Source organism: Coptis chinensis, chromosome 6 (genome assembly GCF_015680905.1).
Source record: "Coptis chinensis isolate HL-2020 chromosome 6, ASM1568090v1, whole genome shotgun sequence".
NCBI lineage: Eukaryota > Viridiplantae > Streptophyta > Magnoliopsida > Ranunculales > Ranunculaceae > Coptis > Coptis chinensis.
This window is the reverse complement of record NC_141461.1, coordinates 58174121-58246209: the sequence shown is the minus strand read 5'-3', so window position 1 is coordinate 58246209 and position 72089 is coordinate 58174121. Positions and strand designations below refer to the sequence as shown.

At 36.8% G+C, this 72089-nt stretch overlaps 1 protein-coding gene and 1 non-coding gene across 3 annotated transcripts; both read right to left on the bottom strand.

Annotated features, from left to right (window-relative positions):
- Positions 1 to 33280: 33280 nt before the first annotated feature.
- TRNAD-GUC (transfer RNA aspartic acid (anticodon GUC)) lies at positions 33281 to 33352 on the bottom strand. Its single transcript has one exon. It is a non-coding gene; the product is annotated as a tRNA-Asp (tRNA).
- A 10714-nt stretch (positions 33353 to 44066) lies between these two features.
- Positions 44067 to 49389, bottom strand: LOC147493740 (uncharacterized). 2 transcript variants are annotated; one of them, XM_086568697.1, is made up of 5 exons: positions 49146 to 49389; positions 48692 to 48848; positions 45756 to 45806; positions 45321 to 45413; positions 44067 to 44398 (listed from the first exon to the last, which is right to left on the bottom strand). In XM_086568697.1, exons 1-5 carry the CDS (start codon positions 49250 to 49252, stop codon positions 44321 to 44323), a joined length of 486 nt encoding a protein of 161 aa, XP_086424823.1. In that variant the 5' UTR covers positions 49253 to 49389; the 3' UTR covers positions 44067 to 44320. The 2 variants fall into 2 exon arrangements, with proteins under 2 accessions (XP_086424823.1, XP_086424824.1); XM_086568698.1 differs by having other exon boundaries at positions 48692 to 48856; positions 49146 to 49277.
- Between the last annotated feature and the right edge of the window lie 22700 nt (positions 49390 to 72089).

Here is a 72089-nt window from a genome sequence, read left to right as displayed (position 1 = left end):
AAATACAACAGACAACCAAATGAGTCGTTTATAGTCAGATACGCGAGACTTTAACAAATAACTAGATATATATATTAATACTCTGCAGTTTCCATATATCAACAACCTAAAGAGTTGTGGGTCTTTCCAGAAATAAATAACATGGAATGCACCCCCAAACATAATCAGGCACCAAGATTTAATACGGCACAACCAAGTGGAATGAAAACGAAGTCTGATAGACCTAGAACGTAACCGAGCATGCACCTTCTTATTCTTCTTTGAAGGAGAGGTTGTCCAAGTGAATGAGTGTGAAAAAATGGATGGTTGTGGAAGATATGGTGGATAAGGATAAGTATTAGAAGGAAAGAATGAGAATGTGGGTTTAGCACAAAACTCATTCATGGTGTAGGTAGGAACTGTCTCAATTCTGAAAATGTAGGTGTCATGTGCTTTTTCTTCGGGAATTATTTCTGTATTAAGAGGATTTATAAAATCATTAAGTACAAAAGAAACAAAAGGGTCAAGCGCAAACTCTAGGTTCTTTTGAAAGGGTGGAAGGTGGGGAATATTAGTGAGGGAAGATGAATGAGTGTCAGCTAGAGCTCTTAGGTCTAGATCATTAGAAGCCTTGAGATATGCCAGACATTTCTCAATAGGTGGGTCAAAAGAATCACTGGGATAGAGGGTGAAAAATTCATTTTCGGTCATAACGTCAAGGGATAAAGGGATGTTGGCAGGGTGGGACTCGCGAGGTGGCAGGGAAGAGTTGGAAAAGAGTTGAAGGAAATCTTCCTCAATTTCCTCTACATCCAAGGAGTATTTCTTGAAGTTGGAACTTCCAAAGGAAAGGAATTTGTGCATCTGGTCATTTGGAAACGTGGTTTTGAAATAATCATGAGCTAAACTCTCGATCATGCTAACCTCTCCATCAATATTTGTATAAGGCAACTATTTGATCGTCTTAAAAATGTTAACTGCAATGAAAAAATTGCCAAAAGACAAGGACATCGAACCATCGCGATAGTTTATAAGCGCGTTGGCAGTCGCCAAGAAAGGGCGGCCTAAAATGATTGGAACAGAATCATTAGCGATTTCTGTATTGAGGATAACAAAATCCGCAAGATAGTAGAAATCCTGAACCTTAACCAGCACGTTTTCCACTACACCCTTAGGATACTTGATAGACCTATCAGCTAGTTGCAACGTCATTGTTGTAGGTTGCATTTCATGTATACCTATTTGTTTATATAAATAATAAGGGAGTAAATTAACACTCACCCCGAGGTCTAATAAGGCAGTGGTCATGTGAGTATCCCCTAAGGTGCATTGTACAGTAGAACGACCAGGGTCCTTGTGCTTAACTATTCCATTGTGTTATGTTAAAGTTAGAAATTGTTCCGTTAAAAAGGTGTCTTTAGGAATCTTTGTCTTACGCCTAGTAGTGCACAACTCTTTAAGAAACTTAGCATGGTGAGGTAATTATTTAATCGCTTCAAGAAAAGGTAAGTTTATCGTTAGATTTTTAAAAACTTCCCTAATCTCGTCAAAATTTGTATCCTTGTTTAACATAGCTAATTTATGAGGAAACGATGGTTTCTTTCTATTTTTAGCGTATAAATCAACTGGATGTCTAACCTTTGCTTTCTGTTTCTTAGGTTGTAGTTTAACTGGTACCTCTACAGGGTAGGATCTTCAGTCTCTGTTTCGGTATCTAATATAATATCTAGTGTAGGGACTACTGGCGGGGTAACTATAGACATAGTTACTTTGTTATCCACCACTCTACTTGAACGGAGAGTGGTGGTGGAATTTATCTTCCCTACGTTTGTATTTTCGTTACTAGTATTACCGTTTACCTCAAAGGCTGTGTTTGGTGTTTTCGGATTAGGTATCGCTTGTCCTGGAAACACACCTTTGGGTTGCACTTTCTCTTGAGCTAACTGCTGTAAGAAAACTTGGATGGCTTGTAAAATCTGTTGTTGAGATTGCATAAAGGTATCAAAACAATCCGATTGTGGAGTAGTATTTGCTATTAGTTGTGTGACAGGAACTATGTCAAGTTGATTATTAATGGGTGGATTTTGGTAGTTATTATTTATCGGAACGATACCTCTATTAGCATTATAATTATTATTGTTATAATTATTATAATTACCCTGACCTTGTGCTTGACCTTGTCGTGGTTGCGCTTGGTTGTTATAATTATAATTACCCTAACCTTGTCCTTATCGTGGTTGAGCTTGGTTATAATTGTTTGTTTGCCTAACATTTGGGTTAAACAACCTTGGAGGTTGTTGATTATTCCGCCAACTGAAGTTGGGGTTTTGTCGCCAAGCTGCGTTAGGTTTGCTATTAATAGAACAAACGTTATTTTGTTGTGATTGTTGTTGCTCAAAAGCGAAAGGACAATAGGAGTCGGGATCCTCTGGACTCAAACAGAAATTACATGGATTGGAGTTGACATTCATGATGGGGATAGGCGTTTGTTGAACAAAAATAGCCTCTACCTTTTTATTTAGAGATTCGATTAAATTTTTAAGTTCCGGATCGGGTTTCATCTCAAACATACCGGCGGCCTTTACTGTTGTAGAAGAACTAGCGTTGTGGGAGATATTTCCACTACCCCCCATTATTATTACGCTTAGTCTGATCTTCTAAAAATTTATAAACCTCTGAGGCTCCTTTACTTAAGAAACTACCCCTATTCATTATGCCAAGGACTTCTTTATGGTGGTGTAGAAATCCCTTGAAAAAGGCATGAACTAACGTGTCTTTCACGAGGTTATGATGTGGATACTCTATAAGTAGATCGGTGAAACGATTCCAAGCCTCTGAAAATGATTCATGAGGATTCTGTCGAAAGAAATGAATCTTGGAAAGCATTTCATCGGTCTTCAGTGATGGGTAAAAATATTCCATGAATAGTTGAACAAGTTTAGCCAACGAGTCCACAGAATTAGGTGCTTGGGTAGTTAACCAAGAAGCCGCCTTATCAGCTAAAGTGAAAGGAAATACCCTCAGTTTAATTTGTTCAGCACCTACCGTAGGATGGTGGAATGTAGTAAGGACTTGGTCAATCCTACCGTACGAGTGGTATACTAGAAAGACTTGTTTGTTGCCGTTGTCGGTTAATTACGTTAGGTGTTTTTCTTCGGCCCGACCTTAATCTCATGCAAGCCTAAGACCAATCTTAATGAAACACAACAACACTCCAAACAATCCTGATGTGCTAGTATGAACCTCTAACAGAAGATGCGAGGTGTGGAAGAAAAGAGTACCTGAAAGCCTCTTTGCTTCGCTTATGAATAATGTCTTGTTTACGCGTGCTCAGTGTATATAACAAGTTAGAACACTGAAAACTTTGAAGAAATGGAAGTTCGAAACAAACCTGTGGAAATCGGGCAGTTTCAGGAGAGGGTGCGGGTGCGCTCATAATAGGCCTAGGCAGGGCGCAGGTCGCGCTCAGGCAAAAGTTAGGATTCTAGGCGTGTGGGCGCAGGTGGCGCTCCAAGTTGGCCTTGGTATGGCGCAAGTTGCGCTCAAGCAAAGTTGGAATTCCAGGCGTGTGAGCACAGGGTGCGCTCGTATTTTGCCTTGGCAGGGCGCCATTTGATAAACGTAAAAAGATAGTTTTACTCACAAATAAAGTGATGAAACTCTAAATGCAAGTAAAACTATAAACTAAACTGTTACTTATCAAAGATATTTGTTTTCTACTCTCGAATCTATTGACGTAGAGTTGGAATAGAAGATTCGTTCCACTCCTAGTCCTTTAACATTCAAGTTTTCTACAATTGACGAGTCTATCCAAAGTCTAATGAGAGTAATGATGGAATTTATACTACGATGTGAATTCAAATAATAAGATACGAATAAGCGAAATGACAGGATGCTAAGGGTTTGAATCTAGATAAAGAATTAAAGGAAGTTGAATCCACCTTAACTCGACTTAATCAACTAACAAAGACTCGTCGTGATCCAAATTGCAATGCTTCGAATATCAAAATGGTAGTTCTAATCCCTAATTATACATGGCATCTCTACCAATTAATAACTAGCATGTGAGGTCGTCCACCCATTCTCATGGCGAATCAACGACCTTCTAGAGTGGAATAAACTCTCACGGCGATTTCTAAGTTAACAAAGATCAAGTTTCATCAAGGCTTCTTCAACCCCTCTAATGGAGGTTTAGCCTTGATTCATCAAGCTATCATTTCCCATTGAATTAACACTATACATAATATAAAGATTTGAACTTTACTAATTTTGATTAAACAACACTTCAAATCTAATTAATAACTAAGAATTGAATAACAACAAGAATTGAAATTAGATCTACAAATTTAAATGACAAAATCGAAATGAACAAGAGTAAACTATTTTATTTATCTAATCAATGAAGAACAATGATTCAAAGAATTAATCTAAAACAAGAAATGAAACTAATTAATTTAACTAATTGAATTCAAAAACTAGATCTACAAGCTATTTTAAGGGATACTTTATATTCTAAGCTATCTAACTATCATTTTCTTAAGAGCTAAGTCTTGTTTTATGTAAAGGAGGAGACCAGATCCTCAATTTCGTGCATGGGCTGAGGTCTCATGTTTTAGGCCAGAAAATCCAGCCCAAAGCCCAATTTCTTCAGTCCACAGAGCCCGTTTCAGCTGGCTTTGACTTCAATAGACTTTTCGTCTACTTCTGCTACTCTGATTGGATCAAAGCTTAGACCATTGGAAAGCTCTTTCCGAGATGGTCATTTTGACGTAAGGTAGGCCCAAATCCGAGGCCTGAGTCCAAAGATATGGTCTTCGGAAATTCTGCTGACTTGTGCATTGTTTCTGCCAGTGTTAACTTTTCAGCTTTTGACCGGGCTTCATAAAGGCTTGTCTCCTTGAATCTTGGCCTTTATCACAGAACTTCTTAGCAACCAACCCTTTGCTCCTTTATATCGCCAAAGTGGCACATTTCTGCACATAATTGAGTTCCATGCCTGAAATACATAAAAGCACGTAATTAGTATTAACTCTTATTTATTACTCGCATAATTGGTCTAAAAGTAGTATTATTAAGGGGTTAAAACTACAATTTTGGGCTCTTATCACATGCATGCTTATATGTAGATGTTTTAATTATTGTATGTATATTAACTTAAATTTTGAAATAATTAATTATTGTTTCCCCCGCTAGTGAGATGTATAGATATCTTAGATTAATTAAGGAAATGGGCCTTTGTTACTGAGTCGTTGTAGTATAAATGATGTTTGTGAGTATCTTCTCTGGAAAACTCTCACGAGGCTATAACTCGTTTACTAGGGAATTCCTAGTGGTTCAAGGCCTTGTTGCATACGGTTAATGCAACCGCACTCTGCGAAATGAGACTTAGCTTAGGACAACATATTTTTGGTCACTTATCATTTTAATGTCTCTTCTTTGCTTGAGGACAAGCAAAGTGCTATTTGGGGGTGGTGTGATAAGCACAAAAAACTGTAATATTAAACCCCGAGAGACATAGCATTTTGGTCAATTATGTGTTTAATAATCATGTAATAATTATATTTTCGTACTTTTGCAGGTTTCCACAGTTAACATGAATAATATAATAAAACATGCATTGAAGTATGGGAATACTGGAATTCTTGAAGTCTCCCTATTAAGCCCCAGTGAAGCCCAACAAAGCCTGACTAGAGCCGAAGTTTCCAAAGGAACAAAACCAGTGTAGAACGGGTCCACATGTAAAGAAGTAACAAACTTTTGAAGCTTACATCTTTCAAACCTGGACACCGACTTCGGCTAGTGAACTGCCAGAGCAACTAGGGCGACGAACTCTACGCAAAGAAAGAAAGTTGTAAAAATGCCAAAATCGGCGCCGCCACTGGACACACCATGTGGACCCACTCTGCGGGCCCAAAAGGCATGACGAGTCAGCATAGGCAGGTGGCAAGTGATGGTCACAAATTTGTGCCACCTTGCAAAAGGAAAAGACACGTATCAATTCAATGTTTAAATTGAATTGGGCAAAAGGACAAAACAAAACATAAAGTTTGATTTGATATGGGACAAGAAGACAAAAACCAAATTAAAATAGTTCGAGACAAAACTTTGTATTTCAAAGTTTTGGAGGATTCAATTTGAGAAAAGGACGTGATAAGAGCCCAAAACTGTAGTTTTAACCCCTTAATAATCATACTGTTAGACCAATTATGTGAATAATAAGTAAGAGTTAATACTGATTACGTGTTTTTATGCATTTCAGGCTTCAAAGTCCATTATGTGCGAAAAATGTGCCACTTTAGCGAGATAAAGGAGCAAAAAAGTCGTGAGAACTTCCGAATGCCATATCTTTGGACTCAGACCTCGGAATTGGGCCTACCTTATGTCAAAACGACCGGCTCGGAAAGAGCTTTGCAATGGTCCAAGCCTTGACCCAATCAGAGGAGCAGAAGTGGACGAAAAGTCTGTTGAAGCCGAATCTAGTGAAGAGGCCTTTTTGAATTTGAAAAGAATTGGGTTTTGGGCCTGATTCTCTGGCCCAAAAACATGGCTCCAAGCCCATGCACGATTTTTGGATCTGGATGTATAAAAACAAAAGCTTGACTCATTGTTAATGGCAGTTAGGTTAGGAAGCTCATTGTTAATGGTAGATTATTTAGTAGATAATTAGGGTAGATAGCTTATATAGAAAGTAGCCATTAGAATAGCTTCTAGATCTAGATTTAATTGTTTTAATTAAGTTTAGTTCCATTTAAATTATTGTATTAGATTAAACCTTTGAATCTTGCTCTTCAATTTGATTAGATAAATAAAGTAGTATTCTTTATCAATTTCGATTTTGTCATTTCCAATTCTAGATCTAATTTCAATTTCTGTCCTTATTTCATTTTAGTCATTAAATTAGATTTCATTATTGTTTAAATTAAGTAAATTTCGAATCTTGATAGTATGTTTAGTTATAATAATATGGGAAATGATGTTTTGATGACTCAAGGCTAAAACCTCCATTAGGGGTTGATGAAGCCTTGATGAAGACTTAGTTGTTTAGTATAGAATTGGTTGTAGAATCTATTCCACTCTAGAAGGTCGTGTTTAAGCCATGAGAATGGGTGGACGCGACCTCACATGCTAGTTAGTATCCGGTAGGAATGCCATGAACACTAGGGATTAGAACTTCGAAATTCTCAGTGAAGAAGAATGAGAGAATTGAGATACAACATTCTACGCCAGGTTATTAAGTTGGAGTCGAGGTGGATTCAATTCCCTTCTAATTTCTTTATCTAGATTCAAACAATCATATTTCCATAGCATTAAGTAGTTTAAATTCAAATAATCAATTTCATATTGCATCGTGAGTATAATTCCCTTCCCAAAAGCTCTCATTGACTTAAGACGATTTCTTAGACTTAGAAAACAATCCATGCTAGGGAACTAGGAGTGGAACGAACTTCCTACTCCACTTAGTGCAATTCGCATTGAGAGTAGAAGCTTTGATAATTGAGACTATTAAGTCCAGTTTTAGTTTACTTACGTTTTGAATTCATCGTTCATTTCGTAGGTAAACTATTCATTTTACGGTTATCAGGACGAAACCAAATTAAAAGGCTTCACGAGAGGGACCAGCCTATATATATGTGAGGGGGTCTTCAATATTTCTACTTCAGCTTTTACGCTTTAGCTTTGGCTCATTAGTTAGTTAGTTTTAGTTTTTAGCAGATAGTTTAGCTTTCCATTATGCAGTTTCATTTCGTCAATTTCTCCTTCTAGTAGCTTATCAACTTTAGTACTGTAAGTTCTTTCTTCTTAATAAAAGTCATTTCTTTTCAAGTTTAATTCATGTTCTGCATTTACTTATTTATTATATACAACAAGTTTAATTATTCCTCCAATGACCATAAGCTAATCCCCCCGGGGAGGGTTATGCTGCTCGTGTGAGAATTCGGATTAATACTTTAATGTTCTAGAATAACTAATTAGGAATTAGGTGTAGATTATACATCCGATCAAAAAATGATTGAGACTGTACAAGTTTGGAGTGCTGATGCTCTAGAGCAGTCTCGCAAGAGACCCAAAATGTCTAGCGCGCGACTTTATGGTGTCAGACAACTCTCCAATTTGTCCAGCTGATGTAGAATCAAACTAGGAGCTGAAATGATATTTCAGAGATGAAATATTAGTTAAACTCCTTATGCTACTAAGATGCGCTCAGAGATGCGTGTATTTTGTTAGGGATCAATACTCGACGTCGTCTCGGGTTTGTCTATGAACTCGAGACGGATTAGAGCTGTACTGATGTGGTAGCATAAACTGTTGAAAATGATTCTTGCATGAGTACGATTAACCCTCTCCCTGTTTCTCTATCTTTGTTTATTTACGTCGAAATCATTGTTATTAATTTACGTTACTTGCATTACCGTTAATTTACTTAAACCAACTAAATAACCTAAAATCCTACTCACCAAAAGTTGTAAATCCAGTTGTAAACCTTTCTGAGCCCTAAGGTTTGGATGATTCCTTACTCGACCTATCCTACCAAAACCATGTGGGTAAGGTAATTTGACTAAACGGATGACCATACAGACTTTGGACTTTGGACTTTGGTTTTCGGACTTCGGACTATGGACCTCGGACTTAAGTAAAAACCAAACCGTGAATTTAACGTTTTATCATGGATCAATGAGTCTTTCCTTTGGAAATCTGTCTGTGGAGGTTAACATGTTTAGATTCAAGCATGGACAACTAGGTTTAGCTATAGAAGGAGAAGTGAAATCCATTAAGAGTTATGTATCTCAAATTAGTACAGCTAACGCTTTCGTCCCCACACTAGTAAATACCCCTCTTAGGGATGAAGACAAGGATCATAATTTTGACTCCCTGAACATAGATGAAATCTAGGAAGATTTCCTTCGACTCTTTTGCAACCTTTCTTTGCCACCTCGCGATTCCCCTCCTATTAACATCCATTCATTCCTTGACACCATGACGGAAGCAGAATTTTTCTGACCCATCTATTGAGGAATGTCTTGCATATCTCAAGGCCTCTAATGATATAGAACTAGGAACACTAGCTGAGCACCATTCACCCACCTCACATCCTCATTCACCTTCCATCCCCAATGTTCCCCGCCCTCCACATTTTCAAAAGAACCTTGAGTTTGCACTTGACCTTCTTGTTTCCCCTATGCTTCATGATTTTCTAAACCCATCTGGTAAAAAAATAATACCCAAGGACAAGCCACCCGATCCCTTCATTTTTCGATGTGAGACAGTACAACCATACCCTTTCAAAACTTATCAATATTCCAAGTATTTTTCATAACCATTCTTTTTCTCACGATCATTTACCAAGACACCCTTTCGTTGGAGGAAAAAAAAAGACTACATGCTCGATTAGGTTCTAGGTCCATCAGATCTCACTTTCATTCCACTAAGTTGCACCGTAGAAAGTCTTGGTGCTTGATTCTGTTTGGGGGTAGTTGGAAAGACCCACAACTATTTAGGTTGTTGATATATGGTAAACTGCATGTTAATATATTAGATAAAGTCTCGAGTATCTGACTATAAAAAACTCATCTTATTCTTTGGTCTACTCCATTTCATTTCATATTTTATGGGAATGCACCTTTAAAGTAACTCACGTATTCCTCTCTTACACTTTTTGTTGTTGTTTGAGTAATGTTTCTCTATGGAGTGAGTTTCATTTTTATTTCTTTCTTGTAATTTTGTTTTTCCAAAAATTAAACATATAAAAATTAAAAAAATTAAAAACATAAAAATATATAAGTAAGTCTAGGGAATCTGACTTTAAAAGACTCAAGGTTTGTACAATACCACATTTCTGGAGTATAGGCCACAAAAAATTTCAAACTTAAAAAGGGTTTTCAAATTTTATTTGGGGGTGTTGTATTTTGGTCTTTCATTTCAAAACTCTTTGCCACCCTTTGCCTGTCATGTTTACTCCAGTAGAGTCCAGGTTAGTTAGTTACGTAATTTAATTATGCTATTGAATTATTTCATGAACTCCCCTTCTCCAAAATTGTTGGGAGTGGTATATTTAATTTTAGCACATTGTATGTTCACGTATTAAAATTGCATGTATAAATATCGAAATATATAACCCATGGGCCTTGTTGATTTAATTGGGATGCATAATGTTATTAGATACCTTAATTTCATTAAATTTCACTATTTCTTAAAATTTCGGAAGCTAATCCTATAGGAACCACTATATGCGCATGCTTGATTTGTGAACTTATGGTATTATTTTATTTCTGTTAGAGTCTATGATAAGAGCCTAAAACTGTAGTTTAAACCCCTTAATATCATTTACATTTAGACCAATTATGTGTATAATAAATAAGAGTTAGTACTGTTTACATGCGTTTATGTATTTCAGGCATTGGAGTCAAATATGTGAAGAAACATATCACTTTTACGAGATAAAGGAGCAAAGGTTGGTTGATAAGAAGTTCTATGATTAAAAGCCAAGATTCAAGGAGAAAAAGCCTTTTTAAAGCCCGGTCAAAGCTGAAAAGTCAAAGTCAATGCAGGCAGAAATAGAGTGCAAAAGTCAACAAAACTTCCGCAGGCCGTATCTTTGGACTCAGACCTCGGAATTAGGCCTATTATATGTCAAAACGACTGGCTCGGAAAGAGATTTCTAACGGTCTAGGACTTGACCAAAGCAGAGGAGCAAAAGTGGACAAAAATGCTATTTCAGTAATTTCCAATAGAGAAACCTTTTTTGGACTTATGTAATTAGGTTTTAAACTTGATTTAAAGTCCCAAAACATGGCTCCAAAGCCCATGCACGAAAATGTAGACCTAGCCTCTCTTTTATAAAGAGGACTAAGGCATAACTCTAACAAGAAAATAGTCCAGAGGACTAATTTGGGGAAAAAGTAACTCTAGAGGACACTGTTTTTTGTGAGTAACTCACAAGGACAATTTTTGGGGAAAAGTAACTCAAGAACCCACTATTTCAAAATTAGGAACCCTCAAGGACAAAATAAGTTGGCCCGACCCTTTTACTTTTTTAAAATGCCAGTTGTACCCTTTCGTGAAAATAACCTTCAAGGACAAATGGCCCGGATTTAAAATAAATATTTTCCGATTTTACCCTTTATGACATTTTACTATGAACAATGAGTGTTCATATCCAAATAGGTGAATGTACCTTATACAATATATTGATGTATGAACATTGAATGTTCATACCAAAAGGACTATGAACATTCAATGTTCATACCCAATCAATGTTCATACCCAATCAATGTTCATACCAAAGGACTATGAACATTGAATGTTTATACCTAAAGGACTATGAAAATCGAATGTACATACCCAAGGACTATGAACATCGAATGGTCATACCCAAAGGACTCTGAACATTGAATGTTCATGTATGGATATTGAATGTTCATACCCAAAGGACTATGAACATTGAATGTTCATACCCAATCAATGTTCATACCCAAGGACTATGAACATTCAATGTTCATACTAAATACACCTGGTCGTTTCGTCTGGGCCGGGCCGTTAATTATTTCACGTCAGGGGTATACTTGAAATTTAATCTACCCGATCCATTTTTTATTTCGCGTCAAGAGTATACTTGACCTTTCACCTACCCGGTCCTTGTGAGTTACAAAAAAAAAAGGTGTCCTTAAGAGTTACTTTTTCGACAGTTTTGTCCTTGAGAGTCACTCCCTGTAACTCTAAATATACTTAGACTTAGATAGATATAATTAATTAGAGATTGATAATTAGATTTTAGGCTTAGTTATTAGTTAAAACCTTAGTTAATTATTGTTCTTTAGTATTCATTAAATTAATAAAAGTTCATTATTTATTCTTCATTATGTCTTCTTCTTATATATCTGTTTATGATAGTCTAATGACATCTAGCTAAACCTCCATTAGAGGGGTTTGATGAAGCTTGATGAAGACTTGATATGTTAGTTAGAATTATTGCTTGTAAAGAGTTTCACTCTAGAAGGATATATAGTTGATTCGCCATGATAATGGGTTGGATTTCCTCACATGCTAATTATTAGTTGGCAGAGATTGCCATTAGTAATTAGGGATCGACACTTAATCTTATTTAATTAGAACTTCAATAATCGACACTAGCATATTAGGAATACATCAAGTGGATTCGAATCTCCCTAATCCCTTCTCCATATTCACATTTCAATATTCTATTATCATAGTATAAGTTAAACAATCTTAGTTAAGTTCAATTGCCACCGTAGTATAATTTCAAATCATTACTCTCAACTGTTTTGTTAGTATCGACTAAGCTAGCGGAAACTTACATTTAAAGGACTAGGAGTGGAAAGAATTCTCTACTCCATTTATTGAATGATTCAAGAGAGTAGATAACTTTGATAATCTAGAATGCAATTACTATAGCATTTACTTCTGTTTAAGTTTAATTAGTTAAGTAGGAGTAAACAATAGTTTTTACTTTTATTAAATGGCGCCACTGCCATCTTAGTTCTATTTAAATTCGTTTCCTTTAGATTTTTCGTCCCTACCAAAATCCCATTAAAAGCCACCCACCCTTGTTTGGTTCTGACTGTGTTTGTTTGGCTCAGAAATTATTTTTTCAGAAATTTACACGGAGCGCGCTCGCGCCCATCGTAGGCTATCTCGAGAGCGCGTGCGCACTAAAAACACTAGACATTGGTTCAGGCAAGAGCGCGAACGCGCCTTTATACGCCTAGTTACAAGCGCGCCCGCGCCCACTTTTCGAATTTGCCCGATTTTCATAGGTTAGTTTCCAACTAATTTCATTTAAGTTATTCAATATTTCTAACTTCATGAATACACTGTGATCGCGTATACAAGATGCTATTCAAACGTGTAGCAAGGAGGCATTCAGGTACTCCTTCTTCCGCTCCTCGCCTCTCCTGTTAGAGGATTTTTTCTAGCATATCAGGGTTGTTTGACTATTTGTATGTAGTTTGCTTTATATTGGCCTTAGCCTTGTATGAGACTATGGTCCAGTACTAGTAAACCATCTTTGATTATTTATCGTAAACGTCAATGCACATGCTTATCTAGAATACCACACACTACACATGCACAAATGGCTGACGAAATAGAGACTCCTCTCCCTGATTTTTATAAAGCCCTGAACGATAGGCCTAAGTCTTACATCGTTCTTGCAGACCCAGTGGGGGATTTTCGAACCCCCCCCCCCCCGAATATATTTAATTTGTTACCAGTTTTTCATAGGTTAGACCATGAGAAGCCTTATCAGCATATGTGTAGGATATAACAAGTTCTTACCACATTTCATCATCCTACTGTTGGTTCGGAGCAAATTAAATTGAGGGTGTTTCCTTTCACCATCGCCGATAAGGCGGCATCTTGGTTAACTGCCCAAGCGCCTAATTCTGTTAACTCATGGGCCAAACTTGTTCAATTATTCATGGAACAGTTTTACCCACTGCTAAAGACAAATGAAATGTTTCAGAAGATTCATTTCTTCTGCCAAAATCCTCATGAATCCTTTTCAGAGGCTTGGAATTGGTTCACTGATTTTCTCATTGAGTGTCCACATCATAACCTTGCGAAAGACAAGCTTGTTCGTGCCTTTTCCAAAGGGCTTTTACATCACCATAAAGAGGTTCTTGACATAATAACTGGGGGTAGCTTCCTTAGTAAAGGTGCCTCTGAGGCTTATAGGTTTTTGGAAGATCAATCTAAATGTCAAAATAACTTGGGAGGTAATGACATTCCCCGCTCTAGGAATTCTTTTTCCACAGTTAAGGCTGCCAGTATGCTTGAGGTTAAATCTGATCCTGAGCTTAAAACTTTAATCGAATCTCTCACTAAAAAGGTGGAAGCCATTTCTATCCAACAACAACCTACTCTTGTCATGAACGTCAACACTCTTCCATGTAATTTCTGTTACAGCCTTGAGCATCCAGACTCCTATTGTCCTCTAGTCTATGACCAACCATCTGCTCAACCGGACAATGTTTATTCCATTAATAGAGAACCTAACACGCCTTGGAGACAACATCCTACTTTGGTTGGAAAAATAATCATCACGTTACACCTCCAGGGTTTAATAATCAAAATGTTAGGCAAGCGCTAAATTACAATCAAAATCCACCAAGACAAAGACAAGGACAAGATAATTATAATAATTATAATGCTAATAAAGGTATCGTTCTGGTTACTAATAACTATCGCAACCCACCTATTAATAATCAACATGAGATAGTTCTAGTCACACCACCAGTGACCACTACACCTTCACAACCAGATCATCTCGATGCCTTCATACAGGTTAGCCAACAGATTTTCCAATCCATGACTCAATCTAACCAACAAGTTTTACAATCTATTAATCATTTAACCCAACAATTAGCCCAAGAGAAAGCCCCACCAAAAGGTATGTTTCCAGGTCAAGCCGTACCTAATCCTAAAATGCCAAACACAGCCTTTGAAGTAACCGGTAATCCTAGTAATGAAAATATCATTGTAGGTGAGCTACATGTCATCACCATTCTCTGTTCTGACAGAGTGGTTGATAACGCCGTAACGATGCCTGTTGTTGGTTCCTACAACTGATATTTTACTAGATACCGAAGTAGTAACTGATGATCCTACTCCTGTAGAGGTACCAGTTAAACCTCAACCCAAGAGGAAAACGACCAAGGTTAAAACTCATATTGATCCATATGCTAAATATAGAAAGAACCCACCGTTTCCCCAGAGACTAGCCATGTTACACAAGGATACTAACTTTGATGATATTAGGGAAGTTTTTAAAAATCTAATGATTAACCTACCTTTTCTTGATGCTATTAAAAAGTTACCACAACATGCTAAGTTTCTAAAAGAGTTATGCACTACTAGTTTAGTTTAGTTAAGCAATTTACAATATCTATAATCATAGTTTTTAATCCCTCAAACCCCCTTTCCAGTCTTGTCTTTCATATAGCATACACTTAAAATTAGAATGATATCCTACTCATCCTTTACTCATTGAGGGATAATTAAGCTTTGATACGCTTCTGTTTTGTTCAACGACCATCATCCATCATCCATCTACACATCCATATACCATCTCATACACACAAAAAGAGCGCGTGTCATTACCTTAATAATGTATTTCTTTTTAGAAAAAGATGGAATGGGAAGGAAGGGAAAGGAATACATCATGAAAAAAAGGATTTAATCTTCGTAGACAGTATACTCATGAAAGTATTTTAAGCACTCCAACTTCTTTAACATCACTTGTTGCTTCAAAGGCCGTGTTTGCTTGTTTAGGATTTAGAATTGCTTGGCCTGGGAACTCACCTTTCTAGGTTTTGTCTTGAGCTAATAAGTTTAGAGATTGTTGCATAGATGCTAAGATTTGAGTTTGTTGTTGCATCACCGATAGCATTATCTCGGATGGCTTACCTGATTGGATACTAGTTGGTGGTGTAACTAGAATTAGGTCTCTTTGGTTGTTGATTGGTCAGTTTTGATAGTTCTGGTTAAAATAGGATGGAACCAATGCTCTGTTCTGATTGTTGTAGGTACCTTTTCCTTGTCTGAATGTATTTGGTGGTTTGACATGATTAGTGAACCCTAAAGGTGGTTGGTTTGTGGATTAGTACTACATCTATAATTTGGGTGTTGCCTCCATGGTACATTTAGTACATTGAAAGCACAAACTTCTTCTGGTTGAAGTGATGATATGTTGGTGAGCAAGGTACAATTGGTATCTATGTGATTTAAGCTGAGACAGAAGTTGCATGGTTAGGTATTTATGTTCATGATAGGATGAGGATTTTGGTATTTTTGTTTGGTTGTGAGGGCATCTATCTTTCTTGTGAGGGATTCAATTAATGTGCTACCAAGAAATTCACTCACGGCTCAGAAGAGTAAAATAATCACTTCACCAAGTGGTGTGCTACCAAGAAACTCACTCACGGTTATTATGGGGGAGGGGAGTGAGGAAGATAGTTGGTCCACCGGAATATGGTAATTATTTACTCTAAATCCTCGTGGCTATATTTTTGTCCTTTTTTTTTAGGAGCGTGACTACTTTAGGCTTTGTTGTTTGTCTGGGCCTCAAGTAACAAGCAGCGTCCGGTTATTACATTGGGTCATGACCCCCGACGTCCGGTTTAGCCTTATGTGCGTTAAAGTAAATACAATACGAAAGTTTAATACGGACTCACGCAAGCATGCTTTTGTAAACAACCAAGTATCCTCTGACTGGGAGTTGCGAGGAAGTTAAGAGCTTACCTCTCAACCATGCTTACACGCTACTTGAGGTGTAGTCGACGTTGGTTGGCGCGTGATATGAGAATCAAGCCCAACCATTCGAGTGTTTTGTTCGGTTACAAATTTTGACTAACTAAACCCATAAGTCGGGTTGAAATTAAAATGTGGCATAGCCAATAATTTACAACTTTGCCTTCGTAGGCTTAACTTAATACAAGGTAAATAAAAGACTAACTACTTAACTATATAACTACTTAACAAGATTAATGAAAAGAAAAATGTCAATGATTAGAAATTTAATCTTCTAGTTGATTTGAGATGCATGAGCATATTGTTACACTACTCACCTCACGCATCCAAATGGTCCAAGTTAATCAAATTTCTAACACTTGGTAAGTTATTAAACTTCAACCAAAAGACAAAACACTTTTCGCTTTAGGGTAAAGGTTGGTATTATCCTAAACCTTATCCTACTTTATCCTAAACCTTATCTAAGTTGATATTATCCTAATTTTTTTTATATATATTTTTCAAAAATAATAATGGTATGGTAAAAACATGATATTATCCTAAAACTATTATTTATCTAATACTGAAAATAAACTATTTTTTTTAATATTTATATATATATTTTTTATTTTTTTAAACATTTAACATTCAAAATCTAACTAGTTTCAAATGGCTAACAGTTTGATTAATCAAACCCTATGAAATTAATCTACTGGAAATGAAAAATAACTTGTACCTACAGAATCTGGTTCCGTTAAAGGGGAGGCGCGATCGCGGCAGTGGTGTTACGCGGACATGGGCGTGGCAAGAGGAGGCGCGGTCGCGACTGATGTTGCTCACTTTTATCCGTGTTTTGGACGACCTCTTCAGGGACTCCGCCATGTTCCAATGGTGGTCTCCGTTTGATTGAATCTACAGTAAAACAAGAAAACATGAATTAGTAAGTGATATAAAATAAAAAACTTGAAAAGAAATGAAAAAGAATGAAAAAAAAAGAGTTTAGAGTTGGTTGTTTGTATTCATCTTCTTCCCAAGCTCAGATCCATAACGGCGGTGCCATTTGACTGTTATTATATAAGAAAAAATTATTGATATGGGTATTGAACTATAGTGGATTTTACATTATGGGTACTGTATTATTTTTTTAGCAAAATAGGGTATCATAGATTTCAAATATTGCTAGTATGGGTACCGTATATTTATACTATGAAGTATATATACGTATTTGATGATTTGGCAGACATAATGTGTACATATGACAACTCAGTCTCCACGTAAGTAGCACATGCACCAAAACAAAGGCCTAAGCCCAAAAGTTAACTAAAGCCCACTGATAACAAATCAAACCAGCCCAAACTTTATAACACTCAAACTGGCCCAACCCAACTAACTTTTAACCCTATCTAGATCAAATAAAACTAGATGCACCTTTCTAACTTGTTGTGGGGAGCACGGTATCCTTATCACCTTCATCTCCCTTAACAGCACAAAACCTCCACCGATCAGCCACCATCAAACACCAATCTTTATCCACCCTAATCCCATCAATTTTAATCCAAATAAAAAACCTTATAACTTTTTTTTTTAAACAAATAAGCTAGGGGCTAGGCAGACCCCCACCTGTATTAAACTTAATGTTTCCTTACATAGATTTTTCCATTCGCACCCTCATTTACAATGGTTTGTAATTCGTAATCTAAGGGACTAGTAAAATGGACCATAGACAAAACCTTCTAGTATGCATCTCTACAAGACAAACCTACAAGATTATGTACAAGTCCTGCAAGATAGTCATCTACCCTAGTCAGTTCTCTAAAAACATGTGAAAAAGTAATATATCTAAACCTATCTTTTTTTCTCTCGATAGCCCGCCACCACATCTCTACAGTACCAGGGAGGTTTCTCTAACTTGTTAATGGCATTTATGGCTCTCATGGAATCAGACTCCACTTCTACCTCAGCAAAACCTTCTAGTATGCATCTCTCCAGACAAACCTCAATAGCCTTGAGTTCTTGGAATATAACTGATTAATGACCTCTAGTCCCACTAAAAGCTATAACAACTCTACCTTCCTTGTCCCTCATCACGCCTCCGTGACTTGCACTGCACCATTCTTGTTTAGAGCCCCATCTGCGTTAGCTTTAATCCTGGTGCCCATTGGATGATTCCATGCACAATTAATATTCACCTATTGCTTGAACTAGGTGGTGATGCTTAACCTGAGGAAGAGATTTCGAACCTTGACAGTATCTTTGACATCAGCTCGCAAAACTTGTATATAATTCCTCAAATCTCATTCCAGCTTGCTAAATAGTGCCTCTGAAGGTTTGGAGGTTTGCTGGAACCTTCTTTCATTCCTTTCTTTCTAGATACTATTCACCGATGCACAAATGAATATTTTGTACATCTCCCCTAATTCTGTGTCTCTACTCAATCTCATTAAGGAAGCCCATTCTCGATTTGCATTACTAGTATGGATAGAAATTCCCAACAACCTATTTACTCTTGAGAAGAAGTCCCTCGAGTAAGGACACTCAAAAAACAGGTGTGCAAAGAATTCTCTACTTTGATAACAGAGACAGCAGGAAGACTAATTAATAATTTTCTTGCGAACTAACATGTCTTGTGTGGGGATGCTGTTGGAGAAGAGCTACCAAGTAGTGAATGAATGCCTTGGCATCACCCAACTACCCCAGACCAATCAACTCCATCTTTTCTTATCTCGAACAGGAGACAAAGCTGCATAGGCACTGCTGGAAGAGAACATCCCACTATGATGTGGTGTCCACACTATGAAGTCCGAATCCAGATGTTTGTTTATGTCCACTGCCAATATGCTACCTTTCAAATTTTGAGATTGCAAGGTGTGTACTTCTGCATTCCAGCTTCTAGAAGTCATGATATCACTCACTTTAGCATTCATAGGAAAATCCCAAGCAGCCACTACCTCTTCATCTTGGATTAGGGGTGAACGAGAACACCACAAGTCATGCCATAGTAGAGTGTTTTCCCCATTTGCAATCTCATATTTGATGAATTTCTTTGCAATCTCTCTGGTATTCAAAATATTCTGCCAAGTCCATGAGCAATCTTTTGGGATACTCATGGTTCAAAAGAACTTCTCCTTAATGTGCTGCTTCCAAATTCGATCCACCCATATAGTGTCCTCTCTTGTCACCAACTTGAATATTATACCACAATAAGCTCCTGAGTTCCATCTTTGTAAATTCATAACTCCCAAGCCACCCTCATCTTTAGTGAGACATACTGTACTCCAACATGCCTGGTGGTGCCCTTTCTTCATTGTTGTACCTGACCATAAGAATTGTGCACATAACTTTTCCACTTGTTCCAGAACAATAATTAGAAGAATAAAGGTTCTCGACCAATAAGTGTGGAAAGAAATAAGAACTGAGTTGATCAATTGGAATTTACCTACATGCGAGAGCAACTTTGATTTCCAATTTGAAATTTTCTTAGTGATCTTCTCGACAAGGGGTTGACATTCCCTTATCCCCAATCTTGCCTAGATGAGAGGAAGGCCTAAGTATCTCACAGGAGGTTTAACCAGCTTCACACCCAGGAGAGTAGCCAAAGCTACAGCATCTTGGTGATTTAATCCGCCGGCTAACAAAGATGTTTTGTGCTTGTTGATACCCCATAGCATCTCCAAATATTTTTAAGCACTCTTTGATAGCATTCACAAAAGCACGATCACCCTTGCAGAACAAAAGAACGTCATCTGCGAGACAATCTCACTCTGCTATATTTTGAATGAAATGAGATGGCTTTGCTATTAATGTTTTACATAATAATAGAACTGAGAATTTCTATCACCAGAACAAACAGATAGGGGGATGCACATCTCTATCCATTTATACATAGATGGAGGAAAGTTAAAGACCTTGATCATAGCTAGGATAGCCTCCCAACTCACCGTGTCATAAGTTTTCCTTATATCCAGCTTGATTGAGCATCTAGGAGTGCCATACTTCCTATCATAACCTCTGAGGAGTTTATGAGAAAGTAAAATATTGTCCTGAATGGATCTGCCAGGAATAAACGCTGATTGATTTGCTTGGACAATGTCATTAATGACGAACTTTATCCTATTAGCCACAACCTTTGAAATACATTTATAGATGGTGTTACATAGCGCTATCAGTCTGAAATCCTCAACTTTTGAAGGATTGCTAACATTAGGTATGAGACATATGAAAGTAGTATTAATCCCTCGATGACATCTATAATATTTGAAAGCATTACTAATAGCTTTTGTAAAATCATCCCCAACTATATTCCAACAGCTCTTGAAAAAGAAAGGAGTGTAACCATCTGGCCCAGGTGTTGCATTCTCTTTCATCCCAAAAAGTGCTTCCTTTGTTTCCTTTTGCGAGATATTAGCTTCTAGAAGAATTTTCGTAGAGGGTGAAATGATGGCTTTGACATGAAGGCTGTCGAAAAACTCCTCTCCGCTAATCTCCGCTGCTTCAGAACCCAAAATCTCAGTGTAATACCCCACTATAGATTTTATAACCTCAACTTGACTCATTACAGTAACACCATCTGCATTCTGAATGCACCATATGCCACTCTTAGCTTTCTATTCCTCTAGCGATTTAAAGAAAAAAGCAGTGCATTTGTCTCCTTCTCTCGCCCAAACATCTTCTTGTTTACTCTTGATTTCAGCAGCTTCTATCTGACCAAGTCACTATACTTTCTGAGAGCTTCCTTTTCTCTTTGTCCCAACAACAAATCCTATGGTTTAGCTTGCAGCTGCCTTTGCACATCATATAGGACTTCCCTAGCTTGCTCCACTCGACCATGAATGTTTGGGAACTAAGATCTAGCCCATGGTTTGATTCTCGCCTTCAGAAGTTTCATTTTTTGCATAAGGACGTACATTGGGTTCAAAAACAATTGCACATCCCATACTTCTCACAGCATGTTTTGGAAATCCTGTTGTTCTACCCAATAGTCCTTGAACCTAAAAGATAAAGCTTTGCATTCATAATCATACCAAAAAAGCAAGACTGGTGAGTGATCTGATACTCCATGGGATAGAAATTCTACCTTAGAATATGGATATACATCAGTCCATAAACTATTAACTAAGCATCGGTCAATCTTAGTCATTATTCTCCCTTTTCCCTCCACCTTGTTATTCCAAGAGAAAAAAAAACCCATTAAAGCTCAAGTCAGACAGACCTGCTCTTTGTAAACATTCCACAAATTCCTCAGCTTCTCTAGGGTGCATTAGACTACCCCCCATCCTTTCCTCAGCTTTAGTCATGTTGTTGAAATCACCAACTGCAACCCAAGGAAGCATGATTGAACTTTGAATAGACATTTTATCCCTCCATAGTTTAGTTCTGAGAGCTTTGGAACTTCTAGCATAGACCACCGTGAGCATGAAGACTTCATTAGTAGGCTTGAAAGTAACTTGACAGTGAATAAACTTATTAGAGTCCTACAACTTCACAATGTTTATCATATAAGGATCCCAACAAATCCAAATTCTACCTGCTGGATCTTTTCCATAGTTATTCGTCTGTTCCCAGATAGGATAACAAATGTTTCTTCTGTACTCATACTTGTCTTACCGCACTTTGGTTTCGAGTAAACAAAAAACACTAAGCTAGTTATTCAATCTTACTTTATTTATCTCCCTAACTTTCTCAATGTCATTGGTGCCTTTGACATTCCAAAAACACATTGATGTAATCATCTATGATTTTTCTTCTTAGAGCCTCTTGTTCTGCCCCTTCCTTTTTAGCCACTACCTTGGTTCTTATCTGTTGCGGCTTGAGATTTGTTACTGGACTGTTGACTTGCGTTACAACACACTTTGCCAGATCATGTAACAACACTAGTTGGCACCATTGGTGTAGCAGGTTTAACTTCAACCCCTTCATTCTCTATGATTTGATCATTAAAAAACTCAGTCTCCTCTTGCATCTCATCCACCTCAAAATGTCCATCCTCTTCATCAATGTCTGCTAATAGGTGAAACCTGCTAGCCTCTATGTTAAATGCTAACGCCATTTCATGTTCCACTGCAACGTTGCTTAGTTCAAGAGCAAAGGGGACTAGAGATTGCTCCAACTCTATAGCACTTGTTGCTGTAGGATCTTTCTCCTTCCATACAACGATGTCAGAATTCCCATTTTGTGCTACCTCCCCTCGCGCTACCATATTGCAAGGAGATATATACAGATTTACAACTGCTTTTTCTTGCAAAATATTGTCAGAGGGGACCTGAAGGTTTATCTCAGGTTGTCTCACTTCTTCAGGACTTGTATGCATTTCCCTGCCTACTTCAAGATAAGGTTCTGCTTCATTAGTCGCTGTAGAAGGTACTAGTGGTCTCCATTCAGTGGCCTGCTGCCTTCGCTTTAGCCTTCTTCTTTGACTCTTAGATAGTCTAATATTATTTCGTTGTGGTTGTGCTTCTTGTGCCATCGGTTCTTTTCCTTTGTCTAGAGCTTGCGGCTGTGCTGTAGGATTATGATCCTACTGAGGTGTTGGTACTTGCTCACTATTTTTAGTTGCTTGCCTGCACTCTGACACTAAATGCCCAACTATCTTGAAGTGGTTATAGAACTTGTGCAAAGTACCTAGTTGGACCTTTTGCCACAACACAATACCTCATTCCGGCACTTCAACAGATATCTGATCTGGTATCGGTTTCGACAAATCAACATCAACAGTACGCTCACATAATAGCCATTTTTTCACTCCAAAGAATTCATGTCTACCCAAATAGGACTGCCAAAGCCTCTACCCATACTCATTAATATATCAACCTCCCAATACTTAAAAGGCAGTCCTGGGAATTTGATCGAAACAAAGCCAGTAGTTTGTCTATGAGATTCTATGTTAAAGTTAGGCGTCTACCTTATAAATCTTACAATCTGTCGTTGTAGATGCCAAGGCCCCCCAAAGAAGATTTTGTTAAAGTCCACCTCATTATCAAGGAGAGACACAACATATCCTTTTCCCAAAGGTGAAAGCTTTAAACTTCTTGTTAAACCCCAATCAGTGTTCACTATCGATCTGATAGTGTCTAAATTCAGGATCTTTGAATCCATTCGAGCAATGAGAGCAAACTTACATGCTTCTACTCCTCTTTCAAAAGAACTTAATTGCTGGTTTATCATATTTCTTGGATGGCATAGGAAGAGTTGAAACATCCACCGTTTGCTTCATTCTACCCTTCGCTATGTTCGCATAAGATTCCTTGGTTATGTTATCTTCAACTCTGTTTCTACTTTCCCCTTGTCTCGAAGATTCCACACCATTCCCTACTGGAAAACATGTTTGGCGTCTATCACTACTGAACCCAAATGGGATCGAAGCCATCTCACCAGAACAACAACCAAAAAAGAACAGCAGCACCCCAATAGAACAGAGGAAGATGCTTGTTTCCACTAAAGAACTCACATTGTTAACAGTGTAGGATTTTACCAATAGTGGAGATTATGATAGATTTCACCAAAAAACCTTATAACTTTAATTAAACCAAAATCAACAAATATCTAGAACAGAAGAACTCAACCCCGGAGATATTGAACGAGAATCAGCCAAGTGCAAACATCCTTTTAGCTGAAAGAGAAGCACTACAACACTCGTAATAGTATAGCGTGTGTAACTCTTTTAGGGCCTTCAATAACTCCAAAACTCTCACTAGCTAAATCAAATGAGAATATCATGTTCTTGTCAGTGTACTAATAAATTGTTCCGTCAATGTGAACACCATTTGTACGAAGGTTGCCACAACCATAGTACAAAATATCAGGATATGGGTATTTATCGATATTCAATTTTTAGATATATATCGTGGATATATCTCCCTCTTTGGGGATATTTGACATTATTTCACATGCAAATATCGTGGATATATCCAAAATATCATGGATTTTGTGGATATTTTTTGATATATCATAATATATTATTTATATTTATTTGAAATATAATGGTAAATACTTTTATTGTTATATACATAAAATATAGCCAAATATCTCAAAATATCGTAAAATATCTCTAAATATCACAAATATCGTTAAAATATCGTTGATATTTGCAGTTGTATATATCTCTGAACATATTGTGATATTTATATATCTTTCTATGAAATCTAGATAGATATCCCCAAATATCGTGATATATCAGGATATTTTGTACTATGGCCACAACCATGTTGGGGTGTATTCATTACTTTCCTCCATGAGTTGGATCCCAAAGTGTGGATGAAGCACTATGGAAAATTAGCATAACCCAAGACTTTATGTTTTTTTGACAATGGGTCAAACCCAAAATCGAAACCCGGCCAAATCCTTGCAAAAAGCTCTTTGTTCTCGAGTAAATGTACATCTTCTTGGGTAATTAGGTTCCACACACCAAAAGTATGTTCACCATTGTAACAGAACAAACCCTTACAGTGTTTAGGAATGTCGAGGACTTTAAGAGCAAGATATATGGATGTGAACTTATGATTTGCTATTCCAGTTTTCATATCAATAGAAGAAATAGATATCACCGACTTGGATTTTCGGAATGATTTGGGATCTTTACTAGGACCAGCTTTCACTCTGAAAATGGGTCGCACCGGTGATCGATCAAAATTATTAAAGAATTCTTAAGTATGGAAACTTTAATTGAAGAAGATGAGTGGATTTTGTTTTTGTTTCAGGCTTAGTTAGTTGGGCTGGGCCGAACATTTAATGTTTTAAGCAAAAAAAAACATAAAAGTGTGGGCTAGTAACTTAGTGGGCAGCGGCCATTCACTAATTGGGCCAAACTTTTAGTGTTTTGTGCTTATGTGGACACTGACTTGCTAGGTGTACGCATTCTGTTTGCCAAATCATCAAATACATATACATACTTCACAGTATAAATATACGGTACCTATATTAGCAATATTTGAAATCTACGATACCCTATTTTGCAAAAAAAATAATACAGTACCCATAATGTAAAATCCACTATAGTTCAGTACCCATATCAATAATTTTTTCTATTATATAGTGTAGTGGTTGTTTATTTTATGAGTTGAAGTTCATCCTAAATCTTAAGATGGGAAAAATGATTGATGACTAAAAACAAGAACTTCTTCAACTTTTCTTATTCATTATTCTAGATCTAAAAGGGTATTAAAAAACAAGTTGCTTATGAAAGGAAAAACATTGAAAACATTGAAGTTGGTATGGGATTAAAACATGAAGTGAAAAGAGAGGAAAGGTGATAACTTTGTCACCAAGTCACACTCATATGATGTCTTCAAATGAGTGTAACTTGTGTACTTGAGATTTAAATGACAAGAAAGGTTTAGAAACAAGTTTGATTGAAATGACAAGATTGAAAATAAGTATTGAATGCAGTGAAGAACTTGAAAACAAAAGAAAGCAAAAAGATTGAAATAAAAGAAATAACAAGACAAGAAAATAAATTGCAATAATGTAAATCTATCTAAGAAAGCATCATAAAATTTGATCTCAATTTTTGGGTTGTCAAACCAAAAATTGGATAATGCTTTCTCTCTCTACTTTTTGTTTTTATACTCTAACTTTTACAATGACTGATTTACCCTCTCCCTCTACAATTAAGACACCTCACACATTTGCTTTTTACTTTCCTTTTTCCTTTATACTTTTTCTTTTCTTCTTTCTTCTTGAGCAAGTTAGGGTTTAAGCAATGCTACTTTTGAGACAAGGCCATCCATATCCAGTCTTCTGAGTTAAGGACATAATCTTCAGTCTTCTGGGTTTGAGTCTTTAACCGTTGACTTTGACTTTTTAGCACTTTTTCATACAAGCTCGAGTCTTCATAAGAAGCGTTAATAGAGCTCCTTTTGGCGCTAAAATGCATCTTTTATGATAAGTGGTCTGAAATGACCTGTAACGTGTAAAGGGCAGTAAAAGTTATGAGTTGTCTGTTTATTAAGCGTATGAAAGGTTGTAATACAGTAATGTAAAGAGATAAATATGCACATTTGGGAGCTGATCACATATCTTTTTTTCGCTGGAGGTTGAAACTTCGTTCTTGCAAATGCCTCACTAGGCCTTTTCTTGTTTGGTCATGCATATTCTCGACTATCACCTCGGTCTTGAGGCTCTGTCTCTTTGCAAGTCTCTTCTGATACTTGTAGTACAGTTTGTATTGTTGCAGCCAAAATTCCTCCCTCCACACAAATGTCTTTTTCGGCTTTATTGTATAATTCTTGCAGAGTTTTTTACCTATTTCCGCAACAAGTAGTTATGCATATCCGATGCTGGTATCAAACCCATTTGAAATGCCATGATTGTCGTCATCTCAGACTCATCCAGCTTTTCGACCGACTGTGTCTTAGTTTTAAAATGTGCCAAGGAATCCTTAAGTGATTCCTTCTTCCCTTGCCTCAATTGAAACAAAACTGATACCTGCTTCGGTTTAACCCTTTGATGCCCATAGTTTGTCAGAAATTTCTCCTCTATCTCTCTAAAGCAAGAAATTGTCCTTTCATGCAAAGAACAGAACCACTTCAAAGCTTTCCTTCTGCGATTAGAGGAGTACTGATGTCGATATCTGAATAAATGATCCATTAGATCCGAGGTGCCATCGTACTGATTGTGTTTCTGCGTTTTAAACTTTGGAGGAAGAGGCATCCTTTCTACCTCTTTACTTAGAGGATTCCTACCGACATCATCAGCCAGCTTCCTCACTGATGTCGTTGCTTTCTCGTGTAGTTTATCACCAAATTGTTTCCGCACCATCTCTTTGATCAGTTCTTTTGTTATTGGTTGGGTGGCTTGTTTTACCTCCTCTTCATGTACCACTTTCTGTGCTGCCACAGATTGTGCTTTGATAAGCACCCAAAAGTGTATTATGAAACCCCATTGAGACATATAAATTTGGTTCATTATGTGTTTAATAATCATGAAATAAATATGTTTTCATACTTTTGCAGGTATTTGCAGTAAACATGGAAATATTGGTTAAACCTGCAATAAAGCACGAGGAACGGCGTATATATGAATTTTCTCAAATCCACGTAGAAGCATCATACTTCCAAAGCTCCTACCTCTCGAACCAGGACTCCGAATGCGACAAGAGAGCTGCTTTCGGACAATCGTATGATGAACTCTACGCGATAGGCGGAAGTTGTAAACCGCCCAAAATACCGGATCGCCATCGATCGCATTATGGACCCACTATCTGGGGGGCCACAAGATTGGATGAGTCATCAATCATGGAGCATGTCAAGACAAAAATATCAAATTATTGGTGCAAAGTTGACACCTTGCATGTAATAAATTAGATTAGGTGTTAATAGTGAGAAAAAGGCAAGGTGTCACTTTGTTTTAATGTGGTAGATAAAAATGAATCAATGTGGTTTGATAATTCACGTGGGAGGAAATGAGATTTCTCTCAAATGGAGAAGAAATTAGACAAAGGTGGGGGATACTCCATTTACTCCCTTGACTTATTTTCCTCACATGGCATTATTTTAGTTCCTTAGTGAAAATGAGAAGTTAGTTTTAGTTTTTATTTTGCAAAAAGCTTGTAATAGTTTTAATGGAGGAACACTTGTTCTTCTAGAGATATAATAGAAGTGAGTTTGGTTGTTGTTACTTCTTCTCTCTCTCTCTCTCTTTCTCTTTGGAGTTTTTATTAGTTCATAAGTCCTTGTCCCAAGGATCATGAGCTAACTTCCCTTTTGGGGAGTTAATCCAACTCATGTGAGGGAAAAACATTGGTTGTGAGTTTGGTAGGTTTTTAGGATGAACAACTAACACTACATCCTATCCCAAAATGATAGTTGGTGTAGTGTCTAGTTAGAAATCAAACAATGAGCTTAGAGATAAGTCATTGTTTGGTTTCACTTTGCTAGCATGTATGAGCTCTTAAGTGAGCCATGCATGCTAGGGGATCAATTCTATTTTTCCATTAGGGACTTGTCTATGAGTCTAGGAAGAATCAAAACTTTTTCAAATAAACAACTAATGATAGTTTCACATGAGGAGGATTAACTCTCCACCTTTCTTTTAGTAATTTGTATTTTGTTTAAGTGCATGATTTCAAACTTAAATGTTTTGCTTTAATGTTTGTTAGGAAGAAACCTAGTATTATAACCTTACTCCTTAGTTCCCTTATTGTAACACCCAATTTGTAGTTGTTCTATACTTTAGGTAGTTCGAATCCTTATTCTAACTCTACTCAACGAAGATCGTGAGTAAGGAACCTTGATTTCTTTTGCTTCAATTTAGAGAGTTCTAAACTCTAAATGGTCGTAAAAAGCTAATATCATGCTTCTTCGAGATGGCTCTTTCCAGCCACCGGAGTGACCGAAGTCAACTCAACCCCATCTTTCTCATAGAATTCTTGATGTGTAAGCTTCTCATTCATTTCTCTTACAGCTTTATTTTTTTCCATTAAAACCTTATTTTGCTTCTCCAACTCATTAAATTTCTTCAGTAAAGCATGTAAAGAAACTTCTTCTTGTATCTCTTCCATTTTGTCTCTTACTCTACTCACTGATCTTTGCGTTCTTCTTTCCTCATTCTTGGATTGAACATGAGATGAGATTTCCTCATTTATTGCTACCTTACTATTTGTTGTACGTTTAGGAGGCATCCTGAATCCAGATTATGAAAACTAATCCTAAAAAAAACTTCCTTGATACAATTTCGCTCACCAAAGAAAGCTTGATGATGATCAACAACTAGTTGATGCCACTTTCTTGATGAACAGACGATGTCAATGTAGTATTCAAGATAGTTTCTCTAAGAATCTAGGTGTGTTGCTTGATGATTTGGATTTGAGCTGGAGTAAACACAAGTTTTATTGATTCATAAAGTGTTCTTTACAATCACTCTCTTTTGCTCTCGTTTTTACATATTTTTGGTAGGAAGAACATAATGATCTTTTTTTCCAATTCTAGTCTTTATATAGTCATCCAAGTTAGCTTTCCTCCAATCAACTGCTGACATGTGTTCATTCTCTTCTTCTTCACCTTTTCTTCCGGCTCATACCTTCAACATTCAACTTAGAGTGAGATATCGACCCTTATGTCGATATCTCAATATTTAAATAAATATATGGGCTGAAATATCAGCTGACGATATTTTCCCACAACAATCTATTATAACAAAACAAAATGGATAGACAAAGGGTGGTGGGGATTTCCTAGGGATCTGAGTTAAATGATGAAAGGTGTGCGGTTGGGATCATTTTGAAACCCCTGTGGAGACATGTGAAGGGTCTTCTAAATAACATTTAAAGTATCCAGTTAACAAATTAAATACACCTTTTGAAATTTCTTCAAATATACGCTTGGGCCTAAAAGTAGTACATGATTATTGGACTTTATTATGGCTTAGTGCTCTCCATGAAATGGTCAGCAGGTCGAATTAATCTCCCAAATTTCTCGCCCTTTTTACATTTCTATACGCCCCTTTCATATCATTTCTTAAAGTGAAAGCCCTTAACCTCAATCAAGACTCTTTCTTCTTCACTTCATTCTCAAACGTTGCATGCATGCCCTTCTTCTGAGATGTAAAAAAATAATAAAGATAGAGTTGAGGACTTTCATATTAACACACTTAATGACTTCGGGGTGATAAGCACCCAAAAGTGTATTATGAAACCCCATTGAGACATATAAATTTGGTTCATTATGTGTTTAATAATCATGAAATAAATATGTTTTCATACTTTTGCAGGTATTTGCAGTAAACATGGAAATATTAGTTAAACTCCGCAATAAAAGCAAGCACGAGGAACGGCGATATATATGAATTCTCCCAAATCCACGTAGAAGCATCAAACTTCCAAAGCTCCTACCTCTCGAACCAGGACTCCGAATGCGACAAGAGAGCTACTCAGACAATCAGGGCGATGAACTCTACGCATAGGCGGGAAGTTGTAAAACTGCCCAAAATACCGGATCACATCGATCGCACATGGACCCACTATCTTGCGGGGCCACAATATTGGATGAGTCATCAATCATGGAGCATGTCAAGACAAAGATAACAAATTATTGGTGCAAAGTTGACACCTTACATGTAATAAATTAGATTAGGTGTTAATAGTGAAAAAAAAAAGGCAAGGTGTCACTTTGTTTTAATGTGGTAGATAAAATGAATCAATGTGGTTTGATAATTCACGGGAGGAAATGAGATTTCTCTCAAATGGAGAAGAAATTAGACAAATATGGGGACACTCCATTTACTCCCTTGACTTATTTTCCTCACATGACATTATTTTAGTTCCTTAGTGAAAAGGAGAAGTTAGTTTTTTAGTTATTATTGAAAAAGCTTGTAATAGTTTTAATGGAGGAACACTTGTTCTTCTAGAAAATAATATAAGTGAGTTTGGTTGTTGATATTTCTTCTCTCTCTCTCTCTTTCTCTTTTGTGTTTTTTTTCTTAGTTCATAAGTCCTTGTCCCAAGGATCATGAGCTAACTTCCCTTTTGGGGAGTTAATCTAACTCATGTGAGGGTAAACCAATTGTTGTTGGTTTGGTAGGTTTAGGAAGAACAACTAACTCTACATCCTACCCCAAAATGGTAGTTGGTGTAGAGTTTAGTTAGGAATCAAGCAATGAGCTTAGAGATAAGTCATTGTTTGGTTTCACTTGCTAGCATGAATGAGCTCTTTAGTGAGCCATGCATGCTAGGGATCAAATCTATTTTTCCGTTAGGGACTTGTCTATGAGTCTAGGAAGAATCAAAACCTATTTCAAATCAACACTAATGATAGTTTCACATGAGGAGGATTAACTCTCCAACTTCTCTTTCAAATTTCCATTTCGGTATTAAGTGCATGTTTTCATTGTTAATGTTTTTATTAATGTTTGTGTAGGAAGGAAAAATCTAACATTTATATTATATCCTTACTCCTTAATTTCCCTTTATTGTAACATCTAATTTTTAGTTGTTCTAAGCTTTAGGTTAGTTCGAATCCTTATTCAAACTCTACGTAACGAAGATCGTGAGTAAGGAATCTTGATTGCTTTTACATTAATTTAGAGAGTTCAAAACTCTAAGTAGTGTTCTCCAAGCATATATCACGGGGTTTCACTTGAAATTTTAAATATATCGAATTAAATAATTTTGTATTAACACAAATAATGACATAAGAGTTGAGGGTTTCATATTATATTGTCTATTGTGAAGCATTTTTTACAGGCCTTTTTTATGCAAGGGTCGTTCGCCCATTTATTTCGCCCAATTTGCAATAAACTCTCTCTCTCTCTCTCTCTCTCTCTCTCTCTCTCTCTCTCTCTCTCTCTCTCTCTCTCTCTCTCTCTCTCTCTCTCTCTCTCTCTCTCTCTCTCTCTCTCTCATTACCCTCTTAATAAGTCTCTTCAATTAACGTCTCTTAATTCTCCCACTATAAAACCCCACCTTTACAGTCTCTCTCTCAAGATTACTAGCACTCCACTCGATTTCCTTAAAGTTACATGATGCAACCATCATCATGAGTCATGAAGGGTCTCATAATGTACAAAATTAAAAAAGTTTTCCTAAATTTAAATAGTTGAATTTTATATTATATGATGTAAATGTTGTGCTATTGTTTAATTTTGTCCTAATTTTTTTTGGTGGATAGCTCCTTCTAAATTCTAATTAATGAGTTTCAACGTGAACACTACTTTGTAATGTGTCTCCATGATTGATCCTTCATATATTTTTTGAGGACTTCCCTTCTATACAACACAAAGTCGACACCACCGCCATCATTAATAGGTATTGTTACTCTATTACATAAAATAAATGTGTTGTTTTACTTCAGAAAATAAATTTGCAAGCAATTGGCGCCACTGCAAAAAATAGGAAATAGGAAGTATGGCTATTGTTGTATTATTTTTTGTTATACCAAATCCTAAGTGGTTCATCTTTTAAAAAAAAACCTTAGAATTAGTTCTGGCAATCCAATTGCCAATTTAATTATTTCAATTTCAGGAAATGTAAATTGTCTTAGCTGCCTATGGTTGGAATTTATAGACACCATGGACTAACAGAGGACAGTGACTCGATCAAGGTAGTATAAGTTAGTGAAAACTCGCGCTACAGTAACACGACCAGAATTGGAAGTCTTGGATTCAACAAATTGGGTTTTGGACTTGATTTATGGGTCCATAACCTAGCCTAAAAGTCCATGCACGAAATTGTAAACCTAACCCTATCCTATATAAATAGGGTTAAGGCAAAACAAAATTGGGCTACTCCCCTCTTTAGTTTAGTTTTAAATTAGGGTTCTCTCTCCCCTTCCATTAGTTTAGTTTAGATTTAGTTTATAGCCTCTATTAGAACCTTTCAATAAAAGCTTTAGTTTATTCAATTAAATTACTTCTTCTTTACATTATGTCTTCCTTTTATTATTTTAGTTTAATTAATCCAATGATATTATGCTAATCCCCTCATTAGAGAGAGTGATTATGAAACCTAATGACGAATAGATTGCTTAGTATAATTATTTAATTGTGTATGTGTTTCAAAGAGTTTAATTTATTGTATGACTTCCAAAATAAGCATATAGTAAATTAAACTAGGGATTGTTATAATTAAGTCAAGAGACTTAGTTGTAATAATCCTACGTGTTAGTAATAATGACTATAGAGATGTAGGTTGTTGCTAGGGATGATAAAGGTTGAGGATTTAGGTTGAATCATTGCGTGAAAACCTAAATATGATCTCTTTTCAATGAATAATTCGATTGTTGCATGAAACTAATTATTAGGTGGATTGATTATTCTTCTCTATACTTTCTCTTCTATCAAAACCCTATTTCGATCTATTAGTTTAGTTAATTTAGATCTATTTGAATCCATAGTATAATCGTATAATAGAAATCTTTCAATATAAAATTACTCTCACCATTGTTTCTTTGTGTTTGATTAATTGGATTCTATTTAGTCTTGATAGATTAAGAGTGGAACAAATCCGTACTCTTTATATTACTTCATTATTTGAGAGTAGGAATATTGATCTAAGCACTTGTTTAGTGAATTGATTATTTGTGTTTACGCATAGATAGTTAGTCCACATAAACTTGACTTTATTAAATGGTGCCGCTGCCGGGGATCGAACCCGGGTCACCCGCGTGACAAGCGGGAATACTTACCACTATACTACAACGACATATGCGTAGGATAGGACAAGTTCTCACTACATTCAATTATCCTAGCGTAAGTCCGAATCAAGTTAAACTTACGGTGTTTCCTTTCACCCTAGCCAACAAGGCGGCATCTTGGTTAACTGCCCAAACCCCAAACTTTGTGGACTCATGGGCTAATCTTGTTCAATTGTTCATGGAACAATTTTACCCACCACTGAAGACAGATGAAATGCTTCACAAGATTCATTTCTTCCGCCATAATCTACATGAATCCTTTTCAGAGGCCTGGAATCATTTCACTGATCTTCTCATTAAATGCCTGCATCATAATCTTGCGAAAGACACGCTTATTCGTGCCTTCTTCAAGGGGCTTTTACATCATCATAAGGAGGTTCTAGATATCATGACTGGGGGTAGTTTTCTTAGTAAAGGAGCCTTAGAGGCTTATAAATTCTTAGAAGATCAATCTAAGAGGAACAACAATTAGGGAGGTAACGATTCTTCCCGCTCCACTCCTTCTTTTGAGGTTAAACCTGATCCCGAGCTTAAAACTCTTATCAATGCCCTCACTAAAAAGGTAGATGCCATCTATGTTAAACAACAACCCACTCCTGTCATGAACATTAACTTTACTCGTTGTAATGTCTATTTTAGTCTTGAGCATTCCGACTTCTATTGTCCTCTTGTCTATGCACAACCACCACCACAACCATCACACTTCAACCAGTTAACTCAACATCAAGGACAAGGAAACTTAGGTGACCAGAATAGAGGTTTAGTGCCCATGACCCAAAACTATCAACATCAACACATGAACGCTCAACAAGCCTTAATTCCAGTCTAACCATCTACACACAAAGTAGTAGCGACCTTGTTGGAAAAACAAAATCAAATTATGCAACAAAACTCAAACTTGATGAAAGATCAGCATGATCAAAACTCTAAAACGATGCAACAAACGATGCAAATGATGTAGTCTTTGTGCCAAAAGGTTATTGATATGTCTCCTAACCAAACTAATAACCAAACACTTGAAATAAACAGTATTCAATGTAATGGTAATATAACCCCAGAGGACCTACAAGCAGTCACTACCATTCGTTCTAGGAGAGTAGTTGATAACAAAGTGATTATGCCTACAAATCCCTCGCAAACAGATGCTGAAAATGAAACCATATCGAATATTGTCATAGAAACTGAAGACCCTACAACTGTAGAAGTTCCAGTATGGACACCTAGATGGAAAACGGCTAAAGATAAAGCAAAGACTAATAATATTGTTGACCCTTATGCTAAATATAGAGATAAACCACCATATCCCCAGAGACTAGTTGTGTCTAAAAAGGACGATAATTTTGATGAGATTAGGAAAGTGTTTAAAAATCTGACTATAAACCTACATTTTCTAGATGCTATAAAAAGTCTACCTGGACACGCTAAGTTTCTAAAAGAGTTGTGCACCAAGAAGAGCAAAACCAACATACCCAATGAAGCCTTCTTAACTGAACAATATCCCTCTTTATCTGAACATAAATGAATTGTTAAGTACAAGGACCCTGGTCGTCCTACTGTATAATGCACCTTAGGTGATACCTTCATAACAACTGCTTTATTAGACCTGGGAGCGAGTGTTAACTTACTCCCTTTTTATTTATATAAACAACTAGGTCTAACAAAACTTCAACCAACCAAAATGACTTTGCAGTTAGCCAATCGTTCTATTAAGTATCCCAAGGGTGTAGTTGAAAACATTCTCGTTAAAGTTCAGAATTTTTACTATCCAGCCGACTTTGTTATTCTCGACACAGAAGTTGCTCATGATTTCATTCCCATCATCTTAGGGCGTCCTTTCTTGGCAACCGCCAATGCCCAAATCAATTATCGGGATGGCTCAACAACTCTTTCTTTTGGAAATCTTTCTGTGCAAGTTAACATGTTTAGACAAAAGCAGGGACAACCAGGTTTGCCTATAGAAGAAGAAGTGAAGTCCATTGAGAGTTTTGTAGCTAACATTAGTGCGGCTGACGTTTTAGTCCCCACACTAGTAGATACCCCTCTTATGGAAGAAGACATGGATCACAATTTCTACTCCCTAGACGTAGATAACATCGAGGAAGATTTCCTTAGACTCTTTTGCAACCCTTCTTTGCCACCTCTCTAGTCCCCTCCTATTGACATCTATTCATCTATTGACGCCATGACGGAAAAAGAATTTTTCACCCTCTATCCCAGTGATTCTTCTTACCCACCTATTGAGGAATGTCTTGCATATCTCAAATCCTATGATGATATAGAACTAAGAACACTAGTTGAGCACCATTCACCCACCTCACATCCTCATGTCACTCATTCACCTTCCATCACGAATGTTCCTCGCCCTCTACCTTTTCAAAGAACCATTGAGTTTGTACTTGACCTTTTTGTTTCTCCTATGCTTCATGACTTTCTAAACCCATCTGGTGAAGAAGTAACACCCAAAGGCAAGCCACTTGACACTTTTTCATTTTTCCCATTCCTTCCTTCTCAAAATTATCCACATCCCACGTATCTTCCACAACCATCCATTTTCTCACGTTCATTCACTTGGCATCCCTTTCGTAGGAGGACAAAGAAGAAACTGTATGCTCGATTAGGTTCTAGATCTATCAGGCTTCGCTCTCATTCCACTAAGCCACGTCATAGGAAATCTTGGTGCTTAATTTTGTTTGATAGTGCTTTCCATGTTAACTATTTATGGAAAGATCCACAATTATTTAGATTATTGATATATGGTAAATTGCATGTTAATACATATATATCACATTAAGTCTAGGGAATTTGACTTTAAAAGACCAAAGTTTTTGTACAATACCACCTTTCTGGAGTATAGGCCAAACAAAAATTTTCAAACTTAAAAAGTTTTCCAATTTTGTTTGGGGTTGGCGTATTTTGGTATTTCATTCCAAAATGTTTTGCCACCCATTGTCTGTCATGTTTACTCCAATTTAGTTAGTACGTAACAGTTTAATTGTGCTTCATGTTATCATATCATCTTTTACAATATTTTTGTTACAAGTACTGCCAATTTTTGCCATGTTTCTATGGTAAATTATTTTCTTATCTCTTTACACTTTGAGGACAAAGCGTTCGATTGTTTGGGGGTGGGATAGAAACATTTGCAAAAATTAAGCACTTTTAGGATATAAATTATGCACTTTTCTTTATAAAATATTTTAAAAAATCATAAATATTGTTTATACTATGCACTTAGTGATAATGGTATTGTTCCTTTCTCCATGATGATATTAGTCTAGAAATCTCACGTAGTACTTGAATTAGAATTTAATTTTTGAAACTTAGATTAAACAAGCATATAAAGTAAAACAATTAATTAAAAATAAGAACAAACCACAAGACAAAAATATATCGTGGTTCGGCAATTTACTTACGTTCACACTGCGAGTTCCAAGCTTTACTAGATGTCCAGAGTAACAGATTACAAGAGCTCTCAGTTCACTCACAAAGAATGAACACTCACTAAGAATTTCTCTCTTACAATCTCTCTCTTGCTTTCTTTTGGTTAGGTTAAGTTTTTTCAAAAAAAAAAACTTATGTTTTATACTATTTCCGAAAACAACCAAAGTCGCTGTGAATAGGGTGGAACGCGGTGCGCTGAGAATTAGGCTTATTTGAGCGCGTGCGCGCCTAACAAAATTTTGGTGAGAAAAGTCCAGTACCTTTTTCTCGCTCAACCCAAAAATTTGATTAAGTAAAAAAAAACTTTTTTTTCTTGCAAACAACCCTTTTTCTCTACAGTTGACATTGTAAAGCCTTGAAGATCCTAATAGGATGTTCGAGAGAGATTTGATTTTAATGGTCAACTTTATATAGTCGCATCGATAAAGGCATGTAATAAAAGCCACAACCAATGGTTTTCATGACTTGTCAGCCCTTATGGATTCAAAATTTAATGAAAATAAATACAAATTGCTAGTAACTATGCCACTTAGAAACCCATGAGCTTTGAAACTTGCGTTGCCCTTTACAATAGTTAATTAAAGTACTCAATTCCCTCTTTGTACATTACTAGACGTATTTTTGAATTCGTTGTGTCAAAGGTTTCCGCCATTTAGATACCAGTCGATGATCTTGAGCTATTATTGTGACCAAAACCATTGGATACCTATTAAGGGTAGCAAGCCATGAGATGTCTTTAGAAAGCCAATTTAGCAAACCATGTGAATTATGGAGTCAACCAAGCTTGAAATCTGTTTTAATTGTCATTGACTGGATATGAATTTGTAATGTTTTATCCTTTTTCATTATGTCATTTCAACTAAACATATGGGTCACATACTCACATGGAGTTATTACAGTTGTTGTAGGAAATAGTATTGGATGTTCATACGTTATAACCTTTGTCCACTATAATAGCATCATAGCTTTTTGTATCAATAAATTTTTTTAAGTGCTAAACGTTTTGTTTCATGGTATTTCTAAAAAGATTGCCATTTTTTTAAAAGAAAACTTCCCTGCTTCAATCAAAGAATCATTGTGTACATAATTTCTTTTAGCGTGTATTGTTTAACATCATTTTTGTTTGCTACCTAAGGTTTAGATCGTTTGTTTTTGTGTTCTATGGCTTTCATGCCTCTCAATAATTTCATGAAATGGTAGCTACTCATCTCTTCCATCTGTTCATCTGTTTCATTTTTTTGTAGCTACGCAGGAACTCTCAACCCAACCCAAGTGCAGTCTCCCTCTATTTTCTCATGCTCTCTAAACTTAACGTATATACTTTTCCAAACGGCTCCGACTTATAACGACTTATAACAAATGTGAATTGATGCATTTTTAGAATAAAGAATTAGTAAGAACATGGTTTATTTGTTATTGCTTTGGTTTTCCTTTTATTTATTTGATGGCAACTCTATTTCCATTGCATGTGATCAATATTGTTAGTTTTATACTTTTCCAGTGTAACCCAATTAACTTATAGGTTGTTCTTTGGATAGTTTCAATAGTTGATTATTGATTTAAAGGTGTTGGTCATGGTCTATCAGATATCTCGCTTCATTTGTGCAAATTTTCTCCCACATATATAAGACTATTATTGACGTTTGGAATCTTTCAATACATTCATTTACCTAAATTATCAGTATGCATATATTCCTTAATTATCAGTATGCACATTCTCCCTTAAAATTGTTTTTCCATGGCCAGAAAATATCCCATATATTTAAGTTTCTCAATGTCTCCCTCCACTAGAATAAATGGTGATGTATACTCTATCTCTCTCAGGGGCTTTAAGTGAGTGATTTTGTCTCATTCCTTAAACGACTACCAAAGATTTATCAATGGTGTTAAACTGATAATGGGTGCATATTTATTTTTACTTTATAATGCTTTAGATTGGTGATTGATTAATATAAGTGTCATTGTGAAGATATCCATAAATTATTTTCAATTGATTATTAATTTCTTGGGTTGGAGATTATTTTTATTGGTTTTGTATATCCATTCTAATTTGTTATTTTCTTAAAATCACCAATAAAGCCATAATGCAAGTGGCAAAGATTGTAGAAGATTGTATGCATAACTGTTTTAGCACATGGTGCAAGTCTGTCTTAGTCCTCGGGAAATCGTAAGCCTTTCTACATGTTAATTTTGTGCCACAAATTTCATTTGATTTCTTTCTAAGTGACTTTTGAAATTATGTATTAATCTCCAAATGGAAGGGTGTTAATCGTATAAGAGCAACACCAAAGTTGACTAAAATCAGATGAAAACGACATTACAAGGTATCTACTAATAGTTGGAATCAATATATTCTAATAGCGTACCGGCTTATAATTTCTCTAACTATTTTCTCCCTTAGGACCGCTTGCCATCACTTTGATGATACCAAGAATTGGCGATAACATCTGGATTTCCATGAGTTTCGTGCACCTTATATTGCCTTTAAGGTTAGACAAATTTTTAGCCATGTTATTTTCTTTTTTTAAAATCACATAATATGACATCTTACTTTCCATCTACTTCATTCTTCTGTATTTTCATGTCTTAGTGATGTGCTTCCCATCATTGTAGAGGCTATCTTACTTTCAATGAGAGTTTTAACGTGTAGCAAAGAAATGGGAAGAGACGGGTCTTTCTTGGTAGTATCAAAACTTTATTTAGACATTACTATCATAAAAGCTTTTGACCTTACTATCATAAAATAGGAACAATCATACACCTGCAAAGCCATTGTTGGAAATGTCTTTGACACTAACTGGTACTATGATTCATGCGGCTAATGTAAGCGGAAAGTTTGTTTTTAAAAGAATTCTAGAAAAATGTGTCCTGACTGTAGAGTTGAAGGAAAGATGGCAATAAAAGGTAAACTGCCATTTCATGAAAACTTGAATTCGCAGTTTGATTTTTGAAATTTGGTAAGTATATTATTCTTGCTCAACACCGATGGAACCCAATAATATACATGTTTCTTTCACAATTTTTTTCAATGCATTTGACTATTTAAATCTAAAATTTTCAACAAAGATTGAGATTTCCAATATGGGTTTCCTGTATGATTTTCAATTTCATAGTGCTTCAACTATTTGGGGAATCCCCATCAAGTGAAAGTTGGATCTCCGAACCAACATAAACTCAATGGTAAATTGTTAACCAGTTTGGGTTTATTATAATTTTAAAGTTTGTACGTTTTAAATCTCTTTGTTATTTCCTTTTCGCGTTAGATTTTTAGGTTGTTGCTTCATCGATTTGGATTATGTGCATCAATTAAAAGGTGTCATTTCTACATTCGTATTTGACAGTGGAAACTTAGGTGTGGATTTTTAAAATGTAAAATGATCTTTGATGTGTTTTGAGTTTTGATGTTGATCTTTATTTTCCTTTCAAGGCGGCGAACATTGTTTAGTAGTGACTATTGGTAGCTAAGTATTTCATTCTTCTCATCTTATATTGCTACATTAAAGTAATGTGCTCTACTGACATTGCCTTCTTCATTTTATTTTATTTTGCTGCTCGCTTAGGATAACTCTTTCTAGGAAAGTAACAAGGTTATTACTGGGTTGTAAGTTCAGCATAAGCCATATTTTCGCAACAATAGTTTTACGCCTTGAAACCATTATTTTGAAACTTCTAACATATATATATTAAGCGATTGATTAACTTCAGTTGTATTTGGCTTGCCCAAATCCTTGGCAAAGCAATAATGAAACTGTACATGTATGTATTTCGCAGTTGTTATGTATCTCTCGCAAACCACTTATCCCTCTCGAACTATCATGTATCTTTCTCCATTTCTTTGATTTCAGAGACTCGGGTTAATAATCTTTCTTTATGATTGTAATTTAAAACTAAATCTACTTTGAGTTGTACTGTACAGTGTAGTGCCTCAACCAAATTTGGCGCTTGGACACTATCAGCAAAAGTAGAGGTAATATCCACTCTCGGACAGGAGAAGGACAAGTTCACAGTTCACACAAGGTTATTTTTGGTACCGCAACTATTTATCCATCTTAGGCTAACTGACATCAGTGCTTCAGTCTTTTTTGGTCGCAGGAACTTTCAACTCCTATGAAGTCCAGTAATTTTCCTCACTGTTATTTGTTGTTTTTTATGTTTTCTCAGGAGTATGCATTGAGAAGATTTAGTAGATTTTAGCTCCATATTAATGATTGCCGACATAGTAGACACTTTACGGCTATATGTTGTATGGTTTAAGCCTTCCTTTATGATGCATAACATTGTGAAGTAATCAAAAGTAAAAATTGCATCCATGTCTAAATCCTGTATTATAACAAGAGAGACCTTTTCAATGCGTGCGTGTGACGATTTTTTTATCATATATGAAATTTGATTTGCTTAATTGTGTATGCATCGGAATGGGTTTCAATTATTTATGGGAATGTAATAGTGGGTTGGGTTTTTACTTTGTAGCATTTCTTATAGGATGCTACCCTTCAAACAGTTAGTTTGGTTGACTTTGTTCTTTATAACAACGGCATTGCATACTTGAATACTTGAAGAATTGCATCTTTTCATGAATCAATAGGACAGTTCTTTTCATGCATCTAAGTTGTTGCTATCTTACTGTCTGTAAGATGAACTCAAGTCCTTTAGATTCCTCTAAGTAAGAGTATCCACATTTTGATCTGTTGCCAAGTATGTGGGCATGCAGCTAGGTCCATACTATTTCTTATAATGAAGGTAGGTCATTATGTGCCTCCATACTAGCTTATTTTCAGTTTTTAATGAAATGGTCTTATTTCTTTTATTGGAATTATAAGACATGGATATTTGTTAACCTATTTAGTCTATTATTTAGGGTGACCCCAAAAAAAAACAATTATTACAAGTGTGTCATTGGTCCCAAAAAATTAAAAAAAAAAACAATTATTACAAGTGTGCCATTGGTCCCAAAAAGTTGAATTCGAAAACCCCAAGCTTAAACGACCCGGCTAGGTCGTTCGTTGTGCAAACCAAACGGTCTGGTCACACCGTCTGGACTAAGTCTAAAACGATGTGGCCATATCGTTTGGAATTTGAACTTAGAAAAAAACTTATCGGTGTGGTCACATCGTTTAGACTAAGCCCCAAATGACTTGGCCACACCGTTTGGGACTTAGTCCAAACGATGTGCCCACACCGGTCAAGAGACCAAAAAACATAACTTTATATTTTTTCAAAGTTCAAATCTCAAACGGTGTGGCCATATCGTTAGGGATTTTTCTAAGTCCAAATCCCAAACGACATGGCCACATCGTTTTGGACTCAGTCCAAACGGTGTGACCAGACCGTTTGGTGTGCACAACGAACGACCTAGCCGGGTCGTTTAAGCTTGAGGTTTTTGAATTTTCTCATTCAGCCACTGTACACATGCATATTCAGCCCTAGCCACGTGCATATTCAACCCTAGTGTTTAATGTTAGTGTTAAGATATAGTTTTCATGGTTTAAGATTTAGGATGGTGGAAAAGAAGAGAAGAGAATAGAAGAGAAGGGCTGAAAAGGGGAAATTCACGTTGGTTTGGGAGGTGCCCAACACAAAAGAACTTTTTGGGACCAATGGCACACTTGTAATAATTTTTTTTTTTTTGAACTTTTTGGAACCAATGACACACTTGTAATAATTGTTTTTTTTTTTTGGTCTGCCCAACACAATATGGGGTCCGTCAGTAACAGGACCCTTATTTAGTTCTCCACTTGCAGCAGAACTATTCTACAACAAAAAACTTATTATTAATTAAGTGATAAGATTATTGTAGAAAGTGGGTGTTGCGGAATGGCATATGTTGGTTCAAGGCTTTAAGCACATGGTTACTTGGAATTAAGTGAAAAGATAGAGAAGGCAGTGACTAAGTTAATAGGTATATATGAAAAAGTAAGAGAAAGAGAGAAAGGGAAATGATTGTATCTCCATCAAAACATGTGTGAGATGGATAAAAAGACTATATATATAGTCTTTCTCTAAAAAGTAGCTACTTAAGTTAACTTAAAAATAAATATGTAAGTAAAATTTCACCTATAAAATGAATTCAACCCTAATATTTTGTGGTTATGAAGCACTCATCATAAATATTATCTCCACAAAATTTCAACGCATTTGAAAACCTCTAATGTAGATAAAAATTATTGTTATCTTTAAAAAGAAATCTAATGGCCCTGAAATGTCAAGTTTTTGCAATTATTTTTTGTCAATGTTAGAGATTTCTAATATATATATTGAGATTGTAATGTAAATGACAAGTACTACCACATGTTTCGTTATCCTATTTTCAATCCAATGGGTTGTGATTATATTTCAAGTGTTATGTCTTTTTCTTCTAAGTATACTATGTTTTAGCATGTTCTACAACATTAATGTTATAACTGTATTCTCTTTTGTAGACAACTTCATAGTATTTATAATAAAGTTGCAATATTATTGTATCATAGTATTAAAATTGTAAACATGTGAAGATATGTCGTTGTACTTGCTATTAAAACAACTGTGTCTCCTCCGCGAAGGCACGAGTATGGTTTGACTATTATAGTGCCAGAATATGATTCAGATAAAAAAATATTGATTGATATAATTGATTTTATGATTGATATAATTATATTATGAAAAGCAACAATAACGACATCTGTTCCGAAGGCACGAGCAATACGTAGTTACTATTCAAAACTGAGGCTAAAAATCATGTTTACGCAAAAAGACAGAAGGAAATTTTTTAATCAACTACATCCTCTTACCGAATTTTAGTGGAGGTGGAAAAAGTTAATAGAAATAGGTCGCAAGGGTGTGTTTCTTACACATTTTGAACCTTTTTCGTTGCGCAGGAGCGACTTAAATGAAGCAGCCACACGGCAACATTTTTTAGTCTGGCAATTCAGTAACTGGGGATGTCGCTGATGTGCACTGCAACATGAATGATCAAGTGGCTCTCAACGCAAATCCGGGCCACTGTAAATGTATGAACGCTGACAAATGGGAAGTTTTGGTTGGGTCAAAATAGGCTTGCACCTCTTAAAAAAGTATTCCTCGAAGAAGCTTAACGAGAAACAAGCAATGATGAGGAACGATAACGTATAATGCAGATTCATACTAGAAGTTAGTCTAATACATAGCTGTTCGGTGGCTGATAAGATCCGTATGTTGGCTCAGTATGTAGCTTTAGCAAAAGAAAATCTCAGCCTACTTGATTTGATCTGCCTAAATGTACATTATAAGTACATACAGCACTGTAATTAAATATGCAAAAGTTAATTTGAATGACTACAACAGGATTTCTTTCCTTTCACCAACGGAAGACATCACAGATGCAAAAGCAAAGTTAAACAACCGCAGCTACAGTTGGATGTCTAGTACAATCAATTACAATGCAATTGCACACTACAATTTAATGGAAAAGAATACAATTTAAAACTGAGAATGTGGATTATGGATTATGATACACATTTTTGGATAAGCACATGGTGCTGAACTAAATCCTATATGTAGATGTTGGCACATGCGTCAACTCAAGCTTGAGTAACGACAATCTTTATCAGTTGGACAATCACTGCTGTGACAACTCCCAGAATTCCACCAGCGACAACCTGCAATAAATTGCAGTGTTCAACATCAAGCTTCCATATCATTCTAAATTTTAACTCCCTTCATAAAAAAATGCCACTTCAGTCCGACTACTACTTGAGCTGTAGCACATGTCCACACTACCACACAACTAGAATGTTAGGAACTCCAAAGGGAACAAAATGAAGAAGGTTACAATGGAACATCAAACTGGTATATATGGATGTGTCCATGTCTCCTTTTTCGTTTTCTTGTTACGGGTAAACCTACAAGTACATGTCTTCATCTTTAATTTCATGCAAAACCTTACGTGTTCAACTGTTCATTAATGATTGCATCCAACCACCTAACCTGGTGGTCTGGAATGCATACCCTCCAACTAGGAGGTCAAAGCCTCAAGGTTCAATTATTGGCAGGAGACAGTCCCTTGTTTATAAGGGCCAACTTGGATGTCTTACTCAGGGATTTAGTCCAGCTCTGCTGGTATCCTACCTCGACTCCCCAGGTGGGTTTTACCTGCTGGCGGGAAGAGGAAAAAGAAAACAAACTAACAAACAAACAAACAAAAAACTGGAAAACTCAAAAGAAAAAACTTTTGTTTCCCTAAAACACTTTGTACACTGTTCTAACAGTAATATTTCTTCTATAACATATTTGAATTATGGAATTCTAACAGTAACTTTTATTGCAGAACCAAATAGTGTACACAAACAGATATTTAACATATAGGTCCAACTTAAAAAAAACGAATGCAATTTCCAAAGGGAAAGAAAAAAAAAACCATTATTCAATCAAATTAGCCAAGGAAATGAAACACTATTATGATTTCCCTCAAAAAGAGAAATGACGCTGAGGTTGTTATATGCTAAAATAAACTTATCTTGTCATGATTATAGATCTATCAGTAACTAAAGAAAAACATGCGAGAAGATTAGTCATGAAAACCTGAGGAAGAGTGTGCCCAAGAAGCTCACGCAATGGCATGGTTTCAGACAGAGGATGTTCAGCTGGGAGTTCATATACAATTTGATTTAAAACCTGCACAACACCCAGAGGAAAGAAGATAATATCAAATTGAAGTGACACTAGCGAATACATCTAAATAGTCAGACCAAACTCCAGATTGTTTCTCTGTAGAGTCAATGATGCACCAAACTTAAAAGTGATAGTCTGTATCAGGTGCCCGCATAAAACCAAGTAAGTTTTTCAGCAATAAAACAGCATGCTTAGCCAGAAAGCTGACTCGATGAGTTGGATTGAAGTTGCCAACCCCAATATTTGCAAGATATCACGTGTATTGATGTACAAAAACAGAATAATAAGAGACAGAACTGAAGATCACACAATTTATAATATAAGCTAATACTCAAAATCCCGCACCTCTGCTTGGCGCCCAGCATGTAATCTAACACCACGTGCATCATACATCACCTGTCAAGTAATGCGTCGATAAGCAATCTCCAAAGTTGAAATTTGTAAAAAAAACAAAATTCCATATTGAATAGTCGTTCTTAAAACTAAGGCCTAAACCTGATTCCATGCTAAACAAAACAAGATTATATATGTAATCCGTCTCTAAACCTAAGTGGCGTTAACACCTGTACATTTGTCACTGTCCTGGAAACACTTTGTTTGAGTTCTAAGAGGACATCTCCCGAGGGGATTTAAGGACCCGACCCGAATATTTTAGGAAGTTTCTATTATTTGAAGTCTTATTTTTCATATATAAACTGAAGTGATACAACGCCGAAACTAATAAGGCCGTATCCTCTTTTTCTCTTTTCTCTCCAAACTTCATATCCATTAACAACAATACAATCTTACTCACTTGGATACATTGACACCGATGTGTTAATTTCTATAGTTAGTTTAGCTGATCTTAACCCTATCAGTACAATTTCAATAGTTAAAACGCGATTTATTTTTTCTCAAGATCAGCTGAACATGACTATCTTCAACCTAACCTAATAAATTACTCGAGTCAATTTGCTATCCATAATTTGTGGGCCAGAACAATATTTCCCTAACTAAATGAAAGAATGAGATTTTTCTCTTATTCCAACTATAATTAAAAGAAGGAATAGCATATATCTCATCTCTTGAATTGTTTCTCACTTCTTTCGTCTTCTCCTTGTTTTTTATTTAGGATTAGGTTGGGAAAAATTACATATCATTTGTATCCCTTCTACTTTCAAAAGTACGAGCATGAATATCATTGAAATATTTGTTTCTTCTTCTTTAAGTGTTAAAATGTATAAACAAAGAAACAGAATTTATACCTGAAATTGTCTACTTCAACGTGAGTCCATGTTTCCAACACGAGTATCGTTGCATCTATGCGTCTGACATGGATTCTTATTCAAACTAAACCACACAGATTTATACGAGATTGCATACCCTTTTCCAAAAAGCAGCCTACCCAGGCGACTTCCTAGGCCTCTAATCGGCAAATAAACGTAATTAGGAAGAACATATCTGTTGGAGAATGTTCAAGTGGTATCTTTTCATGTGAGCAAGATTGTTTAGCTTTCTTCATAATTAAACTTCTTCATTTCGCACATCAGACACATGAGTCCACACTATATTGTTAAAAGGTTGGCAGAAATCTATCCAAGAATACAGTGTCCACTGACACAGTGCTTTGTACTTCACCATCCTTTAAAGAATTCCTCAAATTCCCTTTATCCCTGACAAAGGTGGTGGAAATTGAACCCAAGACCTTGGGTTCAACCTCCCAAGTCTTGACCAGTAGGCCAATGAACCCAAGACCTTGTTGAGTTTCTACAAGTAGTCGAGTCTGTGCGTGTGAGAGCACAATATCTTTGTCATTCTATGACCCTTTAGGAACTTAGAATTGTTACAAGAAAAAACGTAGAATATTTTCAACCTGGGAAGTTTGCTCCTGCAGAACTGACATATCATAGCAAGGGCAAGATCTGATTTTAGAAAAGTGTGTAAATTACCGTTTAGTTTGTTTTTTCTTGTACATTTATATTTTCTAGTTTTCTCTAATAGTTTCTACATTACACTACGTTCAGTTTAGAGTTTAGACAGCTAACTCATTTGGGTTCTACAGCTTTATCTTCTTGTTTTTGTTGTCTTTCATGTGAAACCACCAATAGGCGCCAACAGTTGTCATTGGAGACGAAAACATGTTTGATATAAGTTTTCTACGCTCAAAATATGGCCATAATCTCTCTTGATGGTCTTATTGTGGCTTCACTATCGACATAGTCATTGTCCTCAATAAGGTGATTTGGAATCTGCAAACCTCAACCAAAATAAATTCTCTTTTTAGAAAATGACTCCTAACTTGAATTGGCAATAGATTAGATGTGATTCAGGCATAAAGATAATTTGATTGCACTAGCAATGAGGTATCAAGCTAGCGTTGGCTTACAGCAGCAGGTGAAGAATGACAGAGATGATGAATGACACTATTACCAAAAAGAAGTGAAAAGGTGGATAAAGGGAAGAACAAAGAGAAAAGTAAGATGAAAATTTGACCTAACAAGTGAAAACCTGGCAACTACGAGCATCGCAATCTGAAAAGTGTCACCAAGATCATGCTCTAGTCCTATTTATTAAACATGCATACCATAACAAGGGTTGATATTAGGAGAATTCTCCTGATTGCAAATTATTCAACATGATCCCAATAGCTCATTATCTTCAAAGTAACATCTTCCTTCGAACTGGTAAGAAGTAAAATTCTATATGACTTACACTTGCCTCGTTGTAAAATAGTACTTCGTAAGTAGATATGTGAACCACATTTTTCTATATTTTGTGAAGTTAATAGATCTTGATTCACTTTTCCATTCTTGTGAGAACACCCAAAATATAAGATGTCTGTGTTTTTTTCCCGTCGTACCATATCCTCTAACTCAAGTGATAAAAGGAATGAACCTCTTAAACCAAATTATTAAAGAATATATAGATCTTTCCCTTTCTTATTTTTTATGCAACTGCAAAAAGCTCTTTGACTAGAACCACGAGGAGAACTAGAAGGGTTTAGCTTCCAAAGACTAGATAGCATATGTCATACTGCCATTTTCCTTTCAATGAGATTGTTGTTTTTTTTTTCTTTCTTTCTCTTATGTTTGTTAAGTGATATCAAGCTCAGTATGGACTTCAAACATGGTTGCAATCAAGAAAACTTTAAAGACAATTTCATAATCATCATTCAATAAGTTTTAAAAACGAGGTTTTTTCCTAAAAGTAGCATTGAAAATTGGATAACACAGTAGCAAAAGATACTTTTCTTTTTTCTGAAAATTATTCAAGTCATATTGAAGACCAGTAAGAGGACATACAACACAAGCTAGGACCATTGTAGCTGCAAACAGCGATCCTCCAAATCCATCTTGTAATCCAGTAGCAGCAGCAAGGGCGGTAACTGTGGCAGAGTGAGAAGACGGCATCCCACCAGATCCAATAAGTCGCTTTACATCCCAACGTCTTTCCTTATACCTGTAGATCTACCAAAGTTTACAACTCTTAGGATAAAACTAGAAACATAAAAGCAATGTAGAAAGAAAACCACAGGACTTCATAAATTCATTAACACTTGACTTCTTGTATGCACACACATATGCAATATGAGAGAAGCATAGTGGAAATGTGAACTATACTAACGTAGATATCAAATTAAATAAATGAAAGTCTTGGGGTTTGAAAATTTTGACATGTGAAATTCTATACTAATGCATTTAATGAAGAGATTATACAAATTTTGAAAGAAAATAAAAAGGAGTGCAGCTGAGATACCAGGAGGTGAAGAACTTGGTTGACTGTGCGAGAATGAATGCCATTAGAGATGATATCAGAGCGTAATTCGTAAATATCGAAAAGAAGGATATCTCTCCTGATGCCATCTTATATATATATATATATATATATATATATATATATATATTACAGGTGTAACTCAACTTCTCTCTGGGAACCAAATGCTTGAAAAATGAGAGAGAGAGTTGTCGTGTGATAAGTTTTATTTCAAGAAGCAATATGAGCTGAAGGATATGCTCTTATTCTGTTATTCGGTTGCTGTGAATATGCGAGATTCCTGTGTTTGACATGAAGATTCTATTGTTTTAGAAAACCCGTGCGCTCAAACGCATGCTGGAGCTGGACTAATTATATATCAACCGAGATTTTGTCCGTCCCGCTGTCCTTTTAAGCAACCAGTCAAAGTCAAAATCGCAATAGTTAATACTTATTCGACCTTGGGTGTCACTATGCGCGCTCGCCTGGTCTAGATGTATGGGTTCAATATCTCTACAACCGGGTACAGAGATCATCTCTGTAACCGTGTTATCTCGCCGTTCATTCAAATTCGAGATGTGTGTGTGCCTCGATACCTGTGTGTGTGCTCCGAGATGTGTGTGTGTGCGTCGAGATACGAGATGGGTGTGTGTGTGGTACAGAGATTGATCTCTGTACCCGGTTATAGAGGAACCGCTCTCTAGATGTATTATGAAGCTTGGATACAGGGGCGGCTCTGACCCATAGTCAGCATAGACCACTGCCTAGGACCCCATTTATTGCAAAAAATTAAGGGCTCCAAATTGGATGTTGTCCTTTACTCACTACCCACTAGATAATTGCTAAGCAATAGAGGCGTGAGCGGAGGGTGGAGAAGAGAGAGGGAGAGATGGGTTTGTGGGTGGAGAGAAAAAAAGAGTTAGGATTTGGTTGAGAGGGAGAATGAAGGAAAGAGGGAGAGAGAGAGAGGGAGATGGGTTTGTGGGTGGAGAGAAAAAAAGAGTTAGGATTTGGTTTAGAGGGAGAGGGAAGGAAAGAGGGAGAGGGAGAGAGAGGGAGAGAGAGGAATAAGTGAGGACAGACCGACAAAAACCTACCAAACTACTTTTTGTCCCACGACCCCCACTCCTCCCAAAAACGTTTGCTCCCGCTCACTTGACTAACTCACTATTTTATTTTTATTTTTTGTTTACAAACATGTTCACCCAATTAGCCCTGAAGCCCACCAACTAAGCCTCAACACTCTACATAAACATAAACACACTAGTCTCTTTCAATTCTTTTTGAGACTATTCGTTGGGGTTTGCTCAAAAAAGGAAAAAACGACCACTATAATTAGTTAGATTGGCCGAAAATCGAAATAGGACGTTTACATACACCACTCACCACAGTCTGCATTGTTAGATATTTTCAAGATATTATCTCAAATTCAAAATTACTTTTTTAACTGTTTATTCAATTATTTTATTCAAATATATATGTGAGTGATAACTGATAAAATCTATTATTTATTTTTGCATAACATTCTTAGACTCTTAGTTGATTGGTTATCGTCATGAAGAATACTATAAAGTATCTCTCTGATAAGAGGAAAAAAAAACAAATACTAGACCAACTCACTCAATCTCAGGTTGGAAGCATTTGAAAGATTTTTTATAACAATAGACAAGCAGAAAGTTCTAATGAAAATTTAGTCAATAATGAAAGTGAAGATATTGTGCGTGCCTGGAGAACTTGATGACACAATAAATGTTGAACATGTTGAGAGAGTAAATATTAAAATTGAAATGGAAATAAATGTCGAACACGAAGAGTGAGTTGATGCTGAAAATATAGAGAGGGATGTGTTGGAGTTATCCCTCACATGAGGAGAGAAACAGAGCTGGAGAGAAACGGAGCGAATTCGACATCGAAAATGTCGAGGCGCACTAAGGCTCATATGAAGCGACCAGCGCCGAGCTCCAAAGATGTTAGAAGCGACCAGCATCATATAGAGGCGCGACCAGCGCTTCGACCTCCAAATTTTTTGGCGACCCACCAGCGCTCCAGCGAAAGCGCCGTGTCTAATCTTTGTGGGCTTCGCTACAGTAACCGCGAAATTTGGTTTTTGGATATAAAAACCAAAATCAAGGTTTTGGAAAACCTAAGACTAAGAACCAGACAAAAACAAAGAGAGAGAAACCTAATCTTGAAAGCTATCAAGATTGAGAGATAACCTTTACAGAGATACAACCCTGTAAAGAGATAAGAGTGATCTAGTAAGGTGAGAGACTACAAGGAGTGATTGTAATCTTCCTTCCCACTTTATTAAGAACTGGCTCTTGTGGAAGTAGGCATCATTGGCCGAACCACGGTAAATCTTTGTGTTGTGGTTTGCTTTTACTGCTTTACATTATTATCTGTTGTTAATAGTTGTTTAGCGAGTTGGGCATGTTAGTATAGGCTGTAGTTGATATTTAGATTTTGTCCGGAGTTGAATTGTGTTCAAATACAAGTTATCTGTGTAGTGGAGGGAATCGATTGGTATTGGTATAATCCCCAACAAGTGGTATCAGAGCCTTGGTTAGAATAGCCTAGGGTGTTATCCGAATCTTGGTCAAAAGGTGTTTGACGAAATTCCTGAGAGAAGATTTGAGGTTAAATAACTTGTAGAGATGGACCATTCCGTGAATACTCGCATGATGAATCTGAATAGGAAGAACTATACCATCTGGAAAGCCAAGATGGAAGACTTGCTATACTGCAAGGACTTGGCACTTCCCATTGAGAATGAGGGAGTAAAACCAGAAAAGACTGATAAGGCTGAGTGGAAAAAGCTTGACAGAAAAGCGATTGGATACATTCGACAGTGGATTGACGACAGTGTCTTTCACCATGTGTCCCAAGAGACTACGACCTTCACCGTGGGAAGAAACTCGAAGACTGTATGAGAGGAAGTCGGGTGGAAACAAAGTGCTAGTCATTAAGAAGTTTGCATTACGGTACCAAGAAGGTTCTTCAATGTCCGAGCATCTTAATGAAGTACGTAATATCATCAATCGATGCATTTGATGAAGATCAATTTGGAAGACGAAGTTGAGGCTTTGTTTCTATTAGGCTCTCTACCCAAAAGTTGGGAGACATTAGCGTTTCTCTACATGGAGCGCCAAGGATGGAATTGTTACCATGGAGATGGCTACCACGCCTTTGTTGAATGAGGAGACTAGAAGGAGTGGAAGAAGCGACTCCTCTCACTCGAGAGATCCTTTCACGAGAAAACGGGGAGAGGTCAAAATAGAAAACCATCTCATTCTAGAGGTGATGACGTATAAATCTAGGGGTGAAGCTAGAACTCCTAAGGCAGAGGCAATGTTACTATTGTGTCACCAAAGGCCACTTCAGATATGAGTGCGAGAACAAAGAAGATGATGAAAGAATAACGTGTACATGAAGACATGGTGCGCAGGAACGGAAACACGTGCAGAGATACTACCGCACTAGTCGGCGACCTGAGTGGGAATTGTGTCGGTTGTGGTGTGTGCTATCTTAGTACCTCATGTCGGGGATACTGAGTGGGTGATAGATCTGAGGAGCATCCTATCACGTCACAATCAAGATAGGGGGATTCTTCACTACCTACAACCGTGGTGAATATGGTGAAGTAAGAATGGGTAACGATGGAGTCTCAAGATTATAGGCATTGGAGATATTCATGTAGAAACCAATGTCGGCTACACTTTGACACTCAAGGATGTAAGACATGTCCCCTCGACATACGGTTAAGCCTAATTTTTGGCCGGAAATGGATGACGATGGCTTTGTAAACTCATTTGGTAACGGGGTATGGAAACTGAGCAGAGGTTCCATTGTAGCAGCCAGAGGAAAAAAACCTTGCTCTCTTTACAAAACACAGGCTAGTTTGTGTAAAGCATAAGCGAATCGCGCGTAAGAAGAAGCTTCATCCGAACCGTGGCACAAGAGACCGTGGTCACATGGGCATAAAAGGGATGGAAGTTCTTGCTAAGCAAAAGCCGTGCCATACATTAAAGGTACACATTTAAATACATGTACTCATCGTTTGGTAGGAAAGCAACACAGGGTGTCTTTCCAAAGATTCCCGTCTCTCACGAAAAGGACAATCGTCCTTGAACTAGTGCACACGATTTATGTGGTCCTATGAGAGTAAAGTCCCACCAGTGGAGCCGTACTTCTTGACATTCATTGATGATCGTCAAGAAAGATATGGGCCTATAGTCCGAAGACCAAGGATGAAGTACTTGGCGTGTTTGAGAAATTCCACAAAGATGTGGAAAGAGAGACCGGAAGTTGTTGAAGTGTATTCGCCGGATAATGGGGTGAGTACATTGGGCCATTTGAAGAGTATTGCCGAGTCATGGGATTCGCCATGAGCGGACCGTTCCCAAGACACCACAAATGAGAATGGAATAGCAGAGAGAATGAACCGTACCATTGTAGAGAGGATGAGATGCATGCTATCTCACTCTAAGCTACCTAGAAGCTACTAGGTAGAAGCAATGCATACAGCCGTGCATGTGATCAACCTGTCGCCGGCAAAGCCTCTGAATAGTGATTATCCTGAGAGAGTATGGTCAGGCAGAAATGTTGATTATGGATACTTGAGGGTATTTGGGTGCAGGGCATTTGTGCATATTCCGAAGGATGAGAGATTCAAGCTTGATGACAAAGCCAAGCAGTGCATTTTTCTGGGTTATGGAGATGAAAAGTTTGGTTACAAACTCTATGATCCGATTAACAAGAAGGTAATCCGAAGTCGAAATGTTGTGTTCTTAGAAGACCAAACCATAGCAGACTTTGAGGAGGGTGAGAAGCTACAGGCTTTCACCAATGATCTTGTTGATTCAGAACCAGAAGTTCCTACTGTGGAACGTGTAGAAGGCATTGAGAATGCAGATAACCATGAGTTTGAAGCTCATGATGAGAATCCTATTGCTCATGATGGGATAGAACCTATTGGTATAGAAGATGCAGATGAGATGCATGAACCACCACCAGAGCAAGCAGAAGTGTAACCTCCTGAGGCACCAGCAGATGGTGCAAGGAGGTCTCACAGAGGGAGACTAGCTTCAACCAGGTATCCACCACATACGTACGTGCTACTATCGGATGGTGGAGAACCTATGTACTATCAAGAGGCACTTGAAGGTACAGACAAAGAGAAGTGGTTGAAGGCCATGCATGACGAGATGGATTCTTTGCATAAGAATCACACTTATGAGTTAGTTGAGAAACCCACAGGGAGAAAAGTTCTAAAAAATAAGTGGATATACAAATTCAAGCATGAGGAGAACAATCCTCACCCAAGGCACAAAGCTCGCCTTGTTGTGAAGGGATTCAGTCAAAGGAAAGGGATTGACTTTGATGAGATTTTCTCTCCTGTAGTGAAGATGACTTCTATCCCGGGGTATTGGGTATGGCCGCAAGTATGAACCTAGAGGTTGAGCAGCTAGATGTTAAGACAGCTTTTCTTCATGGAGACCTTGAAGATGTATACATGGACCAGCCAGAGGGGTTTGAGGTCAAAGGCAAGGAGCACCTAGTATACAAGCTGATAAAGAGCTTGTATAGGTTGAAGCAAGCACCGAGACAATGGTACATAAAGTTTGACTCCTTTATGGTGAAGCAAGGATACAAGAAGTCTACTTCCGATCATTGTGCGTTTGTTCAGAGATTTCCAGATGGGGATTTCATAGTGCTATTGCTGTATGTGGATGATATGTTGATAGTTGGCCCAAACATCAACAAGATATCCAAGCTGAAGAAAGACTTGAGTAAGTTCTATGAGATGAAGGATTTGGGTCAAGAAAAGTAGATACTTGGGATGCGGATCACTCGTGACAGAAAGAGTGGGAAGTTGTGGCTTTCTCAAGAAAGCTACATTGAGAAGGTGTTGAAGATATTCAACATGGATCAAGCGAAGCCAGTCAGTTGTCCGCTTGGTGGCTAGTTCCGCATGACCAAAGAGATGTGTTCTAAGGGTGAGCATGAGCAGAGTCAGATGGAAAAGATTCCTTATGCATCCGCAGTGGGCAGTTTGATATATGCCATGGTGTGTACTAGACCGGATATTGCTTTCGCCGTTGGGGTTGTAAGCAGATTTCTGTCAAATCCGGGTAAAGAACATTAGGAAGGTGTTAAGTGGATATTGAGATATCTCAAAGGCACTTCTAAATCGTGTTTGTGCTTTGATAAGAGCCCAAAACTGTAGTTTTAACCCCTTAATAATCATACTATTAGACCAATTATGTGAATAATAAGTAAGAGTTAATACTGATTACGTGTTTTTATGCATTTCAGGCTTCAAAGTCCATTATGTGCGAGAAATGTGCCACTTTAGCGAGATAAAGGAGCAAAAGTCAAAGAGAACTTCGAATGCCATATCTGTGGACTCAGACCTCGGATTGAGGCCTACCTTATGTCAAAACGACCGCCTCGAAAAGAGCTTTGCAATGGTCCAAGCCTTGACCCAATCAGAGGAGCAGAAGTGGACGAAAAGTCTGTGGAAGCCAACTGCAGCTGAAGAGGCCTTTTTGAATTTGAAAGAATTGGGTTTTGGGCCGATTCTCGCCCAAAACATGGCTCCAAGCCCATGCACGATTTTTGGATCCGGATGTATAAAACAAAAGCTTGACTCAGTGTTAATGGCAGCCAGAGGGCAGTTAGGTTAGGTAGATAGCTTAGAATAGAAAGTAGCCATTAAAATAGCTTCTAGATCTAGATTTAATTGTTTTATTTAATTAGTTTCAAATCCTTTATTAGATTAAACCTTTGGATCTTGTTCTTCATTTGATTAGATCAATAAAGTAGTATTTTTTATCAATTTCGATTTTGTCATTTCCATTTCTAGATCTAATTTCAATTCTTGTTCTTATTTCATTTTAGTAATTAATTTAGATTTCATTATTGTTTAAATTAGTAAATTTTAATGCTTATTATTATGTGTAGTTTTAATTTAAATGGAAATGATTGGAATGATTCAAGGCTAAACCTCCATTAGAGGGGGTTGAGAAGCCTTGATGAAAGCTTGATTCCGTTTATCGTAGAAGTCGCCGTAATTTCTATTCCACGAGAAATAATTAGTTCACCATGAGAATGGGTTTAATTGTTCACATGCTAGTTATTAATTGGTAGAAATGCCATGTGTAATTAGGGGATTAGGAAGAACCGATTGTTCTAATGAGCAGTTCAATTCGATTACGACGACTTCGTCGCTAGTGGATTAAGTTGAGTTAAGGTGGAATCAATCCCCCTCTAACTCCTTAACATCGAATCAACGTAGTATTCCCATAGTTGTCTGATAATCGACTAGTTGCATCTTGTGGGTAGTTGCACCATAGTTTAGTTGCCCCTTCGTAAAGCTCTCATTGACTTTAAGTAGAGTATTGAGACTATAAAACAAGCATACGGAAGGACTAAGAGTGGAACGAATCACTCTACTCCACTATATCTCATAGGATTGAGAGTAGAAGAAAACTTTGATAAACAACCAAAAAAAAGAAAGTTTAGTTTACTTACGTTGTGAATTCATCGTTCATTTCGTAGGTAAACTATTCATTTCACTCTTATCATGCTTTGGTGGAAGTAAGCCCTTACTTGAAGGCTACACTGATGCAGACATGGCAGGTGATGTTGACTCGATGAAGTCCACCTCCGGTTATCTGGTTACTTTTACAGGGGGAGCAGTTTCTTGGCAATCTAAGTTGCAAAAGTGTGTTGCCCTCTCCACCACGTAGCGAAAGTATATATTGCAGCCACCGAAAGTGTTGCAAAGAGATGCTATGGATGAAGAGGTTCTTCGACGAAACTAGGGCTAAAGCGTAAAACAGTTTGTAGTTCTATATGATGGCCGTCGAGGCGCCATCCACTTGAGCAAGAATCAGAATTTTCATTCTAGATCCAAGCACATACACGTGCGTTATCATTGGATTAGAGAAGTACTCGAAGACAAGCATTTGTGTATCGAGAAGATCCATACCGACAAGAACGGGTCGGATATGATGACCAAAGTCTTACCGAAAGGTAAGTTTGATATTTGTTGTGCTACCGCCGGAATGGTAGCATACTCCTCCTGTTGATTTGGAAATTGCATGGAGGTATTCCCCTCACTGTTCGGGAGGGGGAGATTGTTGGAGTTATCCCTCACATGAGGAGAGAAACAGAGCTGGAGAGAAACGAAGCAAATTCGACATCGAAAATGTCGAGGCCAAGCGCCATATGAAGCGCCGACCGCCGAGCTCCAAGATGTTAGGTGCGACCAATTCGGCCTCCAAGTGTTTTGGCCGACTTCGCTCAAAGGCGGCGCCAGCGCGTCTAATCTTTGTGGGCTTCATTCGCTACAAGAATCATGAAATTTGGTTTTGGATATAAAACCAAAATCAAGGTTTTGGAAAACCTAAGACTAAGAACCGCACAAAAACAAAGAGAGAAACCCAATCTTGAAAGCTATCAAGATTGAGAGATAACCTTTACGAGATACAACCCCAGAAAGAGATAAAGAGTGATCTAGTAAGGTGAGAGACTGCAAGGAGTGATTGTAATCTTCCTTCCCACTTTATTAAGAACTGGCTCTTGTGGAAGTAGGCATCATTGGCGAACCACGGTAAATCTTTGTGTTGTGGTTTGCTTTTACCGCTTTTACATTATTATCTGTTGTTAATAGTTGTTTAGCGAGTTGGGCATGTTAGTATAGGCTGTAGTTGATATTTAGATTTTGTCCGGAGTTGAATTGTGTTCAAATACAAATTATCTGTGTAGTGGGGGGAATCGATTGGTATTGGTATAATCCCCAACAGGATGACCATTGAAAATGAAGAGGGAGTTGATGCTAAAATTGAATAGAGAATTGGTATTGAAAATGAAGTTGAACGTGATGATTTTCCGAACGAAGAAATAGATCAAGCTTTGAATGAGAATAAAGAATATGGTCCGATATGGAGAATTGGAATAATATTAATCATAAGTGTAGAGATTACAAATAAAAAAAAATGGCGTGTTTTGTTTTTGTTTTTTTGGGAGAAAAGGACCCATTTTTAGGAGCTCGCCTAGGGCCACCGAAAACTCAGAGTCGGCCTGCTTGGATAATGGTCATTATATCACCTTGCTTCACGTCTTGAACAAATTACATTACAAGCAGCTTACAAGTCATCTCAACGCAAACTTGTACGTAATAATCAATGGGATTTGTTCAGAGCAATAAAAAGTCAAACACTACAGTGAGTTGATTTTTTTTTTCTGTAAACAGTTCTTAGACTGGTCGAGATGAATGGTGAAAGAGAGTTCGGTGAAAGAAGCATTGAGTAACTTCTATTTGGGCTGGGATTGGAAATAAAGGCTAGAAGTCAAATGATCATTGGCAATGGTGAGTGCTGAAACAGTTGAACATATATTGTGGGAATGCTCTTTTGCCACTACTCTATGGTCTTGCCGTCTTGGGTCACTGCTACATTTAAAGTTCAACATACTCTCACTTCTTTTAGAGATAGCATTAAGCTTGCAAAGACTTCGAGTCCCTTCATGAAACAAATATGGAATGCAGCTCTTCTTGCAGGGATGGTGGCCCTTTAGAAACAAAGAAATAGGGCAACCTATGATGACAAAATCCCGAACGTGAATCAGTGCAAACACTATGTCAGAGTGCAAATTTCTTGTACTGCTAGGTCATACAAATGATAATGTCCATGAGAAGAGCATCTTAGACAAATGGAACACTTCTTTGAGACCCCGACAATCACCAAAAATCAAGTCATGCACATGGATTCCTCCTATGAACGATATTGTTAAGATTAATACAGATGGTTGTGCTTATGGATATCCTGGTCCTTCAGGATGTGGTGCTACGTTCTGAAACTCTGTAGGGGAATTCCTATTTACACTCTGCAAAGGAATAGGGTTGGAACCAACTATAATGCCGAGTGGTGTGCTATTGTCAATGGTGCAGAGATGGCAATTTCGAGAGGCTGGATTGAATCTGATTCTCTCGCAGCGCGGGAATGCATCTATACCTTGGGCTCTACAAGCAAGATGGAATCATGGAAAGACATTTAACAACAGGTCTATTCTATGATCATCACACATGTGTGCAGAGAGGCAAACTTCTCAGCTGATTGTTCAGCCAAGAATGGAGCTAATCTTCAAGAGGGAGACATCGAACTTCATGAGGGCAGACCACCATGGATCCTGACATCATGGGAAGCTCCCTTTCAAGCTTACTACAGATTTTGTTAACATTGTTGTTTATTAGAGTGTCATTTCTCACAAGGAATGAGCTCTAGATGCATGTTTAACTTGTACACAGGGGTTTGTGTGCGCACAGACATCCCAAAATTCCTTGTAACTTCTTCTTTTTAATAGAATTAACCTTACCATGCGAAAAAAAAAAAAAAGACTGACAAGACCAAAGAGCTAGGAAGATAAAATCTGTGAAAGAAAAAGAAAAAACTTTGAATGGATGGAAAGGTGGATTCAATCAATTTTTCAACTCCTCTTGTGGAATATCCAAATTCAGGATATCTTATAGTGATAGATGAAGAAACAGAAGTAGGAGATGCCTGTTGCTGGGGTGCATGCAAATATAACTAAATTAACAAGCTTTCTTTTCCTCAAACCAAGATCATAAAAGTTATTTATATATAGGAGGAGTGAGCATGAACACATTGCTCCATCCATCAAAAAGGAAAAAAATGCATGACCACAATTAAATTAATAAGGTCTGGTTCATTCCAACTCCTGATCAACCAATATCTTCCAATCGGTACTATGTGATAGTGGCCAAAGGCAAGTACCAATGGTACGTATGTATCTTCCTTCTTTCCTTCAAATGTTGATTCAAGAAATTGCATAATCTCATGTAGTCATTTGGCTGTATGACGCTATATACCTAAATCACCTGAGTTTCATCTCTATGCTTACTTTCTAAGGGACATTAGAATCTGGTATTGTTTGGCTCAGGTATTAGGTAACTGATTTCCATTTCTAAAAGAGTGTATCTATAACTTATAACACTGTTGTTACCTGCCGGTTCTAATTCATTTTTCTGGTACGAACTCACACACATGAGAAAACATATCCTCAAGATTGATTTGGAGAATGCTTAATTGTAAGGAAGTTGACAGTTCATCCATGGCGGAGTTTACTTTTCTTGAAATGCGTAACTCATGTGTGTAGTGTGTACTCGTACTGGGTGGGACCTTGTTGACATATGTCAAGTTCTAACACAGAAAAGGTCTCGCTAATATCGTAATATACTAATATGCACACTGAAAATTGAATTAATGACAAACCAGTAGCATGCACTAGTTCAAGAGAGGAAGATATGGAGACATATTGTTGTTGTAACATTGTTAAGGATGTCAAAGGACAAATACATGATCAACAAGGAGAAATGGTACCAAAACACTGTGGTTTTGCTGCTAAATCCATAGCTCCAGATGGAGTTGGTCCTTCATTCCTCAGGCCAAAAAGTTGGACGGTGGAGCCTTCAAACTAAGTGAAGTGCAGGGACTACAATAGTTCTTAAGAATGCAGCTACCTGACTTCAGCTTCTCAACTTCTAATAAACGCTCCACAACTTACAACCAAGGCCCAAAATTTCGATATCGGTTAATATATCGGTGTACCCAAAAACCGAGATATATTGGATATATATCGGATATATCGGTTTTTTTGTGACCAGTCCAAACTATTTAAAATATTGGAAATATCGGACATATAATATCGGAAATATATCGGAAATATATTGAAAATATCGGATTTATATTTAAAAATGGTCAAAAAGTCAACCGATATATATCGATTATATCGGAAATATCGATTATATCGGCGATATAAAGTTTCATATCGGAAATTCCAATATATTTCGGAAAAAAGGGGTTCAATATTTGGTGGATATATATCGGAAATATCGATATCGGTGTACCAATTTACCGAGATATATCGGCGAGATATCGGATATCTCTGCGATATTTTGGGCCATGCTTACAACTACAGGTCTACAGCTGTGAAAAAATGGTATTATCCTTTTGTATTTCTAAGAGATTAGAGAAGAACAATTAAAGGATCCAATGAAAGACTCCATGCTTTACGAGATGACTCTGTCCCAGTGGTGTCAGGCGATATATAAATACGAAAATATTAATCTATATAATAAGGGTGATCTTGGACATACCCAACAAAACACTCCTGTACCCCAACTTTAAAATAAAAAAAATAAAAAAATAGACATATTTAGCTTTCTAAATGACCCTTCTCTTTTATTAGACGTACCCAAGATATTTATTGACTAAAATTTACTCTACGTGATTCAGAAGAAAAAGATTGCGGTTTTTTTTTTTTTTTTCCAATAATCTCTTATTTTTTTATCTCATCAATAAACATGCAAACACCCACTTTTGATTTGAATCAATCATACTAAAGTAATGAGGATGAATACCAACCGAATGACGATGAAAAAAAAAATCAAAATCAAATTTTGATGAATGGGAGAACGCAGAAGACTATTATACTTTGGATTATTACAATGAATAGATACAAACACCAAACAAAAATGTGAGTTTGTTTGCAATATTAAACAAAGTGCTATTTTTTTTGGGTGCATACTGAGTATAAGAAACCTAAACCATTTTTTTTTTTTGATAAAATTTTACTTTGAACAGCCTCATCCTATTAGTAGAGCATCTCCAAATGCATTGTCTTTGCTTCAACTGAATTATGAGTCAGAAAATGAAGAGCAAGAAAGCCCAATAGAAAACTCTAATTTTGTTTGTCCGGACCGATGCATTTACAACTGCAACAGTAAGAATTTGAAGACACTTTTATAAATTTAGTATATCGTTTTTCCGAATGGTGATGTAATACAATCTATAACAAAATGATTACAAGTATTTGAAAATCGAAAAGACCTTGTTGATTGGTGCAGAGAGGTAGGGAGAGAAATTGATTTTGTGGTTATCATTGCAAAGTCGGATAATATTGAAAGTTAGTTTTGTGGTTATCATTGCAAAGTCGGATAGCGTTGAAAGTGGTCGAAGACCTAGAGTGCTTTTAACTTGTGAGAGAGGTGTGTGGTGTTTGGAAGTATGTCGCAACATTGGAGTTGCTCGTGTATATACATGCGTAAGCTCTATAGTGCAACTGTGCCAAGTAGAAGATAGTTACATAATGTCATAATGGTGATGTACATCAGCAGACATATGTCAGTTCATAAATGGATCTGTTCGTTCTTACAGCGCCGAACAGAGGAATATGCCATAAACACTAACATAACATTATGGTATGACAAATATAGTGTCATATCTATCTGTGATTGTAGTATACTACCAAACGTATATATATTATAAAAAGTCACATAACATTCGAGTATGACATATATAGTGTCATATCTATCAGTGAGTATCTAAAATTATATGACATAACTCCTAGGAGGTCGGAAGATCTAAAATTATTGTGAATATACCTCTTTGGTTCCTCCTCGTTATGATGAGGACTTGCCTGATTAGTACTAATTACAGTAATGAGATTAAGAAACCAATTCTTGATTGTAATGCGTGGGGAGAAAGGGACTATGAACATCTCATTATTCATAGCTACCAACTGTATAAAACTCATACTAGCATATATTATAAAAAGTAACATAATATTCGAGTATGACATATATCTAATTGTGATTGCTACTCTTATGAGACCCAACGTATAAAACTCTTATTGACATAGCTTATAAAAAGTGACATAACATTTGAGTATGACATATAGTCATATATATCAGTGATTGTAGCGCTTATGACATACTACTACCAAACGTATAAAACTCTTATTGACATACTAGTTGAATGTTCTTAGAATTTCTTAAACAATTGTTTTATTGTACCATCCATAAAGTATGATATACTAGTTGAATGTTCTTAGAATTTGTTGTTCTCTGCCAAAATTTTATAACTGGTCGAAATATATTTTATACCCTTATCTTATCTTCACTCTCTTATCTTATCTTCAATGCTACTCTATTGTCCTCCATACTACATAGTGGACTTTAAGTGTTCATACTCCTAGTGGCTCAAACAGGGGGGTATCTCAAATTGACCCATGAACATTCAATGTTCATACTCCTAGTGGACTATGAACACTGAATGTTCATACTCTTGTTGGACTATGAACATTCAGTGTTCATACCATTGAATTATGAACAGTGAATGTTCATACTCTTGTTGGACTATGAACAATGAATGTTCATACTCTTGTCGGACTATGAACAACGAATGTTCATACATTGTCGTATATAAACTTTCTTTGTTATATAGTGTTGTGCATAGCTTATTCAGTGTCGTCCATATAATGTCGTATATAAGCTCTGCGAGTAGATATGACACTATAACTGTCATACTTATATGTTATGTCACTTCTTACAAAACTGATGGGTCGGTATGTCACTTACTTTAAGTGACATACTTTTGCAAGGTAAAAACTCCAATCGTTGACATCTTACTGCATATGTCGCATGCTTCCACAATGCCATTTCTAGTTGCATATATTTGGCATAAAGTATGATATACTTTCTGTTTATAAAACTATTCTTAATTCTTATGTACCGGGTAGTAGACCACGTACTCTATACTCTATGAAATTTTGCATAACATACTATACTATGTATGTTAATTAAAAGCAGATTTACAATTATTTTTACATAATACATTCGTACCGTGTTGGGTATGTACTTTGTTATGTATGACGGTATGCTATGATATTTTCCATGACATACTATACTATGTATGTTATTTATAATCACATACATCGTTATTTTTACATAGTACTTTAAGTAAAGGTGTTACTTATGACATACTTTCTTGGCTATGGACTATTCGGATGACATACTATCATCAACATAATGATATAGACAATTATTTGTTTATACTAATTTTTAGTGAAACGCTTTTAATGACATACTTTACTTTTACTACGATGAGCTAGGATTTTTGGTGAACACGGTTTACCCGGGTAAAGTTAAACCTGTTTTTAGTGGGGAAGAAGTTGGGTTAGCATTACAAATAAGGATTGTTGGAACCATCATTATGGTTTGACTTGAAAGATGCCTAAAGAAGGTGATGCAACTGCCGTGGCTTAAATATTTTTTATGCGAGAAGAGTGCGAGAATCCCCGTTTTACTACGCTATTGATCTAGATCAAAATGGGACTGCAGATAAATTTTTTCGGGTTGATGGGAGGTCTCGAAAAGATGAGAGTATTTCGGGGGATGTTGTCTCTTTTGATACCACATAACGCATTTAATGCATACTCTATGCCTTTTGCCCCTTTTACTGGAGTCAATCAGCATGCAGTCGATTCAGTTATTTGGTTGCGCGATGTTACTTGATGAGACAGAAGATACATTCATATGGTTGTTTAAGGCCTGGCTTGCAGCCATGGGTGGTCGTGCGCCAACTGCAATCATCACTTACCAGGATAGAGCGATGACTGCAGCCATTGCAAAAGTGTTCCCTGATACTCGTCATCGTTACTGTCTTTGGCATATTATGTAGAAATTTCAAGAGAAGCTATCCTTTACTAAAATTGAGACACTGGTAACTGACCTGAATAACACTATTTCTCTCCTCGTATTTTTTTTTGCTAAAGGGTAATTGTATTAGATAGCAAAGAAAAAACAGTATACATTTTGTGAGGGCCCTGGGTAGACCACTCCAACATACATTTCCTAAATTTTTAAGAAATAAATCTGAAATAAGTAGAGTGTTGATTCTCTAACATATAAACAAAATTGGGTCTATTCTCCCACCATTGCTTCTGGCCTTTTGCTAGGGGTCTCCTCCTCATAAGATTGCTGGTTTTGAAAGAAGATGGTGTACAATAATAGAGAAGAATGAGTTGTCTACAAATCCTTGGTTGATGAAAATGTATAATATCGCGGAGAAATGGGTTCCTTGTTATCTCAAAGGACACATTTTTTGCTTGGTATGCATAATGACCGAGGAGTGAATCGATGAATTCTCGTTACGACCAATTAAAGAATTCGAAAGCACTATGCTGATGGAGTTTGTACATGGTAATGAGAGATCTTTGGCTTTGATTGCTAGGAATGAAAGAGATGACGATTACCGAGAGCATAGTTCACGAATTGTGGCTAAAGATGCTTTCCTCCTTATGCATCTTTGTGAAGGTCTATCACGATTAATGCATTCAATATATTTAAGGAGCAATTAGAGAAGGCAAAGATGGAGTACAAAATTGATGGGGACGAGATTGTCAACAATGGAACCGGAAGCTACATGGTGAAATTTAGAGACCCGCAGAAGAAGTCCGTTTGGAAAGTGAGTTTCAATAGAGGAACCTTAGAGGGAGACTGTGAATGTAAGTATTTTCACTTTATGGGGTTACTTTGTGGTCACATGTTAAAGATTTTTCAGCGTTACGAAATCGAAGAGATTCCAAGGCATTTTCTTTTGAAGCGGTGGATGCAAAAGGCAAACACGTATAGAGCGGAGTTTCATACTGGATTAGTGGCCGGCCATGAAAACCATGAACTTTTGAGAGTGGCTCATTGTATCAAGGTTGTTTCTCAAGTGGCTTACGATGCGGGGAGTAGTGTTGAGGCTTATTCATATTTTATAGAAAAGATTGATGAAATGGCTAAGCATGTCTCAACGTTGAATATAGCTTCGAACGAAGGAGACGAAAATAATGAAGTTGAAGAGTCTTTCTTTGATACCTCACAGGTTATGATTGTGATATTAATGTTTAATTTGATATAGGTTTAGTGTTTAATGTTATTTGATTTATTATAATGTTTAATTTGATAAAAATATATATATAATATATATTTTGACTTCCAAATCTTTATTTCAGATATTGATTTTGAATCCCAACATTTCTCAAACAAAAGGGAGGAAGAAGAAAGCAGAGAGATGGAAATCCCCCAGAGAAATAGCCTTAAACAATCCAGAAGAATGTGTAGAAAATAAGACTGTGGAAAATAAGACTCGAGAAATTGTCCAAGAGAAAAATAAGACGTAATTTGTGAAATGTAAGTATTTTTGGTTGCTAGGTTGCTTGGTTTGTAGGTTAATACATAATCTATGATATGTTAGAAGGGTGCACATGCTTTGTGCATTTTGGTATTTTTCCTCGACCCTCTACTTGATATATGAAAGTGATTATCTTTGTGGTTGTTCATACCTATTTGGGGTATGAACAATCACTGTTCAAACCCCAATATGAGCTATGAACACTCATTGTTCATATCTTAACATGACCTATGAACACTCATTGTTCATGTGAACAACCATTGATGATGCATTAGCCAATGCATATGTCATTGAACTTGGCATATGTGATGCAAGATAAAGTTGCCAATGCATATGTCAATGAACTTGGCATATGTCAATGAACCGGAAAAGCGTGCAACAAAGTCGAAAAAGACATGGACGCCGCCATATTTGATCGTAAACGTCAAAATAAGCATAACCCACTGCTTTGCCGTGGGCACCACCCTCTCGGGCCTTAAATCCATCGTTTAGGCATTCAAAATCACGTTTTTGCCGTTTTAGGAAAGTTTTGTTTTTGCTATATCTTTTGATAGGAGAGTCCGTTTTTTATTTGGCCAGCTGTGTTAGTTATATTTTGATTAGTAGTTTCTTAATATGTGGTTATCCCAAAACTTTCCATTTTTGAAACTTTTCAAGTTTTGTGGTAATCAGGGTATTTCGCCTATATAAAGGCTGGTAGTCTGTATTAGAGTTTTCAGTTTTGGTTTTGAGTTAATCATATTAAGAGTTACCACAATTGGACTATGAACAGTGATATTTTGAGTTAATCATATTATGAGCTATGAACATTCTTTGTTCATATCACAATTGGACTATGAACAGTGATTGATCATAGTTCGGAGTGTGACGAGTATTACTCTTATTTATAAGCCCATATAAACTACAAACAATTAAGATCTAACAATTAATTATCCTCTTAATTATCGCTCCATTAATTATTTTTACATAATACATTCGTATCGCGTTGGGAATGTAGATACTATGTATGTTCTTTATAATCACATATAACGTTATGAAACATAGTACCTTCGAAAGGTGTTACTTATGACATACTTTCTTGGATGACTATTCGGATGACATACTATCATCATGTATGTCAAACAGAATGATATATATATACATTTGTCTATACTAATTTTTAGTGAATTTTAATCACATACTTTACTACGTATAATGCTTTGTGAGTTTTGAGATTTTGCGGCTCCCTTGGAGCCTTGGAGGAATGAATGTTGCACGCGTCAATGAATGGTACGAGTTAGGAAAATTTTCTAGTAGGGTGGAGTCCAATACAATAGCTAACACAATAGCATTTTGGATAGTGATGGATAAATATGATGATCTATTTTGGATGATACTTAGGCACCTAGCTTTTCGGATAAGTGTGTAACTTCAGAACTTATAAATAACTATAAATAATTCCAAAATATAGTATTTGGTTGAATATGGATTTTGTTAGTTGGTTCAAATTTTCGTTTCATATGATTCTTAGGAAATTCGAAGAAAAGAGTGGAATCCGAAAAAGAGAAGCAATGAAATCTCATGTAATGGCATCTAATTTAAGAGAGAGAGAGAGAGAGTGAAAAAATGACTTTTTCGTTGTGAGAGAGTTAGATATGACATTTTCTTTCCTTTGTGAGAGAGTTAGAGAAAACTTTTAGATGGTTTCTTTGAGGTCTTTTGAGAGAGAACATAACAACAAAAAGTACCAAATCCAAAATAAATTCTAACTTCATTAGGTCATGAGTATCTCCCAATAATTACATATAGTCATAAAAACCAAAGCACCTAATGAGTAATGAAATCCTCATGAAATTATCCTTAACAAAATTGACATTTTCAGCAACATGGACAAAATGGATCATCACTCTTGTCCCCACATTCTAAAATCTAAAGTATTTAGTTATTACTTTGGACCCCAATTTGTGTTGGGCAGACTCCCACAAAAAAACAATTATTACAAGTGTGCCATTGGTCTAAAAAAATCTAAAAAAAAACAATTATTACAAGTATGCCATTAGTCTCAAAAAAGTTGAATTCGAAAACCCCAAACTTAAACAACCCGACTAGGTCGTTTGGGACTTAGTACAAACGACTTGGCCAGGTCGTTTGGACTAAGTCCCAAACGACTTGGCCACACCGTTTGGGACTTAGTCCAAATGACCCGGCCACACCGGTAAAAAATAACTTTTTAAATTTTTTCAAAGTTCAAATCCCAAAACGACATGGCCATACCGTGCGATCGAAGTCAAAACGATGTGGCCATGTTGTTTGGGATTTGACTTAGAAAAAAAAATGGCCACACTGTTTGGGACTTAGAAAAATCCCCAACGATATGGCCACACCGTTTGGACTAAGTCTCCAACGATATGGCCACACCATTTGGACTTAGTCCAAAACGATGTGGCCATGTCATTTGGGATTTGAACTTTGAAAAAATATAAAGTTCTGTTTTTTGGGCTCTTAACCGGTGTGGCCGGGTCGTTTAAGTTTGGGGTTTCGAATTCAATTTTTTGGGGACCAATGGCATACTTGTAATAATTGTTTTTTTTAGATTTTTTGAAACCAATGGCATACTTGTAATAATTGTTTTTTTGTGGGAGTCTGCCCAACCCAAATTGGGGTCCGGCAGTCATCTAAATAGGACTCATAAACAACCAAAGCAACTAATGATCCGAACAAAATATACATTTTCAGCACCATATACAATGGATAATCACATTAGCATCCAAGATCCACATTCTAAATTTATAGGCAAAAACTAACTAAAGCACCGAATGACCCCCTAAAAGATATGCGCTTCAAAGAACAAACACAAAATGGATCACCACTTTAGTTCCCACATTCCAAATCATTTTTGGCTAGATGATATAGCAACCATTCCCTACGCCTCTCGGCCTTAACACCATGAACACCCTTGATTTTTTTTGTCATCATCAAGGAGCTCTAAAGCTTTAATGAAAGTAATGCTATCTAGGTCAGGCACATTTTCTAATTCAGCAATGATCTTTGCTTCTTCTGTATGTTCAACACTAGAACCAAAGAATTTGTTTCTTTATATTACGACCCTTTTCGAAACTGCAAGCGGTTTCCATGCCATGAATTGCCTCTTCCATACCCTCTCCAGTGATTTTTCGCAGTTTCCTAGCATTGGATTGATTGCTTGATCGCGTTGATCGATTCCTCTTAGCATTAGTTGATGGGACTTGAACATTGTTCATCACCTTTTGCTTCGTTCTAAATAAAAGACATATTTACTTAATCGATCGGTTGATAACCTTAATACGACATGTAGATACGACATAGAAAATGACGCCAACAATACATGTGTTTACCAAGTTACCAACTAAGTCTGTGTATAGTTCATTTATCCTATTCATAATCCATAAACCAAAATGACAACTGAAAAGGGACTGACCATTTTGATCCTTACCATGGCCCAAAGCAGCTAATTCTTCATCTACTAAGTTGATCATCATCACATTTTGGGGAGGGAGTCACAATAGCTCCTGCTTCAGCTCGGTCCGCTCTTGCTGCCTCTATATGATATATTGATTCAAGAAGAATCTACGCCTCGTACCTAGACTGCCTAGAACAACGCATGATACACATGATACGTTGATTTCTTTCTTGAAAGTTCAGACCATTTCCACTTCGATTTGTCTGAGCCATATTAAACCTGAAATAAAAAGTTTTTATAACTCTCGAGGTACCAATCAACCACCCTACCTCTACTAAAGATGCGGTTAAATCGCTACTCTTGAAAGAGCGAGTAGTGAGTAGGTGTAATCGGTCGGGGATTAATTGGATGATTTTTCATAACACTACATTTCTTTACAAATAATTATTAAATATATTTAACTTTGAAATACCAACATAATGATGCCAATTAAGAACCCAATCAATCAATAAACAATTAAAACACTCAATCAACTAAAATAAATATGATTAAAGTGTAGAACTTTACAGAATCGAGGGTTGGTCGAATCAGCAAAATGTTGAGTTCAATGTTTGACATTGAAATAGTGAACACAATTACTCGGCTAATCGGGCCTAATCGGCCAAGTACTTGGGGAGTTTTTGAGCCCGATTGTGATCGGGGATTAAATTGTTAGTCGGGTTGGCTAAGCAGCGAGTAGCGAGTACTCACTGATTACTCGGGGAGTACTCAACGATTTAATAGCCCAGACTAAAGCTCTATAAAGATGTACAAATGCTCCAAAATAAAATGATTTCCAAAATGATATATTACTTAAGTTTGGTGACGTGGTGGAGACTGGAGAGAGAGAGGAGTGAAATTTCAGTGATTTCAGGGGAAGGAAATTTTGCGAAATTATCACGTGTCAGAGGGTTGGTGGGGAAATCTGCGTTGGTTAATGGAAGAAAATTTACCTGGAATTTTTTGATTCTTGATTTAATCTCAAGAGTTCGGAAGATTTAAAATTATTGTGAATATACCTGCCGGTTCCTCCTCGTAGGATGAGGACTTGCCTGATTAGTACCAATGGCAAAGACGATGAAGCCTCACCTCCACTACGAACCCTAACATCTTCATCACTCAAAGTTCTCTCAATCCACTGATCAACATAAACTTCCCCACTCAAACTATCACTGGTCATTGACATTGCAAAATAAAAAGAAGAAGAAAGATCAAATTTTTATTAAAAGCACGCACCTGATAGCAAAGGATGGAAAAAATTTCTTTCTTTCTAGCGCTCTGCCTTTCCTTTGATTGAAGAATGAAGGGACGAAAACCTTTCACAAACCGAAAAGGCAAAAACCCTTACCTGCACAAACCTCGAAAACTGACAAAACCTTTCGCATTCCCATGACAGCAATGATAACTCGCCCACAAACCTGTCCAACACGTGTTCCAAAACTTTATTTTGGCTTTATTTTAGGCTAAATCTACTGTGCGCGAGATGTATCGTACGCCCTCACATCTGGGCCACTCACACACAAGGGGTGAGCGTGTATTGCATCACGAAGTACTGCATCTATGGTCTCTAAGATGTATCGTATGCAGGATGTGAGGGGCCTTTGGATCAAGATTTCCATGATGCAATACACACACAACCCCTGTGGATGAGTGGCCCAGATGTGAGGGCGTACCATACATCTCGCGCATAGTAGATTTAGCCCTAAAATAAAGGGAGCTTGTGTAAGTGATAAAACGCTCTTTATACACGTTTATTGGTTTTCAGTTACTTATTTTCTTAAGTCCGAGGTCCACAGTCAAAAGTCCAAAGTCCAAAGTCCAAATTCCAACGTCCGTATAGTCGTACGTTTTAGTCAAGTTACCTTACTCACGTGGGTTTGGTAGGATAGGTCGAGTAAGGGATCGTCCAAACCTTAGGGCTCGGATAGGTTCACAACTGGAATTACAACTTTTAGTGAGTAGGATTTTTAGGTTTTTTTTAATTGGTTTAATAAATTTTACGGTAATGCAATTAATGTAAATTACTACGGTGATTTTTATGTAGGTAAACAAAGGTGGAGAAACAGGGAGAGAGTTAATCATGCTCATGCAAGAATCATTTTTTAACAGTTTATATTACCAAGTCACTACATCTCTACTTCGTCTCGTTTTCGGAGACGACGTCGAGTATTGATCCCTAGCGCATGCCCACATCTCTAGGTCGCATTTCACTAGCATAAGAAGTTTCAATAATACCTCATCTCTAGTATATTATTTCAGCTCCTAGCTCGATTTCACATCACCGGATTTAATTTGAGAGCTATCGACACGCAGAGAGTCGCTACGAGACATTTTGTCGCTACGAGACTATCCCCGAGCATCGCAAATTCAACTTTGTACAATCTCAGTCATTTTGGGACCGGATGTCAATTCTATGCCTAATTCCTAAGTAGTGATTCTAGAATA

Bases quoted from the DNA above. Each gene is read 5' to 3' on its own strand.
- LOC147493740 (XM_086568697.1), bottom strand. From the start codon at position 49,252: ATGGCATCAGGAGAGATATCCTTCTTTTCGATATTTACGAATTACGCT. The intron at 45,807-48,691 runs GTATGTCCTCTT...ATTACTTGACAG, and splicing joins CAATGGTCCTAGCTTGTGTT to GTGATGTATGATGCACGTGG. The intron at 44,399-45,320 runs GTTTTCATGACT...AATTTATTGCAG, and splicing joins TTGGGCACACTCTTCCTCAG to GTTGTCGCTGGTGGAATTCT.